General features: G+C 44.6%; 4 protein-coding genes across 5 annotated transcripts; 3 read left to right on the top strand and 1 right to left on the bottom strand.

Moving 5' to 3' along the window:
• The first annotated feature begins 22,610 nt into the window (after positions 1-22,610).
• On the top strand, positions 22,611-26,085 carry LOC123129404 (uncharacterized). The gene is made up of 3 exons (XM_044549585.1): positions 22,611-22,949; positions 24,418-24,475; positions 24,643-26,085. Exons 1-3 carry the CDS (start codon positions 22,611-22,613, stop codon positions 24,696-24,698), a joined length of 453 nt encoding a protein of 150 aa, XP_044405520.1. The 3' UTR covers positions 24,699-26,085.
• On the bottom strand, positions 23,957-27,408 carry LOC123131913 (pentatricopeptide repeat-containing protein At2g17670). Of its 2 annotated transcripts, XR_006464375.1 has the most exons (3): positions 26,116-27,408; positions 24,435-24,579; positions 23,957-24,334 (listed from the first exon to the last, which is right to left on the bottom strand). XR_006464375.1 is itself a non-coding variant. In XM_044551624.1 (2 exons), the coding sequence occupies exon 1, from the start codon at positions 27,298-27,300 to the stop codon at positions 26,155-26,157; it is 1,146 nt and encodes a 381-aa protein (XP_044407559.1). In that variant the 5' UTR covers positions 27,301-27,408; the 3' UTR covers positions 23,957-24,334; positions 26,116-26,154. The 2 variants fall into 2 exon arrangements, 1 of the variants encoding a protein (XP_044407559.1); XM_044551624.1 differs by lacking the exon at positions 24,435-24,579.
• A 1,775-nt stretch (positions 27,409-29,183) lies between these two features.
• Positions 29,184-39,667, top strand: LOC123131911 (choline/ethanolaminephosphotransferase 1). The gene is made up of 18 exons (XM_044551622.1): positions 29,184-29,546; positions 30,373-30,382; positions 30,467-30,517; positions 30,623-30,700; positions 31,234-31,309; positions 31,394-31,416; positions 31,494-31,594; positions 32,133-32,227; positions 32,412-32,480; positions 32,693-32,762; positions 33,105-33,168; positions 33,245-33,285; positions 33,403-33,487; positions 38,390-38,452; positions 38,553-38,611; positions 38,711-38,763; positions 39,149-39,221; positions 39,301-39,667. Exons 1-18 carry the CDS (start codon positions 29,410-29,412, stop codon positions 39,320-39,322), a joined length of 1,170 nt encoding a protein of 389 aa, XP_044407557.1. The 5' UTR covers positions 29,184-29,409; the 3' UTR covers positions 39,323-39,667.
• Positions 39,668-39,828: 161 nt separating this feature from the next.
• LOC123131912 (GDSL esterase/lipase At5g55050-like) lies at positions 39,829-42,265 on the top strand. The gene is made up of 5 exons (XM_044551623.1): positions 39,829-40,485; positions 40,564-40,727; positions 41,131-41,367; positions 41,478-41,727; positions 41,868-42,265. The coding sequence occupies exons 1-5, from the start codon at positions 40,212-40,214 to the stop codon at positions 42,089-42,091; spliced, it is 1,149 nt and encodes a 382-aa protein (XP_044407558.1). The 5' UTR covers positions 39,829-40,211; the 3' UTR covers positions 42,092-42,265.
• Positions 42,266-70,961: the final 28,696 nt, after the last annotated feature.

Raw genomic sequence — 70,961 nt, 5'->3', positions numbered from 1 at the left:
ATTCGAAGTTGATACAGTAAGTCACTTTGGCAATTATTATTTGAATGCAAAACTTATGCTTCATTTGCTTCAACTTATAATTTAAATTTTCACTATTCTACTAGCGCATCCCCTGCCATGCAAGAATTTTTGTCTTGGATAAGATAGGTTTTAGTGCTATAGATGATATGGAGGTAAAGAGAGTTTACTTGAAGACGGAGCATGGGTATACTTTCAACGTCAAATTATATAATGGAGACACATACACCCATTTTGAATGCAAAACTTGGCAAGCACTATGCAAGGCTTATGCATTTGAGCCTGGTATGGTTGTCACCTTTGATATTCGTCCGGAAGATGATATTGAAGGTAATATAGACATCTGGGTCGATGTGCAAACACCTCCAGTTCTACCATTATGTGAGTTTTTCTCAACCATGCATGCATATGTTTATGTCTTTGATACAGTTTATTCAAAAATAGTTGACAACTAATTTGTATTGTCAGCTTATTTCGGTTCAAGCAAACATGTCCGGCGCTTGGTAGACAGGACCTACTACTGCCCCGGGGCTCAACTAAACTGCGAGGAGATAAGTCATTATGTTTCATGGCTTGAGGATCTTAATACTGTCAAGACAAAAATTTTCCTGAACTTAGAAATGTTAGTACTCAAAACGTGCGACCAATGGTGATCGTATTGAACTACGGTCACATCTATAATCGAAAGATGGTAAGATTTTAACTATTTGTCCTTAATTAGTGCATCTTTTGCATACATTATTTTTGAAGCTAAACTTTCATTGCTTAGTATATTAATTACTATATGATGTTCTTCAACAGGGACTTCTGATGACAGTTGTGCCTCAGTGGATCGAGACTAAAGGTGACATGTCAATGGTTAGCTTACGGCCAAGATATCCTACATTGCACATGAGTGCATTCAGGATTTCTGAAAGCGAAGAATGCTTAATAGTGAAAGATTGGAGCAAAATTGTTAACGATCGCAGAGAAGTACTAGGGGGCGGCAAGGAGAAGCGCAACTCAAGATTAGGAGATAGATTCATCTGCATGCTCCAGTATGATGAATCAGGAGAGCTATACATGTTCTATGCTATTCTACCTGAGAGGGAGCAGCACTAGTTCATGCTCTTAATTAGTGTCTCATGTCCGTGTCCTGAACTTCGATGTTGGTGATGATTATGTTGAACTCGATGATATCTTTGCTTTTGTTAGAAAGTGAATGTTTCCTCTTTAAGCTAGCCAGTGTTGGTGATGATTAGATAGCTAGCGGTAATGACTATGATGATTAAATAGTGGTAACTAGACGACTATGATGATTTTTAGCTAGCTAGAGTTTATTTATTTATTAATATGCGATGATGATGATGATGATGATGATGATGATGACGACTACAACTCATTATAACGTAAAACAATCCTAAATTAAATTGATAACACAAATTTAATTGAAAAATACAAAATAAAACAAAAACCCACAAACATTTAGTACCGGTTGGTTTTACCAACCGGTACTAAAGCGCTCCCGGCCCCCGGAGCTGCCTCGTGCCACGTGGTTTCCCTTTAGCACTGGTTCGTGCTGAACCGGTACTAAAGGGGGGGCTTTAGTGACCACACTTTAGTGCCGGTTATGGAACCGGCACTAAAGGGCCTTACGAACCGGTGCTATTGCCCGGTTCTGCACTAGTGAGTTGCATCTGCTTCTGAATTCTCATCTAGCAGCTCAAGAGCACGGATGGCATCATCAGACAAAAGTTCGCCATGATCGCCCACTTCAATGGTTAGGAGCTGACCAACTTTGTTGCACTTGTGCTCACGGGAATACTTATCTCCGCACTTAAAACACAGGCCATTGGCTCGCCTGAATTCTCGTAGTTGCCGTTCGCGGCCAAAATCAGCCGGGCCGTGCTTAGCACCATCAATGTGTGGTTGTACTGGTCTAGGAGCCATTGAAGGCACCAGCGGCGGAGGGATGGCGCGAGTATACACCGGTGGGCGACCCCGCAGCTTGCTGTGTTCAGATTCTTCCTCCTGAATCCAGGCAAGTGCCGCTGCTCTGGAAACGCTCGTCGGCGCGTGTTGGCGCACTCCTGTGCGGACCTCATCCCGGAGACCGATGATAAACTGAGAGACAAAAAATTTCTGATTCAAGGATGGATCCAGCGCGATTAGATGATACATAATAGCCTCAAACGAGAGCCTGTACTCAGCAACAGTAGAAGTTTGCTTGAGGTGATGCAGAGGATGCAGCAAGCCATCAAACTCATCTTGCCCAAACTCAGTCTGCACTGCCTCCATGAATGAAAACCAATCCCCCAGACCATGCAGGCGCTTGTACGCTTGACACCATAGCGCGGCATGGCCGTCCATATACAACACAGCTGTAGAAACCCAATGCTCTGGTGGCGTTTGATACAGCTCAAAATAGGTGTGGCAGAGGTCAAACCAGAGGTGCGGGGCGTCACCACTGAACCGTGGAAATTCATGCTTTGGCGGCTTGTGACAGTAGGTGTCGCGCGGGGACCGTGGTGGTGAGGCCTGGCGGTGCGGGTGCGTGTCGCGATGAACAGGCGGCGGCGGTGGCCATGGTGGAACGTGCAGGAGTGGGGGTCCCTTGTTGACCAACACTGCCACGGGGTGTGTGGTGGAGAACGAAGGAGCTGTCCGCACCACCGCCTCCATGGCCTGGGTACGCTTGACCGCATCCAACCCCTCACCGAAATCGGCCACCTGGGTACTCAGCTGCTGGACTTCGGTCGAAAGCGACGAAAATTTCGTCAGTAATTCCTCCTGAGTTTTCTGCACGCCCTCCATGGCTTGGAGCACGAACTTGGTCTGCGCAGACAGAGTCGAAGACGGTGCCGTCACTGCCGCCCCAAATCAAGCCTACCCTGCTCAAGATTTTGCGTCGGATCGCTGGAGCAACCCAACACCTTTTGCGGTGTATTTTATGGCCGGATCGAGGGATTGAGGCACGGTGGCGGTTCGAAACCAGTCTCTGATACCAAGTTGTCACGACCCATGCTGGATCGGACCAGGGGAGGTAGAGGGAGATTTGGAAGGAGAAGGGGGTCTAGGTAGATGAAGGAGGAAGGAGGAACTTGTTCAGCAAGAGAGCGAATACAGAGTTTTGGATAATTCCCAATTACCAAGATCCCCTTCTTTGGTCGTTCTCACATACATATAACATGGGCAACACTTGCCCCACCTGTCACAGTCTAGCTCCTAACGAAGACTATTCTACACTCCCTGCTCGTGGGCCCTGGTCGTTCTCGTCACCTGGTAGCACTGGTAGTGCCTCGCTGTCCGCCTTCTCTTCTCTGGTGATAGGAGGAGAGGAGGGCGTGACATTGTTGTCATGTCGTGGGTGTCATCTGTTCACTGTCATGCACGCTCCATCAAGCCAAGATTTAGTGATACGTCCATTTTGCATCATGCTATTATATCAATATTTATTGCATTATGGACTGTTATTTCACATTATGTCACAATACTTATGTCTATTCTCTCTTATTTTACAAGGTTTACATAAGGAGGGAGAATGCCGGCAGCTGGAATTCTGGGCTGGAAAAGGAGCAAATATTAGAGACCTATTCTGCACAACTCCAAAAGTCCTGAAACTCCACGGAATGCCTTATAATAAATAATAAAAAATCCTCGCCAAAGATGAAGACCAGGGGGCCCACACCCCTTCCACGAGGGTGCCCCCCCTAGGGCGTGCCCCCTACCTCGTGGGCCCCCTGGTGGCTCTCCGATGACCATCTTCTCCTATATGAAGTATTTCATCGAGAAAAAAATAAGAAGCAACCTTTCAGGACGAAACTCCGCCGCCACGAGGTGGAACCTTGGCGGAACCAATCTAGAGCTCTGGCAGAGCTGTTCTGCCGGGGAAACTTTCCTCCCGGAGGGGGAAATCATCGCCATCGTCATCACCAACGCTCCTCTCATCGGGAGAGGGCAATCTCCATCAACATCTTCATCAGCACTATCTCATCTCAAAACCCTAGTTCATCTCTTGTATCCAATTCTTGTCTCCAAGTCCAGGATTGGTGCTAGTAGGTTGCTAGTAGTGTTAATTACTCCTTGTAGTTGATGCTAGTTGGTTTAATTGGTGGAAGATCATATGTTCAGATCCTTTATGCATATTATTACCCCTTTGATTATGAATATGAATATGCTTTGTGAGTAGTTACGTTTGTTCCTGAGGACAAGGGAGAGGTCTTGCTATTAGTAGTCATGTGAATTTGGTATTCGTTCGATATTTTGATGAGATGTATGTTGTCTAGCCTCTAGTGGTGTTATGTGAACGTCGACTACATAACACTTCACCATTGTTTGGGCCTAGAGGAAGGCATTGGGAAGTAATAAGTAGATGATGGGTTGCTAGAGTGACAGAAGGTTAAACCCTAGTTTATGCGTTGCTTTGTAAGGGGTTGATTTGGATCCATATGTTTCATGCTATGGTTAGGTTTACCTTAATACTTTTGTTGTAGTTGCAGATGCTTGCAATGGAGGTTAATCATAAGTGGGATGCTTGTCCAAGTAAGGACAGCACCCAAGCACCAGTCCACCCACATACCAAATTATCAAAGTAGCGAACGTGAATCATATGAACGTGATGAAAACTAGCTTGACGATATTCCCATGTGTCCTCGGGAGCGTTTTTCCTTATATAAGAGTTTGTCTACACTTGTCCTTTGTACAAAAAGGATTGGGCCACCTTGCTGCACTTTATTTACTTTTGTTACTTGTTGCTCGTTACAAATTATCTCATCACAAAAAACTATCTGTTACCACTTATTTCAGTACTTGCAGAGAATACCTTACTGAAAACCGCTTATCATTTCCTTCTGCTCCTCATTGGGTTCGACACTCTTACTTATCGAAAGGACTACGATAGATCCCCTATACTTGTGGGTCATCAAGACTCTTTTCTGGCGCCGTTGCCGGGGAGTGAAGCTCCTTTGGTAGGTGGAATTTGGTAAGGAAAAATTTATATAGTGTACTGAAATTTACTGTCACTTGTTACTATGAAAAGTAATCCTTTGAGGGGCTTGTTCGGGGTATCTTCACCCCAACCAGTAGAGCAAAGAGTTGCTCCTCAACCTACTGAACCTATTGAAGATGAAATTCCTTACGAGTATCCTTCGGGTATGATAGAAAAACTGCTAGCTAATCCTTTTACAGGAGATGGAACAAAGCATCCTGATGAACACCTAATATATGTGGATGAAGTTTGTGGATTATTTAAGCTTGCAGGTATACCCGATGATGTTGCTAAGAAGAAGGTCTTCCCTTTATCTTTGAAGGGAGACGCATTGATATGGTACAGGCTATGTGATGATACAAGATCATGGAACTATAGAAGATTGAAATTGGAATTTCATCAAAAGTATTACCCTATGCATCTTGTTCATCGTGATCGCAATTATATATATAATTTTTCGCCTTGCGAAGGAGAAAGCATCGCTCAAGCTTGGGGAGGATTAAATCAATGTTATATTCATGCCCCAATCATGAGCTCTCAAGAGAAATGATTATGCAAAAAAATTATGCTTGGCTTTCTGAAAATAATCGCACCATGCTCGATACTTCTTGTGCTAGATCTTTTATGATGAAGACTATTGGATTTAGATGGGATTTATTGGATAGAACTAAACGCAACTCTGAAGATTGGGATCTCAACAAAGGTAAGGAGTCAGGTATGACACCTAAGTTTGATTGTGTTAAATCTTTTATGGATACCGATATTTTCCATAAGTTTAGCACTAAATATGGACTTGATTCTGAGATAGTAGCTTCTTTCTGTGAATCTTTTGCTACTTATGTTGATCTCCCTAAGGAGAAGTGGTTTAAATATCATCCTCCCATGGAAGTAAAAGTAACTGCACCCATTGAAGTTGAAGAAAATACTATCACTTATAATGATCCTATTGTTCCTACTTGTTATGTTGAGAAACCACATTTCCCTGTTAGGATAAAGGATCATGCTAAAGCTTCAACTGTGGTTCGTAAAAGCAATATTAAAACATATACACCTCCTGAGCAAGTTAAAGTTGAACCTAATATTGATATTGTTAAAGATCTCTTGTCTGATAATATAGATGGGCATGTTATTTATTTTTGTGATGAAACTGCTAGAATTGCTAAACCCCGTGATACAGCTAAACCTAGACCTGTGATAGGCATGCCTGTTATTTCTGTTAAAATAGGAGATCATTGTTGTCATGGCTTATGTGATATGGGTGCTAGTGCTAGTGCAATACCTATTGACTTATACAACAAAATTATGCATGATATTGCACCTATTGAGTTAGAAGATATTGATGTCACAATTAAACTTGCTAATACAGATACTATTCACCAATGGGAATTGTTAGAGATGTTGAAGTCTTGTGTGGGAAAACTAAATATCCTGCTGATTTTCTTATTCTTGGTTCCCCACAAGATAGCTTTTGTCCCATTATATTTGGTAGACCCTTCTTAAATACTGTTAATGTTACCATAGATTGCACAAGGGATGTTGTTACTGTCAGCTTAGATGATATGACTCATGAATTTAATTTATCTAAATTTAGTAAACAACACGGTGAATAAGAATTGCCTAGTAAGGATGAAATTGTTGGTCTTGCTTCTATTGCCGTACCTCCTAGTGATCCTTTAGAACAATATTTGCTAGACCATGAGAATGATATGTTTATGAATGAAAGAAGGGAAATAGATGAAGTATTCTGTAAACAGGAACCTATGCCGAAACACAATTTGCCTGTTGAAATCCTAGGGGATCCCCCTCTACCTAAGGGTGATCCCGTGTTTGAGAGTAAACCGTTGCATGATAATCTTAAATATGCTTATCTTGATGAAAAGAAGATATATCCTATTATTATTAGTGCTAACCTTTCAGAGCATGAAGAAGAAAGATTATTGAAAACTTTGAAGAAGCACTGTGCTGCTATTGGATATACTCTTGATGATCTTAAGGGCATTAGTCCCACTCTATGTCAGCATAAAATAAATTTGGAAGCAGATGCCAAACCAGTTCGTGATCCTCAACAACGTCTGAATCCTAAAATGAAAGAAGTGGTAAGAAAAGAAATACTAAAGCTTCTGGAGGCAGGTACAATTTATCCCGTTGCTGATAGTCAGTGGGTAAGTCCTGTTCATTGTGTCCCTAAGAAGGGAGGTATTACTGTTGTTCCTAATGATAAAGATGAATTGATTCCACAAAGAATTATTACAGGTTATAGGGTGGTAATTGATTTCCGCAAATTAAATAAGGCTACTAAGAAAGATCATTACCCCTTACCTTTTATCGATCAAATGCTAGAAAGATTATGCAAACATACACATTACTGCTTTCTAGATGGTTATTTTGGTTTCTCTCAAATACCTGTGTCGGCTAAAGATCAATCAAAGACTACTTTTACATGCCCTTTTGGTACTTTTGCTTATAGACATATGCCTTTTGGTTTATTAATGCACCTGGTACCTCTCAAAGATGCATGATGGCTATCTTCTCTGACTTTTGTGAAAAGATTTGTGAGGTTTTCATGGACGATTTTTCCGTCTATGGATCTTCTTTTGATGATTGCTTGAGCAATCTTGATCGAGTTTTGCAGCGATGTGAAGAAACTAATCTTGTCTTGAATTGGGAAAAGTGCCACTTTATGGTTAATGGAGGTATTGTCTTGGGGCATAAAGTTTCTGAAAGAGGTATTGAAGTTGATAAAGCCAAGGTTGATGCTATTGAAAAGATGCCATGTCCCAAGGACATCAAAGGTATAAGAAGTTTCCTTGGTCATGCCGGATTTTATAGGAGGTTCATTAAGGACTTCTCAAAAATTTCTCGGCCTCTGACCAATTTATTACAAAAAGATATACCATTTGTCTTTGATGATGATTGTGTAGAAACATTTGAAATACTTAATAAAGCATTAGTCTCTGCACCTATTGTTCAGCCACCTGATTGAAATTTACCCTTTGAAATTATGTGTGATGCTAGCGATTATGCTGTAGGTGCTGTTCTAGGGCAAAGAGTTGATAAGAAATTAAATGTTATCCATTATGTTAGTAAGACTATAGACAATGCTCAAAGAAATTATGCTACTACTGAAAAAGAACTTTTAGCAGTTGTATTTGCTTGTGATAAGTTCAGACCTTATATTGTTGATTCTAAAGTAACTATCCACATTGATCATGATGCTATTAAATATCTTATGGAGAAGAAAGACGCTAAACCTAGACTTATTAGATGGGTTCTCTTGCTACAAGAATTTGATTTGCATATTGTTGATAGAAAAGGAGCTGAGAACCCCGTTGTAGACAACTTATCTAGGTTAGAGAATGTTCTTGATAACCCACTACCTATTGATGATAGCTTTCCTGATGAGCAATTAAATTTCATAAGTACTTCTCGTAATACCCCTTGGTATGCTGATTATGCTAATTACATAGTTGCTAAATTTATACCACCTAGCTTCACATACCAACAAAAGAAAAAGTTCCTCTATGATTTGAGACATTACTTTTGGGATAACCCACATCTTTATAAAGAAGGAGTAGATGGTGTTATTAGACGTTATGTACCTGAGCATGAACAGGAACAGATCCTACGCAAGTGCCACTCCGAAACTTATGGAGGACACCACGTGGGAATAGAACTGCACATAAGGTATTGCAATCCGGTTTTTATTGGCCTACTCCCTTCAAGGATGCCCGTAAGTTTGTCCTATCTTGTGATGAATGTCAAAGAATTGGTAACATTAGTAGATGTCAAGAAATGCCTATGAATTATTCACTTGTTATTGAACCATTTGATGTTTGGGGCTTTGGTTATATGGGGCCTTTTCCTGCCTCTAATGGATATACACATATTTTAGTTGTTGTTGATTACGTTACTAAGTGGGTAGATGCTATTCCAACTAGTAGTGCTGATCATATCACTTCTATTAAAATGCTTAAAGAAGTTATTTTTCCTAGGTTTGGAGTCCCTAGATATTTAATGACTGATGGTGGTTCACATTTTATTCATGGTGCTTTCCGTAAAATGCTTGCTAAATATGACGTCAATCATAGAATTGCATCTTCATATCACCCACAGTCTAGTGGTCAAGTAGAATTGAGTAATAGAGAACTTAAATTAATTTTGCAAAAGACTGTCAATAGGTCTAGAAAGAATTGGTCCAACAAACTTGATGATGCATTATGGGCCTATAGAACTGCATATAAAAATCCTATGGGTATGTCTCCGTATAAAATGGTATATGGAAAAGCATGTCACTTACCTCTCGAACTAGAATATAAGGCATATTGGGCTATTAAAGAGCTCAATTATGATTTCAAACTTGCCGGTGAAAAGAGGTTATTTGATATTAACTCACTTGATGAATGGAGAACCCAAGCCTACGAAAATGCCAAGTTGTTTAAAGAAAAAGTTAAAAGGTGGCATGACAAAAGGATACAAAAGCGTGAGTTTAATGTAGGTGATTATGTATTGCTATACAACTCTCGTTTAAGATTTTTTGCAGGAAAACTTCTCTCTAAATGGGAAGGCCCCTATGTTATCGAGGAGGTCTATCATTCCGGTGCCATAAAAATCAACAACTTCGAAGGCACAAATCCGAAGGTGGTAAACGACCAGAGAATTAAACATTATATCTCAGGTAATCCCATAAATGTTGAAACCAATATTATTGAAACTGTAACCCCGGAGGAATACATAAGGGACACTTTCCAGAACGTTTCAGACTCCGAGAAGGAATAGGTATGTGGTACGGTAAGTAAACCGACTCCAAAACAATTTTTAAGGCAATATTTCTCCGTTTTGGAATATTTAGAAAAATAGAAAATTAAGTAGCAGTCCGGGAAGGACACGAGGGCCCCACGAGGGTGGAGGGCGCGCCCTACCCCCTGGGCGTGCCCCTACCTCATGAGCTCCTCGTGTGCCTTCCGGACTCCGTTTTCTTACATAATACGTATTTTGGTCAGTAAAAATTCACTATATATTCTCCCAAAGGTTTTGACTCTCGTATCACGCAATTATTCTCTGTTTTTGTTTCGAGTTGTCCCGCTGCAGATTAGATCAACATGTCTCCCCAGGATTCGGAAGGAGAAAGCTATGTGGATGATTACTTAGCTAATCCTAAGGTCTATGGAGATGTGGAGCAAGATGGTTGGACCACGGAGGAAGAAGAGGACTATGAACCCAATGGGAAAGAGGAGACGAGCTCAGATGAAGATGAAGCCCCATTACCTCAACCTGGGGATATGCACGTGGAGTTCAAAAAGTCAAGTCTCCCTGATAGGGTAAAGAAACCAAAATTTGAGTTTATCCCTTTTCGTCTCTTGCGGGAAAATAAGCAGGACCTATGCAAAAAGATATTAACCCTGGAGTGGGAGATTGATGATCTGAGGGATCAAAATGCCGTCCTCAAGCATAAATTAAGGGAGAAGTCTATGCCATCGACTAAGTCAACAACACCTCCACCTTCTTCACCAACCAAGGAGATATAATCACATGGGTATGGGCACTCCCCTTGGCAACCGCCAAGCTTGGGGAGGTGCCCCGGTATCGTATCACAATCACAACTCCTATCTTTACCGTTTTCCTTAGTTTGATCCTATTAGTAGTATTTTGATCTAGTAGAATATAGTTTATGGCATGATCTAGTTTTAAGTTTTGCTTTATGATCTCTCTATGTAATCGAGTCCGTGAGCTATATAATAAAATTAGTGTTGAGTCAAGGGCTTGATTTCCTTGCTATGATCTTGGGTGAATAAAAGAAAAGAGAAAAAGAATAAGAAGAAACAAAAGTTCATATTGATCTTATTGATAGTAATGACTTCACATAGAAAGAATGTGATGATTAAAAGTTGTTGGGAGTTGGCAGACATAGCTTTGGTCATCGTTGCAATTAATAGGAAGTAATAAGGAAAGAGAGGTTTCACATATAAATATATTATCATTGACATCTTTTATGATTGAGAGCACTCATCAAAATATGACATGCTAAAGAGTTGATGTTGGACAAGGAAGACAACTTAATGGGTTATGTTTTCTTATATCTGAGATAAAGTATGTTGTCATGGATCATTCAACATGTTGAGCTTGCCTTTCCCCCTCATGCTAGCCAAATTCTCAGCACCAAGTAGAGATACTACTTGTGCTTCCAAATACCCTTAAACCAGTTTTGCCATGAGAGTCCACCATATCTACCTATGGATTGAGTAAGATCCTTCAAGTAAGTTGTCATCGGTGCAAACAATAAAAATTGCTCTAAATATGTATGATTAGTGTGGGAGAAATAAGCTTTATACGATCTTGTGATGTGGAAGTAATAAAAGCGACGGACTGCATAATAAAGGTTCATATCACAAGGGGCAATATAAAGTGACGTTCTTTCGCATTAAGATTTTGTACATCCAACCATAAAAGCACATGGCAACCTCTGCTTCCCTCTGCGAAGGGCCTATCTTTTATTATTATCTTCTACCTTATGCAAGAGTCATGGTGATCTTCACCTTTCCTTTTTACATTTTATCCTTTGACAAGCACAGTGTGTTGGAAAGATCCTGATAGATATATCTAATTGGATGTAGGGGGGCATGAGTTATTGTTGTTGACATTACCCTCGAGGTAAAAGGTTGTGAGCCGAAACTATAAGCCCCTATCTTTCTATGTGTCTGATTAAAACTCCGTAACCACAAGTATTGCGCGAGTGTTAGCAATTATGAAGGACTAGATGATAGTTGAGTATGTGGACTTGCTTTTTAGCTCTGACATAGGCTCTTTCTGATGTTATGATAAATTACAATTGCTTCAATGACTGAGGTTATAGTTTGTTGGTTCTCAATAAGGTTTCTGATTCATACTTTTGCATTGTGAAAAGATCATCACTTGAACATAAGTAATCATATGACAATATCTATGTATGTTGCTATTATGAGAATAATCATGATGCCCTCATGTCCGTATTTTATTTTTATCGACGCCTCTACCTCTAAACATGGGGACATATTTATTGTTATCGGCTTTCGCTTGAGGACAAGCGAGGTCTAAGCTTGGGGGAGTTGATACGTCCATTTTGCATCATGCTTTTATATCGATATTTATTGCATTATGGGCTGTTATTTCACATTATGTCACAATACTTATGGCTATTCTCTCTTATTTTACAAGGTTTACATAAGGAGGGAGAATGCCGGCAGCTGCAATTCTGGGCTGGAAAAGGAGCAAATATTAGAGACCTATTCTGCACAACTCCAAAAGTCCTGAAACTCCACAGAATGCCTTATAATAAATAATGAAAAATCCTTGCCAAAGATGAAGAACAGGGGGCCCACACCCCTTCCATGAGGGTGGGGGCGCCCCCCCCCCCCTAGGGCGCGCCCCCTACCTCATGGGCCCACTAGTGGCTCTCCAATGATCATCTTCTCCTATATGAAGTCTTTCGTCAAGAAAAAAATAAGAAGCAACCTTTCGGGACGAAACTCCGCCGCCACGAGGCGGAACCTTGGCGGAACCAATCTAGAGCTCTGGTAGAGCTGTTCTGTCGGGGAAACTTCCCTCCCGGAGGGGGAAATCATCGCCATCGTCATCACCAACGCTCCTCTCATCAGGAGAGGGCAATCTCCATCAACATCTTAATCAGCACCATCTCATCTCAAAACCCTAGTTCATCTCTTGTATCCAATTCTTGTCTCTAAGTCCGGGATTGCTGCTAGTAGGTTGCTAGTAGTGTTAATTACTCCTTGTAGTTGATGCTAGTTGGTTTAATTGGTGAAAGATCGTATGTTCAGATCCTTTATGCATATTATTACCCTTCTGATTATGAATATGAATATACTTTGTGAGTAGTTACATTTGTTCATAAGGACAAGGGAGAAGTCTTACTATTAGTAGTCATGTGAATTTGATATTCGTTCGATATTTTGATGAGATGTATGTTGTCTAGCCTCTAGTGGTGTTATGTGAACGTCGACTACATAAGACTTCACCATTATTTGGGCCTAGAGGAAGGCATTGGGAAGTAATAAGTAGATGATGGGTTGCTAGAGTGACAGAAGCTTAAACCCTAGTTTATGCGTTGTTTCGTAAGGGGCTGATTTAGATCCATATGTTTCATGCTATGGTTAGGTTTGCCTTAATACTTTTGTTGTAGTTGCGGATGCTTGCAATAGAGGTTAATCATAAGTGGGATGTTTGTTCAAGTAAGAACAACACCCAAGCACCAGTCCACCCACATATCAAATTATCAAAGTATCGAACGCGAATCATATGAACGTGATGAAAACTAGCTTGACGATATTCACATGTGTCCTCGGGAGCGCTTTTCCTTATATAAGAGTTTGTCCAGGCTTGTCCTTTGCTACAAAAAGGATTAAACCACCTTGCTGCACTTTATTTACTTTTGTTACTTGTTGCTCGTTACAAATTATCTCATCACAAAACTATCTGCTACCACTTATTTCAGTACTTGCAGAGAATACCTTGCTGAAAACCGCTTATCATTTCCTTCTGCTCCTCGTTGGGTTCGACACTCTTACTTATCAAAAGGACTATGATAGATCCCCAATACTTGTGCGTCATCATTCAGCCCTATGTTTTTTTCTCCTAGCTGCTCCAAGCTCATGTTCAGAGCTGCACCGACCAACTGCCGAACGAGCCGGCATGCCCCGTCTGCCGGCAAAGATGTGCAGGTCAAGGCGCAGGCCTGCCCTCGATGCTAGCCGCAGCGCCTGGTCTGGATACGACAAAGATGTGCAGGTCAAGGCGCAGGCCTGCCCTCGATGTTAGTCGCAGTGCCTGGTCTAGATACGGCAAAGATGTGCAGGTCAAGGCGCAGGCATGCCCTCGATGCTAGCCACAACGCCTGGTCTGGATACGGTAAAGATGTGCAGGTCAAGGCGCAGGCCTACCCTCGATGCTAGCCGCAGCGCCTGTTCTGGATACGGCAAAGATATGCAGGTAAAGGCGCAGGCCTGCCCTCGATGCTAGCCGCAGCGCCTGGTCTGGATACGGCAAAGATGTGGAGGTCAAGGCGCAGGCCTGCCCTCGATGCTAGCCGCAGCGCCTGGTCTGGATACGGCAAAGACGTGCAAGTCAAGGCGCAGGCCTGCCCTTGATGCTAGCCGCAGCGCCTGGTCTGGATACGAGGCGGACAGTGGAAGAGCGTTGTACTGTGCTAGCTAGGCAGAATCTCCCCTTTGCCTTCTAGTGCATCTGTACCTATGAGATGGCACAAGACGTCGCCACTGGCTAATAACAACACACAATCTGAATATTTCATACAGATTTGCTATTTCACATCTAAATGTGAAATAGTTATCTCACATCTAAGTTCATAGCCATTAGATCTCGTTCTATCTTCAAGATTCGCGCTAGTTGTTTTTCTATCGTTGTAGTGCGTTTTCACTCGCGTCCTCGTCATTCGTCTGTGCGCGCAGCCAACTCGAGCGTGCTGTGTTGGTTTTGTTTGTTTTTCACAGGCCGCTTTGCTTTTTTGTTGGGCTGGTGGGCTGTTTTCATGAAACGAAGACGAGGGAGCGGCGTTCAGTTTTCCCCCACGCTATATGTGCTCGAGGCGCAGGGGATTTCTGGAGGGTGAAGGAGAGGGAGACGCATTGTAGGTAGTTTGCTATTTCTTCTTCCTTGTTCCTTTTTTATGTGGTGTCGTTGTTGTTTTTTATTCCTTGCTCACTGATTTTAGCAGCACATGTCTGGGGGTTCGCTCCTCAATGTCCCGAATTGTGGGTAGGGTCCGTTAGCAGCTGTACATTTTCATTTTGTTTCTTATTTGTTTGTCCGTAGATCTATGGTTCTTTCATCCCCTCCAATCTTCCGAAATGTGGTGTATGGTTCATCAATTTTTTTGAATCTACTAGATAATTGCCCGTGCATTGCAACATGAGTATAAATATTTTAATAGATTAGTCTGTTACGGCACGTCTATAATTATATTAATGCGCTAAAAATCTTAGCAAGTATTTGTATGCAATCGCCACAATTTACCTATCGTCTTATTGGTAAGCACTTATTTGGTAAGAATTTAATGACTTAACAAAGAAAATATGTTTTTTTATTTTGGTAAGTTAATAAAACATAAGACAACTGATTCCATTTTAAGGAAAATCGATGGGAGAAAAGTCAGAAATGGGAGAAAAAAATCAAAGAGAAGAAGGAAAGAGGGGGACGTATATTATTGGTAAGCACTTATTTGGTAAGAATTTAATGACTTACCCAAGAAAATATGTTTTTACTTTGGTAAGTTAATAAAACATAAGACAACTAATTCCATTTTAAGGAAAATCAATGGGAGAAAAATCAGAAATGGGAGAGAAAAATGAAAGAGAAGAAGGAAAAAGGGGGACATATATAAGGAAGGTTGGACGAAAGAGAGGTGAAATGGGAACCTTGCATTCTTTTTAAGTAGTAAGAGATAGAGATAAGAATGCTCTGCTTGTCTTTTTTTTTAGAACATAGACGTCAGAGACGTCCGGCTTTAAATTAATAAAGCCCACAAAACTTAGGCAGAGTAGCACAACCACCGAACAAAACAACATAAACTAACACGACAGTTAAGAGGATAGGCCGCTAAATGAGCGCAAAGTTGCGTTACAAGGCGGAGAACGGCCCAAAAGCAGCGAGCACGCAGGCTCGGAAGGTACTAAGACCAAAAGGGGGTTGCCCATCCCTATGCGGCAACCAGTTGAGCAAGCGACGGAGCTCGAGCCTCGGAGTAGACGGCGTGGAGACGACAGATAGCTTGGCGGTGGAGATCAGAGTCCTGTTGTCTTCCCAGCGATGCCCATTGCTGCAAGAAAACGATGCATTTGAAGATAACGTCAGCGGGATGCGAGGGGAACACCCCCTCAATAGTAAACTTGTTACGGGTATTCCAAATAGCCCATAGCATAGCCGCCGCACAAGTCCACATGACCTTACGAGACGCGCCTTGAAACCCAGATAAGGAAGACACGAGCTCAGGTCGGGAGCGTGGATCCCAATCCACTCCCGTGGCCTCCCGGACCGTGCTCCAAGCGAAACGAGCCAGGGAGCAAAGGAAGAAGGTGTGGTCAGCATCTTCCGGGATCCCACACAGCGCACAGGGGCCAGAGGCGGGGCCGTTGCGTTTAGCGAGGTTAATAGAGGTAGGAAGGCGATCTTGACAAAGTTGCCAAAGGAAGACCTTAATTTTGAGCGGGATCTTTGCCTTCCAAAGCCCCGTGGCCGCCGCCGGGATCTGACCGTGGCATAGCTCTCTGTACATGGATTTGACAGAGAATTTGCCGGAGCTCGCAAGTCTCCACGAGATCAGGTCCGCGGATTCCGACAATCGGACGTCCGCAAGTAGCGCCAGAAGGCGGTCCCAATCTGCCAACTCCGGCCCGATTAGCTCATGTCTGAAGTTAATATAGGGGGGGAGGTGCTAAGAGCCGAGGCAACCCGTTGCTCGGGTTCGACCGCTAAGGAGTATAGTTGTCGAAACTCCGCCCATAATGGGCGCTGGCCAATCCAATGATCAAGCCAGAGACGCGTAGAGCGTCCGTTGTTAACCGCAAACTTTGCGCCCCTGGCAAAGAGGGGTTTAAGGGATTGAATGGAATTCCAGAAAGGAGACCCACTGGGAGCCGCGTCAAAAAAATCCCCTCGCGGGAAATATTTTTCCCGGAGGAGGTCGATCCAGAGGCCAGTCTCACCCTGAGTCATTTTCCAGATCCACTTGCACATTAGTGCGATGTTCATCAACTTGGAGTTGATGATCCCAAGACCCCCCTGGGTTTTGGGATGACACACGGCTTGCCATTTAACCATATGGTATTTTCGTTTTGGTCCCGCTCCTTCCCAAAAGAAATGGGACCGCGGTGTGTCAAACTTAGAGTGTACCCCGTCCGCCAGCAAGAACAGACCCATGGCAAACATGGGCAAAGATGAGAGGCTGGTGTTGGTAAGGATTAGTCTTGCCCCTGAAGACATAAAACGGCCCCTCCACGGGCAAACCCTATTCGCCACCTTGGAGGAGAGGGGCTCCCAGTCAGCGATTGTACACTTCTTTGCCGCTATTGGGAGCCCGAGGTAAGTAAACGGGAACTGGCCTAGTTTGCAGTTAAGCAGGTTGGCGACCCGTTGACTTTCTGTCGCGTCCATCCCTATGGACACCACCTCACTTTTGTGGAAGTTAATTTTTAGTCCCGACATGAGTTCGAAGCACAACAGTATAGCTTTGACCGAAGCGATACTATGTGTGTCGGGCTCGAAAAGAAGAAGAGTGTCATCCGCGTATTGCAAGTGGGACACTCCTCCCGGGATTAGGTTGTCCACGACACCCCTAATGTGGCTGGCTAGACGAGCCCTGTCTAGCATGGCGCCTAAAGCGTCCGCCACGAAGTTAAAAAGCAACGGCGACGCTGGGTCCCCTTGACGCAGCCCGCGCTTGTTGCGGAAGAAGTTCCCTACTTCTCCGTTCACCGCGATCGCCGTTTGGCCTCCCGAGACCAACTGCATCATGCGGTGAACCCAAACCGACGAGAAACCTCGGTCCAGGAGTACCTGTCGGAGGAACTCCCAGTTCACGCGGTCGTACGCCTTCTCAAAATCGAGTTTGAGAAGAATCGCTGGCTGTCGAGCGTGCTTAAGGGAGTGGATAATTTCTTGAAGAACCAGCGGCCCCTCCAAGATGTTACGGCCCCGAATGAACGCGGACTGGGTTCTACTAATAATGCTGTGGACTATCGGAGACATGCGAGTAGAACAAGCCTTAGCACAAATTTTAAACGGGACGTTAATTAAGGCAATAGGACGAAAAAGTCTAATGTGATCCGCACCCGGGACCTTGGGGATCAAAGAGAGAACCCCAAAGTTCAGGCGGGAAATGTCTACCGTACCGCGCATAAAACCGTTGCACACGTCAAAAATGGGGTTTTTGAGCACTTGCCAAAACCGCTTGAACATCGCCACCGGCCACCCATCCGGCCCCGGAGCAGTGTCAGATTTCATACCCAGCGTCGCCTTGTCAATCTCCTCAGGGAGGAAGGCTAAGCTCAGGTTCTCGTTTTCCTCGTCCGTGACCCGCAACGCAGGGTCCCACACATCCTCCCTCAGACGAGCCCTGGATTCCTCCCTGGAACCCATGAGTTGGATGTAGAACTCGTAGATGTGCCGGACGATATCCTGTTGCCGCAGTATGAGCCCCTGCTCCGATTGAAGACGAAGGATAGCGCACTTACGGCGTCGGCCATTTGCGTATGCGTGGAAGTATTTTGTGTTCGTGTCGCCCTTGAGCGTCCACTTTATTCCACCGCGCCTACGCCATTACTCTTCCTCGGCCCTGAGGAGGGATTCGACTTGGGCCTCAAGCGCGTAGCGCTGGGCCCAGTCCTGCGCGGAAAAGATGTGCAGATCTGCCGCTGCGTCTAGATGGGCTAGCTCCTCGGTCAGGCGCACCCTTAACAGCTTATCCGCACAACCCTGATTAGCTCCCCACCCTTTGAGAGCCGCTCGCATACCCACCCCTGCGGCAATCCAGAACTCCATGGGGCCGCGTACGCGCCCGATGCGAGCGACGCAATTCGCCCACTTCGAAAGGAAGGTTTGCTCGAAGTCCGGAGACTCCAGCCATGCTGTTTCGAAGAAGAAACGCGGGCTGCGTTTAAGCCTTTCCTCCCCCGAGGAAAGGATGAGGGGGACGTGGTCCGACCCGATCCTAGTTTCTGCGTGTAGAGAGCACAGGGGGAACATCACCTCCCACTCCGAGGACATAAAAACCCTGTCCAAGACCGAACGCACCGGCGTAAGCTGTTTGTTGGTCCAGGTATATCGAGCCCCCACGTCTTTTGATTAAGTTATGAATTGATTAGTTTAGGAGTATGTTTATCTCATCAGTGGGGTCCTAGGAGATGATTAGATTAGGATGTTTAGTTTGTCCCATTGTGTGATCTGCTTCAGAGATTCCAAGAAAAACTAAAAAAAAGAGAACATTCAGCCTTACATTTCTGCAATTTCCATGTGTGGATTCCTGTGATTTAAGTTGTCTGCAATTTCCATTTCTAAGAAGCAGAATTTATATTTCTGTGATTTAAGTTGTCTTATCTCTGCATTTTTTCATTTGCCGAGATGCCCAAGTGTATGCGTCCTGTACCACATTTTTACATTGATTCTGATTCTAAGTGTAGCTATGGTACAGTATGTTTATGCTTGTAGCTGAAACGTGCTGTTACATATTCAGAGTACTCCTCTCTGTAGGAGTAGTGTTTTCTGTTTGCTTGCTTGTCTGAAGATGCTTATCCCTGTACATGAAACTACTTTTTGCTCTGTTCATATATCCCTATGATATTTTTCTGGTTGTGCTGCTTCAGTTTGCTTACTTCGCTTCTGATGTTTATCCTGCTCTGTGCTAGCTTGTGTTTTTTATTTTATTATTGATTGACAAATTAAAGAAAGAAAATTTGGCACAAGATGAATTCTGTTCTCAGCTGAAATGAAATGTACTCCAAATTATGGACATGTGCACAAGATCAAATATGTTTCTTATTCCTGTTATAATATGTCTCCAAATTTCCTGAATTTGGAGTTTGTGGCTGTCACAAAATGCCCGTTGCTCTGCAAACACTTTTTTTGTGTGTTTTGTCATGTTTGTCATGTTTGCTCCATTTTGTTTGCAACTGGGCACCCTTGACCCGCAACTAGGGGAGTATCTGTCGCCCCAATTGCAAGTCCAACATCGACTCGCAACTCAGGGGACGGGGGGTGTTTTTTTTCATGCCACAGTCACAACTCCAACCCCGACTCGCCACTCCACCGGCGACTCGCGACTCAGGAGGTTCTGTATTCACCCCAATTGCAAGTCCATCATCGACTCGCAATTTAAGGTTTTTTGTATTCGCCCTAGTTGCAAGTCCACCGTCGACTTGCAACTCAAGTGGTTTTGTGTTCACCCTAGTTGCAACTCCACGCCCGAGTCGCAACTTGAGCTGGTAGTGTTTTTGTTTTTTTGGTTTTGGTGCCACAGTTGCAACTCCACCCCCGACTCGCAACTCAAGGGGGTGTAGTTCTTTTGTATTCTCCCTAGTTGCAAGTTGACCATTAACTCACAACTAGGAGGGTAGGTGTGTGTTTTTCTTTTTTCACGCCATAGTTGCAATTCCACCCCTGAGTCGCAAATCGAGGGGTGTAGTTTTGTATTCGCCCTAGTTGCAAGTCCACCGTCGACTCGCAACTAGAGCGGTGGTAGTTTTTGTATTCACCCCAGTTGCAAGTCCATCGTCGACTCGCAACTAGAGAGGGTTTTGTGTTCACCCTAGTTGCAACTCCATGCCTGAGTCGCAACTCGAGCGGGTGTAGTTTTGTAGTTTCCCTAGTTGCAAGTCAAGCCTCAAGTTGCAACTCAAGGGGGGAGTGGTTGTTTTTGTTTTTGTTTTTCATGCCTCAGTTGCAACTCCACCCCTGACTTGCAACTTGAGTGTTGTAGTTTTTTGTATTCGCCCCAATTGCAACTCCATCGCCGACTCGCAACTCAAAAAGGTTTTGTATTCACCCCAGTTGCAAGTCCATCATCGACTCGCAACTCGAGACTTTCGTATTCTCCCAGTTGCAAGTCCACCATCGCTTTTGCAACTCGAGTGGTTTTTGATTCATGGGAGTTGCAATCAGGCTCTTCACCCGCAACTAGAGGGGTATCCGTCACCCAAGTTGCAAGTCCAACATCGAGTCACAACTCGAGGCCGTGGGTGTTTTTGTTTTTCATGCCACAGTTGCAACTCCACCCCGACTCGCAACTCGAGGGTTGTAGTTTTGTTTGTATTCGCCCCAGTTGCAACTCCACCGCCGACTTGCAACCGGAGCGGGGGTAGTTTTTGTATTTGCCCCAGTTGCAAGTCCACCGTCGACTCACAAACTAGAGAGGTTTTTGTGTTCACCCTAGTTGCAACTCCGCCGTCGACTCGCAACTCAGGGGGGTGGGGGTGGGGTGGTGTTCACTTGTTTTTGTTTCTTTTGTGTTTCATATTAGTTGTAATTGCAATCAAGCTATTTAACCGCAACTAGGAGGGATTTTTTCGTTGCCTGAGTTGCAAGTCTACCACCGACTCGCAACTCAGACATGTGTTTTCTTTTTGTTTTTTGTGCCACAGTTGCAACTCCACCCACATCTCCGCAACTCGAGGGTTGTAGTTTTTTTGTATTTGCCCCAGTTGCAACTCCACTCCTGACTCGCAACTCGAGGGTTGTAGTTTTTTTGTATTCGCCCCAGTTGCAACTCCACCCCGATTTGCAACTCGAGGGGTGTAGTTTTGTATTCGCCGCAGTTGCAAGTCCACCGTCGACTCACAACTGGTGAGGGTTTTGTGTTCACCCCTAGTTGCATCTCCACCCCGACTTGCAACTCGAGGGATGTAGTTTTTGTATTTGCCCTAGTTGCAAGTCCAGAGTCGACTCGCAACTGGAGTGGGGCTAGATTTTGTATTTGCCCCAGTTGTTCCACGGTCGACTCGCAACTGGAGAGGGTTTTGTGTTAATCCTAGTTGCAACTCCACCCCCGACTCGCAACTCGGGGGTGGAGTTTTGTATTCGCCTCAGTTGCAAGTCCACCGTCGCCTCAGTTGTATTCACCCTAGTTGCAACTTCTCCGCCGAGTCGAAACTCGAGCGTGTGTATGTTTTTTGTAGTTGCCCTAGTTGCAACTCAACTTCCAACTCATAACTCAGGGGGCGGTGGGATGGTGTTTGCTTGTTTTGTTTCTTTTTGTGTTTCATGTTAGTTGCAATCAAGCTCTCGACCCGCAACTAGGAGGGTCTTTTTGTTTGTAGTTTTTTTGTATTCGCCCCAGTTGCACTAGTTTGTTAGAGGTCTCCATTTTTTGGTTTTTTTTATCTCATATCTTCTTGAATTTTTTTCTCGTCACCTACTTGCTAATTCAAACCACAAACTATTGGGTTTTTTGCTAATGGGGAGGCAAGCCTCAATTTTTGGCCAGTTATAATTGCACCATATGCACAATGCAAATTTTGTATTGTGTCAGTCACAACAACACTATGTTTGAAATAAACTTCACATTTTTTAATTACTAAGTTTATGATACCACTATTTTTTTGACCTTTGTGATGAAAATTTTCTTTGGGGGATCGTAAAACTAGCGCGACCATCTGGGCCCCGCAAACCTTGTGTTTCCCCAATGGCCACAACACTATACTATAAATAATTTTGACATTTAATTTTTTTGATTATTATTATTTTTGTTTTTTTGAATTAGTTTTTATGAGTTCAAATACGATGTTCACTTTATTCAACACATTTTCTAATCTTTTTAGATTTTTATTGGATTGGTCATAAGACATGTTATACTCCACAAAATATTGTGTAAATATTAAATTTGGCCACCCATAAATTGTTTCACTAGTTTTTTCAATGCCCCTTTTTTGGCCTTTTTTTTATCTCATATCTTTTGAAGCTTTTGTTCGCCACCTACTTGCTAGTCAAAACCACAAACAAGTGGTTTTTTTCCTACTAGGGAAGGCAAGCCTCAATGTTGTATTGGAAGCACTTTTTAACTTTTTGTAGGTTTTTTTTTACAACCCCAAAGCACCAACGGTCTCCCATAATTATCCACACCGACACATTTATGTTGTCCTTTTTTCTCGTGTGGCACTGTTTGAATCGGTGGAGCAGAGGAGAGGAGGAAGAGACGGGGGCGACTAGCTCCAAGGCGTTGGCGACCGAGCTCGCCGCCGACGAGCCCCCCGCAGCGCACCCCCGCGCGACGGAGGAAGCACTCGCCACGGACACGGCGGACGAGAGCTGCGCGGACGGCGAGGCACGCAGCATGAACGCCGTCGATGTCCTCTGCGTCGCCGACAAGGCACCGTCGGGCGGCTCTGCCCGCGAGCTCTGCGCCGCCGACATGACCTGCGGCATCCCCATCGGCCCACCGTGCGCCGCAGCCGAGGCGCAGCAAAAGCCAGTGAGCAGCACCCCTCTCCCTCCCTCCCTGAAACCTGCTTGTTTTTGTTCGTTCACATTGTAGAATTCTTACTCAAAATTGTGGCCGTCCAACTCGAATTAGTCCTGGCGGTGTGTGTCCTGTTTGTGTTCTAAGCCGGTGGACTAGTTGTGTGGGTAGCACGTAGGCGAGTGGGATGACAGGAGGCGACTAGTTATGTTCTGAATCTGCACATGAATTGTTTTCAGTTTAAGATGTGCAGTCTGTATCCACATAAGTCCAGCCTCCAGGCATAAACTCCAGAAGCCATCAACTACACTAGCTGAACTGGACTGATGCTTTTTTGCCTGATGTGATTCTGGAGTTTATGCAATTTGAGCAGGTGTTTAGTCTGACCTGCTGAACTGATGTTGTTAAAGAAGCGGCCTACTGAGAAGAGCCAATCTTCAGTTGATGGCGCTGGAGTCTATTTGTTGTATGATATTTTTGCTGAATATTTTGTATTCAGCTGTTTAGCTGGACATGTTTGTGTGGTGGATGCTCTGGTAAAAAGGGAATGCACGGACCTTTAATCATGTCAGTTGAAGAGGGCTGCCTGCAGAAATCGTTCAAGGTTGCATCAATTGTTGATTCATGGAGTGAGCAAGAAACAAATTAAACAAAGTTGCAACTGTTATATGCTGCCAAACAAAGCCCAGTCCTTTTTGTGTCTAACAAACAAACAGGCAAAAAATAGCAAGGCCCAGGAGGCTCGGTAGTTGGGGCTGGGTGGGTTGGGAAAAAAAAGACCAACAAACAAGGAACAAACGAATACAGGCCGAAACAAAAAAAAACAAACCCTATTTCATATGGGTAAATATAAGACTTGAGAAAGGAAAAGTTTGTTGGTTAATCATATCTTGTGTGTTTACTAAGGTTCAGATAGCTATAGTTAGCTGGCATGGATTCCAGTCTTGTGTCTGCAGGCGATTTGGCAAGCCAAAGCTCAAAGCGCAGAGCCTATCAACCAACAAGCAGACCGTCAGCAGTTTAAAAAAAACGACCGTCAGCATGAGAAATCCGATTCCCAGTCCACCAAAATCTGTCACACACCCAAAAAATGAACGATTTTATGCAACACAGTGGCTCTGTTTCCACGAATCCTCTGCTCAACTCCGTAAACAGGCAGCAACCCTCCACCTCTCCCCGAGCCGCTTCCGGAATCAAGATCCCGGTTGGTCCATTCACATAGGTACAGCAAATCTGATCCTCCTGGGGTCAAAAGCAGTCCAGTGTGTTCTTCTTTCCTGTTTCATGATGAAAACCCTTCCAGTCCGATGTTGCGAAAGCGATATTGTGCCGCATCGCAACTCCTCACCCGTCCCAAGGGTTAAAACCATGATCTTCTGTATAATGGTGATGGTTATCTGCAGATAGTGGAAACAAAATAACTGAATTAGCTAAATGTTTGAGATTGGCAAAGAATTCTAACCGATTCTACTTGTTCCAGCTGTCGAACTCACGCACCATGGAGAAGGAAGGATGGTTCACATGGTTTGTTGTCATAGGTAAGCAACATCTCACTGCAGGATGAATGTGTCACTGTTTCTTCAAGATGCGCTTGAACTTGCTCCACAAAAACACGCTTCTCCCGTTGCCTTACAATTTACATCTACAGATAGTGTGGTCGCGCTTATTAGCAGAAAACTAACAGTCGTGCTGCGAACAACTAAAGCTGCAGGTAGTTGCAGAGGCGCTAAGCTCTGTGCGAGAGCAACTTCATGGTTCTAAATTACAACAAACATTTGTATTGTTTTCAACTTTTAACCAATGGATGGAAAGATGCTGGTACTATTTCAGGTCATCATGAAAATAGCTAAAAGGGAAACTAGATAAAAGAAAATCTACCTCTGCCTTAGGGGTCTTTCCGAGAAGAATATAGTTAGTGTCATGGTGGAAGTAACCACATATGTTGTGAATGCAAGAAACACTGGATCCTACACTAACTCCAGCAGTCGAACTCTTGGAACATTTGCTGAAGGTGCAGGAGAATCATATTCAGTTTTGTACCTAGGAATATACCATTGGAAATGTTGTTTGGGAGATTAAAAATCAGTTTGTTTCTTTATCAGCACTTAAAAGAAACCTGTCTCTAGGCTACCAACATTAGGCTCCATGTACATTCAATATACAAGCTAATTTAACCAGTTCAACAGACAGATTATAAGCAATTTCTCACATATGTTGTGAATGGCACTACATCATGCTACCAAAGTTTGACACAGTGCATATTCACGTTTTCGGAAATTACAAGAAACACTGTATTATTTTCAACTTTTAACCAATGGGATGGAAAGATGCTAGTAATACCATTTCAGCTAATCATGAAAATAGCCAAAAGGGAACTAGACAAAATAAATTCTACCGGGATGATTGTTTCTTAGGGGTCTTTCTGACAAGATCATTCATAGTTAAAGTCATGGTGGAAGTAACCACATCTATATTGTTAGGAGGGGAAGGCAAGAAACCCTGGATATCAATCAATCAGGTAGAGACTCCACCAGTCCAACTCTTGTAAATTTGCAGGAGAATCATATTCAGTTTTGTACCTAGAAATACACCATTGGGCATGCTCATTGGGAGATTAAAAATCAGTTTCTATATCAGCACTTAGAAGAAACCCGTCTCTACAGGCTACCAACATTATGCTCCATGTACATCCAGTATACTCCCTCCATTCCACAATGTAGTGCTTCCTCTATCCTCGTGCTTCAACTTTGACCGTGAATTTAACTACCAAGACCAATTGCGGCGGGAGCAAAAATTATATAATGAATTCGTATTCGAAAGAAGTTTTCAATTATATAATTTTTTCTCTCGCCGCAGTTGGTCTCGTTGGTTAAATTTATGGTCAAAGTTGGACCTCGGGAAGCGCGGGCGCACTATATTTTGGAATGGAGGGAGTACAAGCTAATTCATCTAGTTGAACAAACAGATTATAAGCATTTTCTCACGTATATTGTGAATACATCATGCTACCAAAGTTTGACACACGAGTAAGATGCCTTGACATATTCACGTTTTCGGAAATTTCATCTTACATTCTGATTGATTGAACAGACAGTATCACTCCATACAAACACAGTAGTAGTTCCAAATGTTTTTGCTTAATCTACTGCATCAAAACAAGCCAGGCAATGCAACTCACTGAATCAGGTGCCTTATTAGCCTTCCTCGCGCCTTCATCCTACTCCTTCATCTTGCGGAGCCACTTGAGCGAGCTCTCGAGCTCACTGTACGCGGTCGCCTGTGCAAAGCTCTTGCTCTCGATCCCGTAATCAAAAACCTCATATGCATCTGGAACCCTCCCCGCCCGACACAATGCCCTGATGAACGTCGCGTACGCCGGCGGCTCGAGCTTCATCCCAGCCCCTACAATGGACTTGTACACCTCGAAGGCCTTGTCCAGCTTCCTGTTCCTGCAGAGCCCCATGAGCAGCGTGTTGTACGTCCGGTCATTGGGCTCGCACCCATTGGCCTGCATTTCCTCAAGCAGCTTGAGCGCGCCAAGGGCGTCGCCCTTGACGCACATCCCGTTCATGAGCGAGGTGTAGGTGATGACGTCCGGGAAGAGGCCCTGGGCAGCCATGGCGTCCAGGTAGGTCCTGGCCTTGGCGACGAGCCCGGCGCGCGCGAGGCCGTAGACGAGGGTGTTGTAGGTGACGAGGTCGGGGTCCACGCCGTCGTCCTTCATCCGGCGGAGCACGCCAAGGAGCCCCGCGGTGTCGGAGTCGGCGCAGTGCCCCTTCATGAGGGCGTTGTAGACGTGGGCGTCGGCGCGGACGCCGTGGTCGGCGAGCACCGGGAGGAGCTGCCCGATCTCGCGCGGGTCGCCGCGGCGGCAGCAGGCGTCAGCGAGGGCCAGCAGCGCCGGGCGCGGCGCGGGGTTGTCGGCGGAGTACGGGAGCTCCGCGAGGAGGTCCCGCGCCGCGGCGACGGAGCGATGCGCGGCGAGGCGGCGGAGGATGAGGGCGAGCGACTGCGCAGGGAGCGGGATGGTGGGCGCGGCCTTGAGCGCGAGCGAGGCGGCCGCGTCCACGTCGGCGTCCACCGCGGCGCGGATGGCCGCCGAGAGCTCCGCGGGCGTGGTGATGGGCCTCTTCTCGGCCGGCGGCGCTGGCCGGTCCGGCAGGGCCAGGGCCCCCGCGTGCTCGGAGGGGCCCCTGGGGGTTCTCCGGGGCGGCTTGCCGTGGGGAGGTTTACCGTCGGCGGGACGAGGCCCCTGTGGTGGCGGGGGAGGGGGCGGCGGGGTGGACGCCGCGGAGGGCTTCGGGACGAGGGCGTGGCGGGGGACCTTGGCGGCGCGCATGGCTTGCGCCGGCACCCTCCCCATCCTTGGCGGCGGCGGCGGAGGCGCGGGAGAGCGGCGAGGAATGGGGATGAGAATACGACTGTGGGGTGCCGGGTGGGCTTTGGCACGCGGGAGCCCGGATCTCAGCCCAATGTAAGAAGATTTCATGGGCTTCGTGGGCTTGTTGTTGGGCTGGATTTTCTCTCACGTGCTCGACGTTGACGGACGGTAAACGCACAGGACACGAAGACAGGGACACGGGAAATTCTGTCGTGGTCTTTGCCGGCCTGCCCCTCCACCTTTTCGCAATTCGTGAAATCGGCCCTAGGTTGTACCGTCCGACACCTAGGAATGGGCGTCGAGTGTGTATGTATGGTCACGTCTCTTTGTTGCTATACTTTTGGTATTGATAGCAATGCTGCACATAAAGTTTTGTTGGATGTATGATGGATTTGCTGTTACGTAGAGCGACATATTCTTCTGTCCACTAGAAATCATGATTGCAATGGCTCGCATACAAACCGACGGGCAAATGAGTTTGCATTCGACTCTTGCCTAAATTTCGACGTTTGAGAGCTTTTTTTTCATGTCCTTCTATTGAGTTAAAAAATGAACCAGATTTAAGAGAGGCATGTGACAATGCTCATGTGCCATTACGACTTATGACCAAAGCGGTTTCCAACGATAGGAGAACAGGTGATTGTTACTTGTATGGCGACATCATCTAATAACCTAATAAAAAGATATCTAGTCATAATATCATGATTGTGAGAGGTTTTTTCATGCCATCCTCCCCTCCACATTTTTGCAATTCATGAAATCAAGCCTATGTTGTACAACAACAGGATACGAAGACCATACGACACGTATGCGTGTGGTCACATCTCCAGTTCCCTACTTTTAATGTTGATAGAAACGTTTCATGTAAATACTACTCTGTGTCACTTGTGTGAGTGTTTGTTATGTGGAGGCACGCATATCCCTTTTCATTAAGCTTGTGCTTGTACCGGTCGACAAGCTTTAAGGATTATATTCACGACGCTTTCTTTGCTCATTATGACCTAATTTGTCGTTTTGTCGGCAAGAGGCAAGCCGCAAAAGGAATTTCTATTTGCTTCGTGAAGCACCGAATCCACAACATACCAACAATGCTAAACGAGGAAATAAGAATAAACTGCCTGACAGAAAACGCCAAATTGAACGAGAATGGTCAGGCACGAGGACGCAAACCGAAAAGTAACAAAGTTGCATGTGGCTTTTCACTTGAATTTTTTATGCTAAGAGATAGTTTTTCCGCGTCCTTTCGATGCATTCGGCTATAATCGTTGTAAGGGGTATATACTTACACATAGCTTAGGGAGTGCACGGGACAAAATGTTCCCTTAGCTAACCATTTTATACATTTATCCATGCATGTTCCTCGTAATCCAAGTTCGTGATAACAACGTTTATGAAGGCCCCTTGTCAATCTGTTTTTGGGTCGACCACTCGTCATTGCATAAATGTACGTTACCACATCGCCCGCACGCAATAATTTATGTCACCATATTGTCAAAGAAAAGGGAAGCAATATGAGCCACAGATGGCTCCTCCCAGTTGTGTGTTGACCTAGACGGCGGTAGGGGTGCTTATATCCATACTCTTATAAAAAAACAGAGTTGGTGATGATGGTGTTCCTGCCATCCTTCAATATAGGCCATCCGATTTATATCCGACGAACAGGAAGGAAACTATGGCAATTTTGCAAAAAGATACCCACACCCCTTTTCGCATTTACAAATAAGGCATTCCCTCGTTCATCCTTTTCTCTCACAAGATAAACTTTTCATACAAATACATCTTGATGTTCCGTGCAACGTATGAGCATCTTGCTAGTATTCATAAAACTATGCCCTGCAGGGGGGCGAATCGTGAAACGGCCAGGCCTTCCCTCTCTCTTCCCTCCTCCTCCCTCCGCCTCATATCACCACCACTCACCCAACCGGCGGCCACCACCATTGCCAGCCACAACGGGACAGATCCCCGCATAAATTCCTCCACCCGTCGCGCCGCCCCCATTCGCCCACGCGCGCGCGCCCGCGGCCGCCTCCTCCTCCCCCCTATTCGCTCCCTCCCTCCCTCCGCCGGCCGGGGATTCGGGCTTGGGGCGAGATGGGGTACGTCGGGAGCCACGGCGTGGCGACGCTGCGCAAGTACAAGTACAGCGGCGTCGACCACTCCATCGTCGCCAAGTACATCCTCCAGCCCTTCTGGTCGCGATTCGTCAACGTCTTCCCGCTCTGGTTCCCGTAAGCGCCCTCCCCTCCCCTCCCCCTCCCTCCCCCCCTGGTCCGCTCCCCGCTCCGTATGCTGTCCTCCACGAGCGCTCCCCGTGCGCGCGCGCCCGCCCGCTTGATCCGTTCCGTATCAAGCTCAATGCGCGAGTAATGCGCCGGTGCTCGTGAAATAGCCCCGCGTCCTGTTTCCATGTTGCTTTAGCGCGGATGATGGTAGCGTTCTGGCACTCTGCGTTGATCCGTCAGGCCGAGACACGAGCTATGCCCCCGTGTTTGTGTGTGTGATTTGGAATGCGCGCTTTGTTTTAGCGAGGAACCGTCTTTAGCCTGGGGAGCATCTTGCAGGCACCTGGTGCAGACAACGCTAAAGCAGTCTTCAGTGACGAGCCCTGGCTTTTGCTTAGTGGTAGTGGAGTTGCTAATGAGGCGCTGTAAAGCTCGCTTTGCACATATTCCGTTGTATAATTAATACCGGATTAGCTACTCGCCTTCGTACACCTGCTAGCGCGATGTTCTTTAGTTTCTCTAAAGCCGGTGATTCGAAACTTCAATGTAGTCATTTTATATTCATGTAGGGTCAGAGTGACACATTCCAAACACATGATTTTTAATGAAGGATTTTGCTGTGGTGGGTTCGTTGTGATTTGTGAATCTAAGACACATCATGCTTGTTTATATACTTATTATAATGAAGGTTTAGCAGCGGTAAATTATAGTATCTTATAGTTACTTAATGGAAGTAATTTCGGCTTTTTCATTCATCTTGTATTGTTTGTTCAAATATGTGGACTGTAGACTAACCTTCTTTCTTTTGTCTCTGTGTCGAAATCATCCGCAGACCCAACATGGTGAGAGTTCTGCACATGCTGCTGTTGTCGCAAGCGATGCTATTTTGTTTGAAGGCCTGATAAAACATTGCCTTTTATTTCCAGATCACGCTGACAGGTTTCATGTTTCTGCTGACATCGGCATTGCTTGGCTTTGTAAGTAATCTAGAGCACGCAAATATGAAGATTTTGCGTCTTGTTAATTGCCGCTGCAGTAATACTCTAGCAAGCTTTTAACTTGTCACTGTCATTTTGCTGCAGTTGTATTCACCTCATCTTGATACAGCGCCCCCTAGATGGGTTCATCTTGCGCACGGAATCCTTCTCTTCCTTTACCAGGTATCCAACTTTATATGCTCACCCAACCATTGTTGAGGAAATCGTTAACTGGTAGCTACTCAGTTGCTAGCGAGTAGGGGATTATTAATAGGCTAATCGGCAAGTTAATCGGCCATTTAATCAATTAATCGGCCGGTTTATCAGTTTATCAGCTACTCGGTGACCCAACGAGTAGCGATTAATCGGCAAGTTAACTGGTTAATCGAATGAATTGTTGAACAGGGCACCCAACCATGCAATACTGTACCATCTTATTCTCCCTTTCCAGCATAACACAACTGCCACGTTTTCTATAGAACAGATAAGGGTGATATTAATCTGCAGTTCTGGCAATATTGTTCAAGCATTTATGACCCATGCACGAAGGGCTTGCTATTAATTTTATGCATGCTAAGGTTCCTAAATGTCTTCAATGTGTGGCCCCTTGTCCTATTAGTCTCTAAATCTCTAGATTTTCTTACGGTTCTACCATGTGTAATTTCCAGTCACTGCCAGTTTAGAATTGTAATATACATGTTGAAATATGGATGCAGACTTTTGATGCTGTGGATGGTAAACAAGCAAGACGTACCAACTCATCAAGTCCTTTAGGCGAACTTTTTGATCACGGTAATCCACATTCCAAATTCGGCTTGCTGAACTCAGTTTTGGGAAAGCATGCATGTGACACTGACAAGCTTTTGTCCTGAACAGGATGTGACGCGCTTGCATGTGCTGTAAGGATATTCATCACTTTGTTTCGTACATATGCATAGATACTAAATTGTTGTGAACTGATTAGTCTATCTATTAGTTTGAGTCCCTGGCTTTTGGGAGCACAGCTATGTGTGGAAATGCTACCTTCTGGTTTTGGGTCATTTCAGCTGTCCCCTTCTACTTCGCAACCTGGGAACAGTGAGTTAATTTGTTCTTTCACTTCTATGTTACGGCATCAAACTATCTTAGGAGCAAGTATTGCTCTATACTCTTCTACACCTATCACCAAACTGGTTGTACTTTTGCTTGGATAATGTCGCCCTTATGAAGTATAATGATTCCATGTCCCTTTGGATGCTTTATAATTTTTAAATGATGAACATGTCTTGCAGTGCTTGTGCCATCTTTTATTTTTTCAAATGGTTTGTGAATCTTCATATGCCTTACTTGTACCAGCTCTTTTCATGTGGTTTGTTAAGTTGGAAGTGTTTTAATGTTCTCATAGAAGGTGCCAAGTAGGAAGCATGTTGGAACCTTATTAAGATTCCCGCAATTTAGTTTCCACAAGAGCATAGAAGCACTACTATTTTTGAGTTTGAAACCTTCTTACTATTGATGCCTTGTAATATTTATGGTTATTCCTATATCTGTGTCGGTGATACCTCCGCAGACGTTTGTTGTGTTACTTTTGAGTGGTATCATATTTCCATCTCACACATAATTGCTCTCTGTGTAGCTATTTTACAAATACACTTGTTCTTCCTATAGTCAATGGGCCGACTGAAGGCCTTATGCTGATCTATGTGTGCCATATCGTCACCTTTTTCACAGGTACTATTTGACTTAACTTTTATCAACCTTCACAGAATCAAATCATGTCGAGCTTGTCAATCTTCGTAGTTTTCTCCTGCTAATATACCGTACATATGTATCCGTCATGTATACGTCGTTCGTATCCAACCATATAGTTTACTGATATTAACTGCACATCTTTCCTTTCACTTTCCTTCCATAGGAGCTGAATGGTGGGCACAGGATTTCCGAAAATCAGTGCCCCTCCTTAATTGGGTGCCTCTTGTTCCTGGTATGTAGACCACCAAGCTTATGGTTCTAATTTTGCTTTTGTATTAAAACCATATGTTAATAATTTTCTTAACATGAAGCCTGACTGTTTCATCTGTTGCCGATGAAACCGTGTGCTGTTAATACTGTGTGAAAACTGTAAAATGAACTCGGATAGTGACAAATGCTGGCATTCCCTATGCTGAAGTCTATTTTCCATTGCTTCTTTTCCAGAAATCTCGCTCTATGGCATTGTGCTGTTTCTAATGATTGCTTTTGCTGTAATTCCGACAATTGGATCTAAGTAAGTTCTGTTTGTCATTTTGCGTAGTATTTTCTGTTTCGATTCTCGTTCTATCTGATCTGTGTTTTTTGCTTGCTCAATAGATCTGAAACACCTCTTATTGTACTACATAGCTCTAATACTCCAGTTCAAATAATCCCAGTGTCGAGGATCTGAATTACCCTCTTATTCTTTTTTATGTTTATTTATCTTGTTTATCCTCTTGTATTGGTTTGGGGTGCTAGCGAGGCAGATCTCTGAGCCTTTGAGTTGGAAAGGCACCACATTTGTTTAATTTAGAACTGATCAAACATTCAAGTGTTAATCAAGCTGCACTAAGCTAGTGTTGTAACCTACCTACAGCACTCACAATGTTTACAAAGTCGTCGAAGCAAGAAAAGGAAGTATGGTGCTGGCACTAGCAATGGTAAGGTCTAGATTTGTTGTCGTATTGCATAAAACTTTTCTCCATGTGACTTTCCACCCTTCTTCATTTTTACCAGCTCTTCCCTTTCGTTGTACTCATGGCTGGAACTCTCGTGTGGTATCCTCTTGACCCTTCTGAGTTCTATTGTATATATCTACTCTTTTAAAAAAAGAGCAATAACGTAGAAAAAAAATCTGTTACGTCATTACTGATGGATGTTACTTCAATGTGCAGGTCCTATCTATCTCCTTCAGATATAATGAGAAATCAACCACATCTGCTAATTATTGGAACTGGTTTTGCGTTTGGCTATCTTGTGGTAAGGCCTCTTCTAATACCTAGATTAAATATCTGGTTGATCTGTGTTTTGATGATGTTGCTCTTTTACACCTTTTCATGTTTGAAACTAATTCTTCATTTTGCCTGCCAATCTGGGCATTGTCACTACTGTTGCGATTCTGCTCTTGTTTTGACTCTTTATCCAAGGGTAGTTAGATTGGTCTCTTGGTTTCTATACCACCGTTACAGAATACTTCATTTTAATGTTACATATTTGGTCATGGTTAAATGACCAATTGAAACCTCATAATCTGCTCATCAAACAGCTTTCAATCCCTCAGATTTTAATTCCAAAAAATGGAAATTGGGCAGAACCTCCCCTGTAATTTTGATCCCACATCTCACACAATTCATATATATAAATACAAAATGCATCACAACATGTACAACTACCAGAAACATCCACACATACTCCCTCCGTTACCAAAACGTCCTATATTTAGGAACAGAGGGAGTACATCACATCCAGGTTCACATTCACCACATACATCAGTACTAGTTCACAACTACCAGTCAAGTCAGAATCAATAACAACAACAACAAAGCCTTTAGTCCCAAACAAGTTGGGGTAGGCTAGAGGTGAAACCCATAAGATCTCGCAACCAACTCATGGCTCAGGCACATGGATAGCAAGCTTCCACGCACCCCTGTCCATAGCTAGCTCTTTGTCGTTACTCCAATCCTTCAGGTCTCTCTTAACGGACTCCTCCCATGTCAAAATCGGTCGACCCCGCCTTCTCTTGACATTCTCCGCACGCTTTAGCCGTCCGCTATGCACTGGAGCTTCTGGAGGCCTGCGCTGAATATGCCCAAACCATCTCAAACGATGTTGGACAAGCTTCTCCTCAATTGGTGCTACCCCAACTCTATCTCGTATATCATCATTCCGGACTCGATCCTTCCTCGTGTGGCCACACATCCATCTCAACATACGCATCTCCGCCACACCTAACTGTTGAACATGTCGCCTTTTAGTCGGCCAACACTCCGCGCCATACAACATTGCGGGTCGAACCGCTGTCCTGTAGAACTTGCCTTTTAGCTTTTGTGGCACTCTCTTGTCACAGAGAATGCCAGAAGCTTGGCGCCACTTCATCTATCCGGCTTTGATTCGATGGTTCACATCTTCATCAATACCCCCATCCTCCTGCAACATTGACCCCAAATACCGAAAGGTGTCCTTCCGAGGTACCACCTGGCCATCAAGGCTAACCTCCTCCTCCTCACAGCTAGTAGTACTGAAACCGCACATCATGTACTCGGTTTTAGTTCTACTAAGCCTAAACCCTTCCGATTCCAAGGTTTGTCTCCATAACTCTAACTTCCTATTTACCCCCGTCCGACTATCGTCAACTAGCACCACATCATCCGCAAAGAGCATACACCATGGGATATCTCCTTGTATACCCCTTGTGACCTCATCCATCACCAATGCAAAAAGATAAGGGCTCAAAGCTGACCCCTGATGCCTATGTTTTTAAGGCGGTAAGGCGAGGCGAGGCGCTGGGGGGGCGCCTCACTGCCTAAGCGGTAAGGCATAAGGCGAGGCGACGCCTTAGACACATACATATATAATAGATGGCAGCCAATTAGGAGATTTAACTACTAGCATTGACATCATAAATTGTACATACATATATAACAGATGGCAGCCATTTAGGAAATTTAACAACTAACAGTAACATAATTAGTTGTTGCCAAATCATAGGCCTCAAATCATCTTCTGTATATGACAGAACGGCGCCTTTGAACTTCAGCTTCACCCTTCTCATCAATATATCGCTCCATAGCTTTAAAATTTCTAGTGTTTAAGGATTTGCGCATCTCTATCCTAATCTCCATAGATGCCTCGGGACACATATCTGCATCACTACAACCCCCAGAAAGGTGCTGCTTCAGCCTTCTCACTCCAGCATGGACTATCTTGCCACACAATGTACACTGGAGTAAATCTTTCCTCTCTAAATCTGGCCAGAACCCATACTTCCAAACTGGATCATCTGATGTAGCTCTTCTCCTAGGATCCATCAGAGCAGGGCCACCTCGCTGCTGCAGCAACACTGAGAAAAGACCCAATCAACCGTCAAAGAGAGAAGAGCCAAATCACTAGAGCAAGCAGACAAGCATGGGGAAGGAGAGAAGCGATGGTGGGGTTGCTGCCTTGTGGATGGAGAAGCAGATTTGGGAGCAAACAGATGCAGAGGAGGAGCAGGCAAGCAGCCAAGCACATCTACAGATCTACCTACAATGCAGGAAGAAACAAAGTACTAGGAGGGGTAGAAGAAAATTCAGAGGAGGCCAGGGATAGAAGTGAGATGAGAACGGGAGCCACACCTTGCTGTTGCGCCAGAGTTGGAGGGAGAGCTGAGCCCGGCGAGGAGGGGCACAGATCGGAGCTGTAGAGGAAGGAGCCGCCGCCAAAGGTCAGAGAGGAGAGAAGGAAACCCTATCGGGTGGATTGGACGATTGGTTCGATCCTCTCTGTCCCGCCCTTCGCCTTATACCTGTTCGCACTCGCGCGCGAGCCCAATATTTCCAGTGAAAGCCCGCGAAAGCTTCCCGCGTGGGCCACTCTTTCCCGCCTGGAAGCAGCCCATGGCGTCCGATCTGGCCCAAGGCGCCGCCCTACGCGCCTAGGCGGACGATTCAAACGCCCTAGGATCTAAAGCGGACGCTTTACGACGATGTGTAGGGCAGGTTCGACGCCTTGCCATCGGAGGGCGCCCCGACGCTAAGGCGTCGCCTAAGTGACGCTTCACAGACGCCTTAAAAACAGAGCCTGATGCAGTCCTATCTTAATCGGGAAGTCATCGGTGTCGACATCACTTGTTCGAACACTTGTCACAACATTATTGTACATGTCCTTGATGAGGGTAATGTACTTTGCTGGGACTTTGTGTTTCTCCAAGGCCCACCACATGACATTCCGCGGTATCTTATCATAGGCCTTCTCCAAGTCAATGAACACCATATGCAAGTCCTTCTTATGCTCCCTATATCTCTCCATAAGTTGTCGTACCAAGAAAATGGCTTCCATGGTCGACCTCCCAGGCATGAAACCAAACTGATTTTTGGTCACGCTTGTCATTCTTCTTAAGCGGTGCTCAATGACTCTCTCCCATAGCTTCATTGTATGGCTCATCAGCTTAATTCCACGGTGATTAGTACAACTCTGAACATCCCCCTTGTTCTTGAAGATTGGTACTAATATACTCCGTCTCCATTCTTCTGGCATCTTGTTTGCCCGAAAAATGAGGTTGAAAAGCTTGGTTAGCCATACTATCGCTATGTCCCCGAGACCTTTCCACACCTCAATGGGGATACAATCAGGGCCCATCGCCTTGCCTCCTTTCATCCTTTTTAAAGCCTCCTTCACCTCAGACTCCTGGATGCGCCGCACAAAACGCATGCTGGTCTCATCAAAGGAGTCATTCAGTTCAATGGTAGAACTCTCATTCTCCCCATTGAACAGCTTGTCGAAGTACTCCCGCCATCTATGCTTAATCTCTTCGTCCTTCACCAAGAGTTGGCCTGCTCCGTCCTTGATGCATTTGACTTGGCCAATATCCCTCGTCTTCCTCTCCCGGATCTTAGCCATCTTATAGATGTCCCTTTCACCTTCCTTCGTGCCTAACCGTTGGTAGAGGTCCTCATATGCCCGACCCCTTGCTTCACCAACAGCTCGCTTTGCGGCCTTCTTCGCCATCTTGTACTTCTCTATGTTGTCTGCACTCCTATCCAGGTATAGGCGTCTGAAGCGGCCCGGCCCTTGCCCATTTTCCACCACACCCGGGTTCCGATGTGGCACGTCGCTGAGAGGGTTACGCCCCAACGAAAATCTTTTGGGTTTCATCTCCATAAGAGTGGCTGAGTTTTTACGTTGGCTCGCCAAGCCTATCAGAACCCTCCTCCTTTACCCGGGCTTGGGACCGGCTATGTTGAGACAACATAGGCGGAGTTAGACAACATAGGCGGAGAACCTTCTCAAAATAAAAACACTTGATCTCCTTTCTAGTTTTTTTTGGGTCGCCAAGCAATTTAATTTTCAGCACATAACTTGTATTTGGATCCATCCTGTAAATAGAAGAGAAACTTATGCATGACATTGCTACTGGATATGAGGCAATCTGCTCCTTCCAATCCTGCATTTGGAGAGCAATTTGTGGAAGACACTCACCCTTCTAGACACGCCGACGACGCCGAACCTGAAGCCAAGCCTGCAGCCGCACCGTGGCCCAAGCCCGCATCCACGCTCAACCATGCAGCTGAGCTCGCAGCCGCGCCATGGCCTGTGCCCGCAGCTGAGCTCACCGACGAGCGCTCCACAATCGCGCTGTTCCCGCTGCCGTGCCTTGGCTACCATCCCCAGCCCCGCCTTGGCCGCCCTCTGCCGTGCCTGGGTTGCCGTCCGCCGCTGTGCTTGCTCCGACCCCTGCAGCCGTGCCTGAGCCGCCACCCGCAGCCACCTGTTGGTCCATGGCCCCTCAGCTCACGCCACCGCCACGAGCCAGCCCTCCGCCGCCGCTGCTAGGGTTCAGGTTGGGTGGGGACTCGAGATAGGAACGAGAGCGACGGTTCGGTCGGGATTGTTTCTTCGGTTTGATATAGGATAGCGACTAGTAGAGGGGTATTTTGGTCCACCTAATTTTTTTTTGACGGAACGGTGTAACGGAACCAATGGCGGTTGTCACATAAGGAAAGAAATTAAGACTAGATATGTCAAATAGGGAAGATAATTTTCTACAGGGCCAGACAAGGAACCTCATTTTAAGTTAGTGTCAAGTAAGGAATTTTCTCTATTAATTGGGGGGCACGTTTCTTTTGTAGATGCTGTTTTTCATAACTGTATGGACATTACTTATCTGCTTATATTGCTGCACAGGGAAGAATGATTCTGGCTCACTTATGTGATGAACCCAAAGGTCTGAAGACAGGAATGTGCATGGTAGTTGCCTCATGACCTGGTTTCTTTGCAGTGTTCTTTATGGAGCCTATGCCAGTATGTTTATACTTTGTCATGTCTAAAAACTGGCTTCCTTTTGCAGGCCCTGGCATATTTCCCGTTTGCAATTGCAAATGCGCTGACTGCCCGACTTGATGATGGGTTTGTGCCTCTGAGCCTTTTGTATTACACTGTATAATTATCATGGGCTATGATGGGTTTTGTATGACACTCTCATTTTATGGTCATTGATCGTTGCAGAAACCCCCTTTTTGATGAGCAGCTCGTTCTCCTGATATACTGCTTATTTACAGGTATTATCTTATTTTCACAGCACATTTCTTTTCAATGGACGAGTTGCAGAGTTTTGCATTCAATATACTAGAGGGATCATTTTTGTACTGTTGTTAAAAAGTAGTACGTATTATTTTTCTGGTTTTCTATTTTAGATTAGTGAATCTGTTTATATTGTCATGCGTTTGGTCAGGCATTGGATTGTTGTATTAGTCACTTGGTTGTACTTTGGTACTTGTTCTTGATTTATAAGCTTCAGACGGATCCTCCAAGTTATTCTTTACAGTAACAAATTTCACTTGACAAATATATATCACGAGACATGGATTACAGTATATCATGTGCCCATCATAGGCTGTAGTGCTAAACGTATCTTTGATCTGACTACTTCGATCAATTTGACAGTGGCGCTGTACATGCATTTTGCTACGTCTGTTATCCATGAAATCACCAACGCACTTGGGATTCATTGCTTCAGGTTTGTCAATTATCACTGCAATTCTTTTCCACATTTTGCATCAATTGTTCTGACTGACATAATTTCTGTCTGGCTACAGAATCACAAGGAAAAAGGCGTAACTCTGACTTAGTTGGTAATCAACATGGTATCTACCAAAGAAGCAAACATGCCTGCTTGTCTTCATTATAGGGGTGATGTACGAATCATATTTGCATCTGTCATTACAGGGACATTCTCCCCTGAAATTTACATCAGCACTAAAATTTGTGCTGATGAGAAAACAATGTATGTGAAATAGTTGGCAAAATTTTGTTGTATTGTTCATAGAGCAAATGCTCAGCAAAAACTTTCTGGGGGAAATGCTGTGCTGATTGGCAGAAGTTGCCTTTGTAACTTGTCACATTGTAACATCAGCAGAGATGCGGATAGTGTTGTTTATGCATTTTATTCGTCTCTTTTTTCGACCCAATGCCTCCATGCATGTTCCGATTTTCAGAGGCGGATACCATTAGCAGTCGGTTTTGTTTCTTTTTTGTTTTGAGAAAACAATCGGTTTTACTCCCTCTGTATATATCACTCTGCATCAAATGAATTCCCATGTTGAGATGGAGGAAGTAGTTCTGATTTGGCTGACAGATTGCGTTTTGATTGTGCTCTGTATATACCACTCCATCAATGAATTCCCATGCTGATACTATTTGGGAGGACTTTTTAAATTCGAATTACTGATGTGCTGTGCAAATTGATTTGTTTCAGTACCATGTGATAATTGTGGCAGCTAGAACCTAGACAATTGTGGCTTCTTTTCTCTTCAGCCTTGTGGTAGTTATCTTGGTACAATTTTAATGGAGCAAGTAACTGTAATTGGAGAAGGTGCAGCACGGTGCACTGAGCTTAGCTGGAGCATGCTGCCAGGGTTCATTTCATTCTTCCATCAGAATATAAATTGGCCAGACTTGCTAGCAAAGCATCAGAAGTTGTTTCTTTGTGTGGTGACTGGAGTCGGCCATGGCCGCGCTGCGACAAGCTTCAACGGCACTCCGGTTGCTGTTCGTGGCTGCGGTGATCCGGTTGCTGTTCGTGCCCGTGGTGAGCAGCACCGTCGCCTCCATGGTGGTTCCGGCGATCTTTGTGTTCGGCGACTCTACTGCTGATGTGGGGAACAACAACTACTTGCCGGGGACCAGCGCCAGGGCTGATTTTCCTCACAATGGCGTCGACTTCCCCGGCGGTGAGCCGACGGGCAGGTTTAGCAACGGCTTCATTGGCGCCGATTTCTTGGGTGAGCAAGCCAATTGATCACATGCTTTTGAATGAATGGCGGCTCGGTTGTCTGTCTGATCAGTTGTGAAATTTGCAGCTGTCCACATGGGCTTCAGCGGGAGCCCACCGCCGTACCTCTCTCTCATCGCCGGCAGTGGCGAGGCATTGGGCAACACGACGACGAAGAAGCCGGTAGCCGCTTCTGCCTCCATGAGAGGAGCCAGTTTTGCCTCTGGAGGCTCCGGTGTTCTTGACTCCACGGTACGTCCAAGCCACATGTGCTGTAAACATTTCTGACTCTGTTTTTCCAATTTATCAGACATATATGTGGTTTAGTAGAAACATGTCGTCATTTATTTTTTGTGCGGACATAAATTTCGACTGAATTGGTTACAAACCCCAAGTACATTTGAAATTTTGTTCTATATTTTACTGTTCACTGGAAGAATTTAGGTGGAGCAGATGATTCGTTACTACCTAAAGTTGAGAAAATTCTTCAATTGTTCAATCAAAGCAACAACTTTCTCCTGTACTCCATCTCTCTTTAATGTCATGAACCACACACAATTTAAAATCTGGCCAGAATTAAAAATCAGCAAGTACAATTGACATCCTCAGCTAGTGCCAGCAACATTTGACAACCAGATGATGATCATATTACCAGGGAGACACGATCAACATGACGAAGCAGATCGAGTACTTCTCGGATCTCAAAGACCAGATGCTGTCAGCCAGACTGGGTGCCTTCGGTGCGTCGGCCTTCCTGTCCAAGTCCATCTTCCTCATCAGCGCGGGCTCGAACGACGCCATCGACTTCTTCTCGCAGGACACGTCGCCGGACTCCACCGCGCTCCAGCAGTTCCGGGAAGCCGTGGTCTCCACGTACGACAGCCATGTCAAAGTAAGAAACCTGACCAGTGATGATCAGTTCCATCAGGCTTCAACTCGGCCAACCCACTGTGTTACTTATGTTCAACTCTGAATGAAATCAACTGCATGGTTGTGCTGCAGACACTGTACAACCTGGGGGCGAGGAAGTTCGCGGTGATCGACGTGGCGCCGATCGGGTGCTGCCCGTACTGGAGGAGCCGGAACCCGGCCGGGGAGTGCGTCGAGCCGCTGAACCGGCTAGCGAAGAGCCTCAACGATGGGATCCGGGACCTGTTCGCCGGCCTCGTCTCCGAGATGCAGGGCATGGAGTACGCCATTGGCAGCGCCTACGAGCTCGTCTCCAGCATCGTCGAAGACCCGCAGTCTGCAGGTAAAAATAAATCGCAGCATTCTGATGTCAAGCTGATACATCTACCAAGTACAGTACATCTAGAGTCTGCGGCATTGTAATTCGTACATCGCTCATGCTTTGCACCAAGAATGTAACGTGGCTCGCTTTGCTGCGTGCAGGGTTGACGGAGTTGAAGAGCGCATGCTGCGGCGGCGGCGGCAGGTTCAACGCCGACGGTGGGTGCACCCCCAGCGCCGGCTACTGCGGCGACCGCGGCAGGTTCCTCTTCTGGGACTTCCTGCACCCTACGCAGGCCACCTCCAGGCTCGCCGGCCGAGCGTTCTTCGACGGGCCGGAGCGATTCGTCGGCCCGATCACCTTCAGGCAGCTGGCCGAGGCGTAGGGTCGTCTTTGTATCATTCCACGACATGAGAGAGAATCAAATGTGGTTTTGTGTTTTTTGGGGCCGGTCCAAGTCAAAATCCTGGTCTTTGCCTTTCGTGGCGGCGACAGTTTAACAACTGGCGCCAATTGTCCAAATTGGGTGTTGATTAATGATTAATGTGCTATATATACATACTATTGGGGCAGACACACACTATTTACTCGTCGATCGAATTCTCGTGCACACTGACCTGGTATTGGAGACCATCTAAATTATCCAAAATCTCTTCAATTTATGAGCTGAGGGAGTATTATAAGTAGACGACGCTCAACAAGCTAAATGAAAAATATGCAATCAATTTCATGAAAAATAAAACACCGGGCCATTAATTTGGTGGACCAAACCCCTAACAATTGTGATTCTTATGTTTATGTTCCAAGCATTGTTCTGGCTGGTTCCCTAAAAGTTTCATTTTGAATATCAGCAAGTCTGTTGCAGCCCCAACCCAAAAGTCTAGTTCCTTTTACTATCTTTGTTATATATACTAGTACATATGCCCGTGCGTTGCAACGGAAGAAAAAAGTAGTATGTATTTAAAGTTAGTGAAAATTATATGTGCAAGCAAAACCCCGTGTGCATGTGAAAAAGGAACATTTAGCTTCTCGGTTTTGCCGGGTGTGAAGTAATCAATCCGTTATTTTTTCACTCATTAATCGAGAATATTTAAGAGTTTTGTACGTTATTGTACGCCATAGAAGGCCAATAAATTATTCAATCTACTTTTTCTTTCAATCGAGGAGACTTTTAAGGTATGAAGTTTCTGAATATTGTAGGAAACATGAACCATTTTTAAATCCTAATGTTATTTAAAAATTGTGTACACTTCAAAAAAATGAGAACAAAATTTGAAATGGAAACATCTTTCAAAATTTACAAACATTTTAACATAAAAAAAATTCACAAACTTTTTTTGAAAACACCAAACTTTTTTATAAAAACATGAACATTATTTGAATTTGTGAGCATGTTCTTAGAATGGAAACATGTGTTGAAATTTCATAAGATTTCTCGAAAATGTGTATCTTTTATATGCGAACATTATTTTGAATCGTGAAAATTTTACTAAAACAAGAATATTTTGCAAATTTGGAGCATTTCTTAAAATGGCATTTTATTTTTAGAAATATCTAACATTTTTAAAAAATAAGAAAAGTTTTTTTAAAAAATAGGAAACTTTTTTCAAGTTCCGAATATTTTCAAAATATTACCAAAATTTTGGAATTCAGGTGATTTTCTAAAATTTTATTTTTTAAATTTCTGAATGTTTTTTAGAATTTTGAAATTATGAAATAAATTCTATAAGAAAATAAATTTGGAAGGGAAAAAGGGGGAGGAGAATAAAAATAGTAGTAAAACAAAAAAACAAAGGAAAATAAGCGAGCGCATTATTGGTTGTCCTGTGCGAAGCTCCGACTATTTGTCACCCTATACGAAAAATAGTATTTTCCGAGCTGCGTGGGCAGAAAAAAAGTGGGCTAGCTTCGCTGGGCCACAGCATGCGGCCCACGTACGAAATTCTGGAAAAAGGCCATTTTTTCTAGCAGACGAAAGTATAAGAATTCAGTACCACCTCGGATAGATTTTTTTCCGGCAGTGAATGGTTGAAAAAATTGGCGAAAGACACCTTGCTTTATTACTAGGTATAGGTATAGATTCGGTGAGTTAATGTGTGGATTTTCTTTTTCTTTTATACATGCCATCAAATATTACAACAAATTAAAATCTATGAATATTTTCATAAAATAATTTGAGGTTTCTTTATATTTTCTCTTCCAAAGGTTTTGAAAAATCCCATGCCTTTCCTACTTCATGTTTGGACTCGAAACTTTGCCACAAATCCTTTTTGCTTTTATCAAAGCTCCACCAAAAATTCCAACATTTTTTGGGCAATTCTAATAGCTAGTCCTAGTTCAAACCCATTTGAATTAAATTAGAAGGAGTTTCAGTTCAAATTCTCCCACCATGCCCAAATTCAATTTTCCTGAAGTAAGCACATTTTAACCAGTCCAGGGGAATTTTCTTCACCTTTAATCTCCAGTAATAACTCCATGTGCTTTTGTAAAAAGGCTTTTTACATTTTAAATAAAGAAGGCAGAAAAGTAAATCAGATAGAGAGAAGCCCAAGCCAACCAGCGCAGTGGCCATCAAACTAAAGCCGGCCTAGTACGACCACAGGACCCAGTCGGCTTAAGTGCCTATCTTGGCCCACCTACCCACCTATCTATCTCTATTTTTATAAAAAAAACGAGTTGATGATGATGATGTGTCTACCATCTTGTAATACAGATCGTCCGATCTACATCTGATGGATAGAAAGCAAACTATGACAATTTTATAAAAAACCCACACCACTCTCCACATTTACAGATAAGGTCTTGCCTCGTTCATCCTTATCTCCCACAACCTCATTGCTGAGCAATTAAAAAAGAAAGTCTTTGGAACAATCTGGCATGGTGGCCGCTGCCGACGTCGTCCATCCCCATGCCTCCGCCCAGTCCGACCACCAGTCACCACCACGCCCACTCCTCCTCACCTTATCTCTCATCTTTCTCGAGATATCATTTTTTCGATGAAATTCTCGAGATACCATTTTCCACTAAAATTCTTGAGATATCATTAGTTTTTACACATGGGATTACTCTTGCATGGGTCAATCATAACAGGTGTTTTGTAAAAAAAAATGCATCTTGATGTTCCATGCAATGTACGGGCATCTTACTAATCATTTTGAAAACTTTAGACAAACTTGGCAAAAATGTATGGTGAAGTATGGCAATGCAATGCCTAGACCCAAACAGGATAAGTACGTACGTACTATGAGTACTAGTGTTAAAAAAGAAAGGCGGGGTTTTCCTTTGCGGGATTAATCGGTACAAGTCCTCATTTAACGTGTCAATTAATGTGTATTTTTTCTCTAAAGCACAAAGAGCTAACCATCTCACTCCTCGTCGCTTGATTAATGCAGCGCCATGCAAACAAACCTTCTCACTTTCGCATGCATGCAAAAGTATATTAATGTCCTTGATTGCTAGTTAAAAACCACCTATCTAAACCTAGCCCAATCCATCCGCGAGAACTATGTCTCGCATATAGTGAGACTGTAACTTCTCTGCGGCGAGTGTCTACAGTAATAGGCCGGCCCACTAGCTTAGTTAAAAGGGGTTTGACAACTTCTCTCCTAGTTCCTTTGTAGCGCTGGTAGTCATTTGAAATCACTAATTAAGGAGTACTACTTCAAAAGATCACTTACACCTCCTCTGGTTGTGACAAGTGGTGCGCACTGCGCCACTTGTCACAACCTGAGAGTTTTTTCTTTTTTCATAGATTGTTTATTCAAAATGTTTATCTCCTAAACCGTGCATCTAAATCTCGAACCGTTTTCACCCTTGTATTTCTCGCGTCGTGATCTTCAACTAGATCCCATGTTGATAGGTTTTGACGAACTTTTCTCATGGAAAAACCGGACAAAAAATCAGACGAAAAAATTAAACCAGGAGCATGTTTTTTCCTTTTCTGAAAGCTGTTACCATGAGGCACGGCCGTGCCTCTCACGGAAAAAATAGAAAACACGTATATTTTCCAGGAGGCACGATCGTGCCTCTCACGGAAGCAAAATCGTGCCTTTCGCGGAACCAAAACCATGCCTCTCATGAAAAAAAAGAGAAAACAAGTTTTTTTCCGTTTCCAAGAGGCACGGCCGTGCCTCTTGTGGAAGCAAAATCGTTTCTCTCGCGAAAGAAAAAGAAGAGAAAATGTATTTTTTTTCATTTTCGAGAGGCACGTCCGTGCCTCAGGGAAATAAAACCATGCCTCTCATGAAAGTAAAAATGTACCTTTCGCAGAAGGAAAAATAAAAGAAAAAATATATATTTTTTTGTTTCCGAGAGGCATGGCCGTGCTTCTTCGGAAGGAAATTCATGCCTCTCGCGGAAACAAAAAAAAACGTGTTTTTTCACGCAGATTGTTTCTCAATTTTTTTGTCCAAAAGCTAAGGAAAATGAGTGGAAAACCAAAAAGCCGAACAAATCTGAGAAAAAACCATCTAAAAAACCCAAAAATATGCGGAAAATAAAAATAAAATCCGGAGAAGCACCCAGAGCGCGACACGTGGCGGCGGCTGAGAGCGAGCCAAGTCTCAGCCCATCCCAAATGACCCTTGAGGAGGCTGGGAACGAACGTTCCTTAGTTGATTGCTCCTGCAGTCACTAGGCCATCGTGGAGTTCAAGTTAGATAAGAAGGGCGTGAACTACTTGAAGAAAAAAAAAACGCCGGCTTTCTACTGGCTTTTCATTCTTGTTGTTTCCATCAGTTTTTCTCTGTTTTTTCGGCTTTTTTTGTTTACTTTCTTTGGGTTTCTTTATTTTTCTTGGTTTTTAGTGCCTTTTTCTTTTTCTTCATTTTTCTTCCATTTTGTTGCTTTCTTTCTCGTTTTTCTTTTGTTTTCCCTTGGGTTTTCACTATTTTCCAACACACATTTTTGGTATATTTCTAATACATTTTTTCTAATACACGTGTAACATTTTTTCAAATACAAGTTTAATATTTTTTGGATGCATGGTCAACATTTTTCTATACAGATTTTTAAATGCTTGATTAACATTTTTTAATACAAAATTAACATTTTTTGAATACGTGGTCAACATTTTTCTCTATAAATTTTTAACATTTGAACTTGTATGTAATATTGAAGAATGCTTAAAAGGTCAAAACTGATGGATGTCGGAACCAATTATCCCCTAGGAATTTTATGTCTACTTGTGGAGCTTAATTAGCTTAACCTTAAATTTCATACTGTTTGCACATTCTTTGCATGCAGGCAAGAACTTTATATCTACAAGTGACCAAAAATGCTAATCCAGGCCTCATCTATACTTCATCAATGTTTTGTCATTCAAGTGAGAAATATGTACGGTTATTATTGTAATCTCGTTGAATAAGTTTATCATAGACAATCAGCAAATGAAAATAACTATTAGCACCCAAAATTGCATAACATTATTAAACTGAGTTGAGAAAAAACACTTAATTCCAGTGAAAACATTCCTTAAGTAAGTATGCAGAGATTGAGGACTCTATGCGGAGGGCCATGCGTAGAATTGCATCGCGGAATCTCGACTTTGATGGTACGTCTACTAGTAAATCTTTTCTCTCTTTTGATAAAGCCAAAGTGTCTTCAAATATTGCTAGTCTTGGTATTTCATTAGGTAGAAATGAAAAAGCAGTAGGCTTTTCTGTTAAGGCTCTTAAGCAAGTGGAGTTCGACCGGCTTACGGTTGCTCCTAAATCGCATTTTTGGTGGATCCTTTAGTATCAGATGAGGAGGATGAGGAGTCGGATGCCAATCATGAAGGCAGACTCCTCTCTCATTTGGTCAAAGATGCTACAGAGGTAGACTTGGAAGATACCACGCGCGAGACTATGCTATGCGAGCTCGTTGCGTCGGTATGCAAGAACAAGTCTAATTCAGGTAGTAAAAAGGGACGCTCAAATAAGAAGGCAAAAGTCTCCAAACTTAAAAAAGTTTCATCATGAAAGGAATGTTTTGGAATAGCAGAGGTCTTGGTGACTTGGCTAAGCATAAACACATTTCAGATTGTGTTAGGGATTATGCTCTCGACTTTGTGGCAATCTTTGAGTGTGGTAAGCGTGACTTCCCAATACGTGATCTTGACCATTTTTCATGTGGCAAAGATTACGAGTGGCATATTCTGCCGCCTTCTGGGAGGTCTGGAGGTATTCTGTTAGGTATACACTCCACTTACTTGGAACTTCTTTCTACTTCGAAGGGGGAGTATCACATCAAATTCCACCTTAGAAATAAATCTGATAATTTCATTTGGAGTTTGGTTGCTGTTTATGGCGCCGCTCAAGATGAGTTTAAAGTGGCCTTTCTCAAAGAACTTGTGAATACCTGTCGAGAAAATCCTCACCCAATGTTACTCAAGGGGGGGGGGGGTTTCAATATTCTCCGATATCAGCAGGACAAAAACAATGATAGGTTCTACACTAGATGACCGTTTCTTTTTAATGTTGTTATTGACAGTCTCGATTTGCGGGAACTTTTTCTTTCTAGGCGCCAATTTACCTGGGCCAATAACAGATCCATCCCAACTAAAAAACTTGACCGGGTGCTAGTTACCACCGACTGGGAATTTAAATACCCACTAGTGTCAGTGCGGGCTCTAGAGAGAATTGATGCCTTATTAGATCATGCTCCATTGCTTACTGATTTTGGTCAAGCCGCTCCTAGTATGAACCGCCATCAGTTCAAATTTGAACTGGGATGGCTCACTAGAGAGGGTTTTCATGAGCTGGTAAAAAAGGTGTGGCAGCGCCAAACTCGTGGTGACACACCGATTCAACGATGGAACAACTGTATTCGTGCGTTGCGCCAATTCCTTCGCGGTTGGGCTAAACACACCACAGGGATTTATAAAAAAGAGAAGTTGCGGCTCTCTACCTTAATTGACTCCTTAGATAAGATGGCGGAGGTGAGGCTTCTTTGTACCACGGAGATTATGTAAAAAAGTCATCTCAATGAGCAGCTAGCCCATCTCTTACGCGAGGAGGAAATTAAATGGTACCAAAGGTGTAAGAGTGACTCGCTGGTACTTGGGGATGATAATACGAAATACTTTCAAATGTTAGCCAATGGCAGACATAGAAAGAAACGAATCTTCGCTCTTGATCAGGAGGAGGGTCGAATTGAGGGGGACGCCTCTCTAAAGAACTTTATTACCAAGTACTATAAAGATTTGTTTGGTCCATCTTTGAAAACTTCGCTTGATATGGATGATACTATTTGTCATGACATTCAGCAAGTTTCCGCTGCGGAAAATGAATTCCTAACCTCTCCTTTCTCTGAGGAGGAAATTCGGACTGCGGTATTTCAAATGGAACATAACAAATCTCTGGGCCCGGATGGTTTTCCGATGGAGTTCTATCAATATTTTTGGGATATGTTAAAATCTGACTTGGTTCAGTTGTTCAATGAACTGCATGCTCATAGACTCGACATTTCCCGTCTTAATTTTGGGGAAATTATTCTTTTACCCATTACGAAAGATGCTAGTCAGATTCAACAATACAGACCGATTTGCTTATTAAATGTAAGTTTTAAAATCTTCACTAAAGTCGCGACTAACTGGCTGAACGGGGTGGCAGACCATGTAGTCAAACCAACCCAAACAGCTTTCATGCAAGGGCGGAACATTTTGGACGGTGTTGCTGTCCTACATGAAACTGTCCATGAGCTTCATCATAAAAAGTTGAACGGTGTCATTTTTAAAATTGACTTCGAGAAAGCTTATGATAAAGTGAAGTGGCCCTTTCTGTTACAGACATTACATATGAAAGGGTTTTCCGATACTTGGTGCCGATGGGTTGAGAGCTTTGTGTCCGGAGGTAGCGTGGCCATTAAGGTAAATGATGATGTAGGTAACTATTTCCATACAAGGAAGGGGCTCCGTCAAGGGGACCCCGCATCACCCATCTTGTTCAATATTGTGGTTGATATGCTAGCTACTCTCATTGAGAGTGTAACGCCCCGGACACACCCGCTGGTGGACGTTACTCCTGCCAGGATCTAGACTGGCCCCACAAATCAGTACTAGTCTTTTCTGCGCACTTTGTCCTCACTCGTGCACACCCGGGAGCAACTTCCCGGCCGGTCACCCATCCTGACACTACTCCAAGCTGAGCACGCTTAACTTTGGAGTTCTATCCGAATGGGCTCCCGGAAAAAAAGGAATTCCTTATTAATATGAGTAGTCTATCATCCCTAATAAGCCAGGCCATCACATACACCCCCACTCAGAGGAACCGACGTCCTCGTCGGGCCACAGGAACGTTCCCTCTTGGCACATACGTCTGTGCATCCAGTCCGGTACATGTGCCATGCCGGGTGCCACGGCGGGTCACAAACGTCATGAACAACATGACCGCGCACCTGTCCGCAACCATCCATGTAACCGCGAGGGTCGGCTCTGATACCAACTTGTAACGCCCCAGACACACCCGCCGGTGGTCGTTACTTCTGGCAGGATCTAGACTGGCCCCACAAATCAGTACTAGTCTTTTCTGCGCACTTTGTCCTCACTCGTGCACACCCGGGAGCAACTTCCCGGTCGGTCACCCATCCTGACACTACTCCAAGCTGAGCACGCTTAACTTTGGAGTTCTATCCGAATGGGCTCCCGGAAAAGAAGGAATTCCTTATTGATATGAGTAGTCTATCATCCCTAATAAGCCAGGCCATCACAGAGAGGGCCAAGTGAGCTGGTCAAATCACCGGGGTCATTCCTCATTTAGTAGAAGGAGGCCTATCAATTTTACAGTACGCGGACGACACTATTTTGTTTTCGGACCACGACTTAGAAAAGGCTAGAAACCTCAAATTGCTGTTATGTGCTTTTGATGATCTTTCTGGACTTAAGATTAATTTTCACAAGAGTGAACTCTTCTGCTTTGGCGAGGCCGCAGAAAACTCACAAGATTATGTTGAAATCTTTGGCTGTCAACTTGGACATTTTCCGATTCGCTATCTAGATATCTCTATTCATTATCGGCGATTGACAATCGCTGAATGGAAGCGTGTTGAAGAGAGACTAGAGAAACAGTTAGCTAGCTGGAAGGCCAAACTCTTGTCCTATGGGGGCCTATTAGTTTTGATCAACTCGGTCCTTACCAATATGGTTCTTTACATGCTATCATTCTTTCATCTGCCAAAAGGAGCGCTCCAACGTCTTGATTACTTTAGATCAAGATTTTTTTGGCAGAGTGATAATGAAACCAAGAAATATCGTTTGGCTAGGTGGAATATATTATGCCGTCCTAAAAGCCAAGGGGGCCTTGGAATCCAGGATCTTGAGATAAAAACATTGCATTGCTCAGCAAATGGGTATACAAATTACTCACTGAGAATGGTGTTTGGCAGGAAATCATTCGTAATAAATATGTGGGCTCCAAAGCAATTTCCCAAGTCTACTGGAAACCGGGCAATTCACATTTTTGGAGTGGGGTAATGAAAGCTAAAGAATTCTTTTTCCAATTTGAAACGTTCTCGGTTAGGGACGGCTCCCAAATACGTTTTTGGGAAGACACCTGGCTCGGGACCACCCCATTAAACGTCCAATACCCAAGATTATATCGGATAGTTAGACATAAATTTATCACGATTAAGCAGGTGCTGGGCCAAGAAAACCCAGATATTTCTTTTCGTAGAACCCTCAGTGGACCTCGTTTGGCAGCATGGGATGATTTGCTAACCCGATTGGGAGCCATCCAACTGTCGGCAGAACCGGATATCTTTAAATGGAAACTGCATCAGAGTGGGAAGTTTTCAGTCAAATCTATGTATGATGCATTGGTTCATAACGAGGTTCCAATTGACAATAGAAAATTGTGGAAGCTGAAGATTCCTCTAAAAGTGAAAATTTTTCCTATGATTTCTCAATAATGGAGTTATCTTAACTAGGGACAATTTGGCACGACAAAACTGGCAAGGTTGCAAAAAATATGTTTTCTGCCACCATGATGAGTCCATTAAGCACTTATTTTTTGATTGCAAGTTCGCTTGATCTGTATGGGCCATTGTCCAAATAGCTTCGAATCTATATCCTCCACGTAGTGCACGAAATATGTTCGGTAATTGGTTGAGGGCTATAGATAAACAGTTTTCTAAACACATTCTTGTGGGGGCGGCTGCCTTATGTTGGGCACTGTGGCTCACTAGGAATGACATTGTTTTTAACCGTAAATGTGTTTCATCTCCTATAAAGGTTATTCATATATGTTCGCCATGGCTTCGTATGTGGTCTATCCTGCAGAGGCCGGAGGATAGAGACCTTTTTATGATGGCTTCTACTCGGCTGGAGCGTTCGGCCAGGGAGATTTTTTACCCCCATGGATGGCGGTGTGATCTTCGGTTAGGATCGGCCTCTCTATAGGCATTTTTATTTTTCTCTTGTTCTAGCTGTTTTGCCACTTTATTTCGGTTTACAGTACTTCGAACTTTTGGCTGTGTGCATCTAGCTATGCAGAAGCCGGGTAATCTTTGATGCGGTTGTATCAACTCGATATTTTAATTCAATGAAAAGCCCTTTATCGAAAATGCGGAGATTGACAGTTTCAAGTTTCAACAAAAAAATACAAAAAATATGAATAAAGGAAAACCACATCCCAGACTATCTGCGCCTCTTCATCAACTGAAATAGGAGTACCGACATATGTTGCTTAGATGGTGGCTTTAATCTTATTGTTGTATGACTTTATAAGTTCTTATGTTAATAATTAATAAAATGACTATATGCATCGCCTAAATGCAGAGGCCGGGAGTCTTCCTCCTTTAAAAAAAAAGAAAAACCACATGCCGACGGCGGCGGTGGCGTTGCCGATGCCGTTTTTCATTTTTCACTAGAGGACCAGTACTAGGAGGTGGTCCGAGCCTGACGGCGACGTTGATTGGGATGTCCAATTGCGTCACATCGTGCGGCGGCGTGGAGGTGCCGGACCCCTTCAGCATTGGTCAGGACACCAGCTGCTACCTGCCGGGGTTCAACCTCCCCTGCGACAGCACTACAAGCAGCGCCGGGTCACACCAGCTGCTCCTCCATCTCTAAAATTCTGAGTATATTTACTCCATCTCTACGCGGCCGAGTAAAATTGACGTTTCTTCTCCCCACCTTCTTTTTTCTCGGTACTAGAGAAAAGGCTAGCAGCAGCGCGAGTTTTATGTATATCAGTAGCGCGGGGACCGGCGTTACTAATAAGGTGCTACAGTTAACCCGTAGCAGTAGCGCGTGCAGACCCGCACTACTGCTATACAAGTATAGCAACAGCACGCTTCGTGGAAGCTCGCTACTGCTAACTTTTCTACACTCGCTACTGCTAATTTTAATAGTTTTTTTCCTGCATATTTGTTTTGTATTTGAATAGGCTTTATACAATAATCTTTAGCATATGATACACATACAAATGTAATCATAGCATATAAATACAAATAGTCTCATCAAATCATGTCATCATCATAATAATCATCCAACACAAAGTGGTCTCTCGTCATCATCTCGAAAATAGCGATACAAATCTCGATTACTTGCAACTACATCTTCATCCATCTAAACAATGATATACGCGAGAAGAGCTATCACTTTGCGTGAACCTAAACTAACTACTGGCTGTCGCTCGAAAACCAGAAACCGGTACACATGGGCCTGACATTCCGGCCACTCGTCGTATACTCCTGGCGTAGCACTTCTTTGCCATCGATGATCTATACACCTGCATCACCACATGAGTCGATGATATGCAACATATATAGTTGAGCAACAGAAAGAAACAGACTTGGCAAAAATAGAAGCAACATATCATAAGCATAAATAACAAAGTTCATCGTACCCAAAATGCCCTAACTAGAGTGATCTTCGCTAGTCGAGGAGGACGGTTTAATTACATCACAAATAAAGTTTCGTCATGCATAATTCAAAGTTTCGTCATACAGATAGTATGGACTAAACGGACACATTGTCATATATCGACAGTCACTCCATGTCGTGTCATCCATCCAAGTCAGGGAGATAGTCCCCGAGCTTAGTGAAAGGCTCCAGGTCGAGACGCTGAGCGGCTACGCGTGTTCGAACGTCTTCCCGCGACATTTGTCCTTCTTCATAGAACATCCCTATTTTTTCGACAACCTCCTTCATGATGATTTGGGCAAGTTAGCGCTGGATGTGATAGAACTCAGCTCGAAGTCGATGATCCTCGATATCTCCTAAGTTCTTTTCCCATTGCAGAATATGGGCATCGCCGAATGTAGGTGACATGTGAAGGTTCTGGTGATCCCGTCTGTACTCCAGCATCTGGTGTAGGACATAGAATCCATCATTAAGAGAATCACTCAGTTGCTGGATGCAACAGAAGTCGGTCTTATGGCCGAAGGCGGGCCTGCTGTCCTTTTTCTTCTTGTCCTTGACCTCTCCACCCCGTGCGCCGTAGTAAAACATAGCACTGTCGAGAACATACTTGATGTGGGTGTAATCCTTTTTGTTAATGTTCTTCGACGAGTCCATGTAAAGAGCGTGGGAGTATCGGGGGTAGAGGATGATGAGGACGGCGTGCCCGCCGCCGCGCAAAATAAGTACACCTCAAATTAATTAGCCTCCACCGTGTGATAATCCACAAGTATAGGGGATCGCAACAGTTTTCGAGGGTAGAGTATTCAACTCAAATTTATTGATTCGACACAAGGGGAGCCAAAGAATATTCTCAAGTATTAGCAGCTGAGTTGTCAATTCAACCACACCTGGAAACTTAATATCTGCAGCAGAGTGTTTAGTAGCGAAGTAATATGATAGTGGTGATAACGGTAGCAAAAGGTAATAGTAGTAAAAGCAATGTTTTTGGTATTTTGTAGTGATGATAGCAATAGCAACGGAAAAGTAATTAAGCGAAGAAAAATATATGGAAAGCTCGTAGGCAATGGATCGGTGATGGAGAATTATGCCGGATGCGGTTCATCATGTAACAGTCATAACTTAGGGTGACACAGAATTAGCTCCAGTTCATTGATATAATATAGGCATGTATTCCGAACATAGTCATACGTGCTTATGGAAAAGAACTTGCATGACATATTTTGTCCTACCCTCCCATGGCAGCGGGGTCCTTACGGAAACTAAGGGATATTAAGGCCTCCTTTTAATAGAGAACCGGAACAAAGCATTAACACATAGTGAATACATGAACTCCTCAAACTACGGTCATCACCGGTAAGTATCCTGATTATTGTTACTTCGGGGTTAACGAATCATAACACATCATAGGTGACTATAGACTTGCAAGATAGGATCAAGAACACTCATATATTGATGAAAATATAATAGGTTCAGATCTGAAATCATGGCACTCGGGCCCTAGTGACAAGCATTAAGCATAGCAAAGTCATAGCAACATCAATCTCAGAACATAGTGGACACTAGGGATCAAACCCTAACAAAACTAACTCGATTACATGATAGATCCCATCCAACCATCACCGTCCAACAAGGCTACGATGGAATTACTCACGCACGGCGGTGAGCATCATGAAATTGGTGATGGAGGATGGTTGGTGATGACGATGGCGACGGATTCCCCTCTCCGGAGCCCCGAACGGACTCCAGATCAGCCCTCCCGAGAGGTTTTAGGGCTTGGCGGCGGCTCCATATCGTAAAACACGATGATTTCTTCTCTCTTATTTTTTTTCTCCCCGAAACTCAATATATGAAGGTGGAGTTGGAGTCGGAGAGGCAACAGGGGGCCCACGAGGTAGGGGGGCGCGCCCTAGGGGGGCAGGCGCGCCCACCCTCGTGGCAAGACGGTGGGCCCCCTGGCCTTCATCTTTGGCAGGTATTTTTCTTATTTTCTGAAAAGTGTCTCCGTGAAGTTTCAGGTCATTCCGAGAACGTTTGCTCTTGCACATAAATAACACCATGGTAGTTCTGCTAAAAACAACGTTAGTCCGGGTTAGTTCCATTCAAATCATGCAAGTTAGAGTCCAAAACAAAGGCAAAAGTGTTTGGAAAAGTAGATACGTTGGAGACGTATCAACTCCCCCAAGCTTAAACCTTTGCTTGTTCTCAAACAATTCAGTTGACAAACTGAAAGTGATAAAGAAAAACTTTTACAAACTCTGTTTGCTCTTGTTGTTGCAAATATGTAAAGCCAGCATTCAAGTTTTCAGCAAAGATTATAACTAACCACATTCGCAATAACGCATAGGTCTCAAGTTTACTCATATCAATAGCATAATCAACTAGCGAGCCATAATAATAGAACTCGGATGACAACACTTTCTCAAAACAATCATAATATGATATAATAAGGTGGTATCTCGCTAGCCCTTTCCGAGACCGCAAAACATAAATGCAGAGCACCTTTAAAGACCAAGGACTGACTAGACATTGTAATTCATGGTAAAAGAGATCCACTCAAGTCATACTCAATGTAAACTAACAATAATGAATGCAAATGACAACAGTGCTCTCCAACTGGTGCTTTTTAATAAGAGGATGATGACTCGGCATAAAAGTAAATAGATAGGCCCTTCGCAGAGGGAAGCAGGGATTTATAGAGGTGCCAGAGCTCGGTTTTGAAACAGAGGTGAATAATATTTTGAGCGGTATACTTTCATTGTCAACAAAACAACCAAAAGATGGCGATATCTTCCATGCTACACACATTATAGGTGGTTCCCAAACAGAATGGTAAAGTTTATATTCCCCCTTTCACCACAAGCATCAATCCATGGCTTGCTCGAAACAACGAGTGCCTCCAACTAACTAGAGTCCCAGGGGGAGTTTTGTTTGCAATTATTTTGATTTAGTTTGCATAAAGCATGGGACTGGGCATCCTGGTGACCGGTCATTTATCTCGTGAGTGAGGAGCGGAGTCCACTCCTCTTGAGAATAACCCGCCTAACATGGAAGATGCAGACATCCCTAGTTGATACATGAGCTATTCGAGCATACAAAACAGGATATTTATTTGAAGGTTTAGAGTTTGGCACATACAAATTTACTTGGAACGGCAGGTAGATACCGTATATAGGTAGGTATAGTGGACTCATGTGGAATAACTTTGGGGTTCAAGGAGTTTGGATGCACAAGCAGTATTCCCACTTAGTACGGGTGAAGGCTAGCAAAAGACTGGAAAGCGACCAGCTAGAGAGCGACAACAGTCATGAACATGCATTAAAATAAATCAACACTGAATGCAAGCATGAGTAGGATATAATCCACCATGAACATAAATATCATGAAGGCTATGTTGATTTTGTTTCATCTACATGCATGAACATGTGCCAAGTCAAGTCACTTAAATCATTCAGAGGAGGATACCACCATATCATACCACATCGTAACCATCTCAATAGCATGTTGGCATGCAAGGTAAACCATTATAACTCATAGCTAATCAAGCATGGCACAAGAAACTATGATCTCTAGTTGTCATTGCAAACATGTTTATTCATAATAGGCTGAATCAGGAACGATGAACTAATCATATTTACAAAAACAAAAGAGGTCGAGTTTATAATAGCTTTTCTCATCTCAGTCAGTCCATCATATATCATCATAATTTCCCTTCACTTGCACGACCGATTGATGTGAATAATAACAATAGTGCATGTGCATTGGACTAAGCTGGAATCTGCAAGCATTCAATAAACATGAGAAGACAAGGCAATATGGGCTCTTTTGTCAGATCAACAATAATGCATATAAGAGTCACTTCAATAATTTAATTATGGTCTTCTCCTATCGACCCCCAAGGAAAAGAAAAGAAATAAAACTATTTACACGGGAAAACTCCCAACAAGCAAAAGAAGAACATGAAATCTTTTTGGGTTTTCATTTTAATTACTACTACAAGCATGGAAAGTAGACTAATTAAAAGCTATAACTAATTTTTTTGGTTTTTCTTAAGGTTTATTAAACACACAAGAAGAAAGAATAAAAAGGAAATTAAACTAGCATGGATGATACAATGAAAAAGTATGAGCACCGACATCTAGCAATGAGTGTGTGAGTATAAATGTAATGTCGGTGGAAAATACGTACTCCCCCAAGCTTAGGCTTTTGGCCTAAGTTGGTCTATGGCCACGGCTGGCCTGGCGGATATCCATAATAATAGTTGTCGGGGTCGTATTGTGATGCAGCAGCTATCGCCTGCCGAGCTGCAGCGTGGCGACAAGCGGCCTCCTCTCTCCTCTCGTACTCATCTGCCTCCTCTCTGGTAATAGTATATCCTCCTCTTGCCTGATAATCAAAGAAAGCAGGAGCAGGGAGAGTAATACGGACAGAACGGCTTCTGTCAAAGATTAGTCGATACTGGAGAGGTGATTCGTTCCTCTCGACAAACTGATGGTGAACCATAGCATTAAAAATTAGATAGGCAGGAGGTAATTTAATATCATCTTCGCGCACATCTATACCAAGAAAATTAGCTACGCGGGTTGCATAAATTCCACCAAAGAAATCTCTATTACGTCTATTAAGATGCAACCTACGTGCAACAATGGCTCCTAAATTATATGATTTGTCTCCTAACACAGCACTCCTAAGAATACTGAGGTCAGGGACACACACATGACATGCCTCATCTTTACCATTTATGCATCTACCTATGAAGAGAGCAAAATAATGTATGGCAGGAAAGTGAATGCTCCCTATGGTAGCTTGTGTAATATCTTTAGATTCTCCCACAGTTATATTAGCAAGAAAATCTCTAAATTCATATTTGTGAGGATCCCTTATACTACCCCATTGTGGAAGTTTGCATGCAATGGTAAAATCCTCTAAGTCCATGGTATAAGATTTATCATAAAGATCAAACAAGACAGTTGGAGAATTACGTGAAGTTGAAAATTCAAACCTCCTCACAAAGGAGCTAGCGAGCTCATGATACTGACTGCACTTCTCTTCCTTGAAGCTCACGAGATCAGCGTTACGCAAATATGCGTCGAATTCTTCTTTTATTCCCGCTTGATCCATAAAATTTTCAGAAGGCCACTCACAAGGACGCACTTGAGCGTCTCCTGGTGGCTCTTCGTCAGCATCACGCATTGCAAGCCTGGGTCCTTGCTTCTTGGAAGAACCACCTTGGAACATTTTCCTAAGCATTTATCTTTCTCTGAAAAATTCTGAAATTTTTTAGTAACTTCAAAATAAAAGTAAAGCAAACTCAATAATATTGATAGTAACTACTCCTACAAGTGCCTAGGGCCTGTATCATGCATCAAAACTACTTTTGACCATATAAATTTGACATGCAAGCTCAAGAACAGGGTCACCTAAGCAGTAAAAATTTACAATGAATAAAGCACTAGAATAAAAACTAATTGGACCAATGGAGGAGTCACATACCAAGGAGCAATCTCCCCAAGCAGTTTTGTGAGAGGTGCTTTGAGCAAGGAGATCAAAAATGGTAGCAAGATGAGCTAGAACTCGTGCTTGAGCTGGTTATTCGTGTTTGTGGGAGGAAGATGAAGTGTGTGGGTGCAGAAATAAGTGGAGGAGGGCCACCGTGGGCCCACGAGGCAGGGGGCGCGCCCTAAGGGGGTGGGCGCGCCCTCCACCCTCGTGGCAAGGTGATTGTCCCCCCTGGTGTGTTCTTTGTTCCATAAATCCTCAAATATTCTAGAAAACATCATATTTAATTTTCAGGGCATTTGGAGAACTTTTATTTTTGAGGTATTTTTATATTGCACGAATAATCAGATAACAGACAGAAAAATATTTATTTTTATTATATTTAATATAAATAACAGAAAGTAAAAGTGGGTACAGAAGGTTGTGCCTTTCTAGTTTCATCCATGTCATGATCATCAAAAGGAATCCACTAACAAGGTTGATCAAGTCTTGTTAACGAACTCATTCTGAATAACATGGAACCAAAGAAATTTCGAATAACACTATGTTACCTCAACGGGGATATGCACCTCCCCAATAATAAGAATATCATATTTCTTCTTGACAGTAGGAAGAGGAAATTCAAAACCTCCAAATATAATCGATGGAATTTTTCCAATAGAGTTGATACTATGAACTTGAGGTTGTTTCCTCGGAAAGTGTACCGTATGCTCATTACCACTAACATGAAAAGTGACATTGCCTTTAGTGCAATCAATAATTAACAGCACCTGCAGTATTCAAAAAGGGTCTTCCAAGAATAATAGACATACTATCATCCTCGGGAATATCAAGAATAACAAAGTCAGTTAAAATAGTAACGTTTGCAACTACAACAGGCACATCCTCACAAATACCGACATGTATAGCAATTGATTTATCAGCCATTTGCAAAGATATTTCAGTAGGTGTCAACTTATTCAAATCAAGTCTATGATATAAAGAGAGAGGCATAACACTAACACCGACTCCAAGATCACATAAAGCAGTTTTAACATAATTTCTTTTAATAGAGCATGGTATAGTGGGTACTCCTGGATCTCCAAGTTTCTTTGGTATTCCACCCTTAAAAGTATAATTAGCAAGCATGGTGGAAATTTCAGCTTCTGGTATCTTTCTTTTATTTGTAATAATATCTTTCATGTACTTAGCATAAGGATTGGTTTTAAGCATATCAGTTAATCGCATACGTAAAAAGATAGGTCTAATTATTTCAGCAAAGCGCTCAAAATCCTCATCATCCTATTTCTTGGATGGTTTGGGAGGAAAAGGCATGGGTTTCTGGACCCAAGGCTCTCTTTCTTTACCATGTTCCTAGCAACAAAGTCTTTCTTATCATAACGTTGATTCTTTGATTGTGGGTTATCAAGATCAACAGCAGGTTCAATTTCTACATCATTATCTTTACTAGGTTGAGCATCATCATGAGCATTATCATTAACATTACCACTAGTTCCAGGTTCATTACCAGATTGTGTTTCAGCATCATAAATAGAAATATCATTTGGATTCTCAGGTGTTTCAACAATAGGATCATTGGAAGCATGCAAAGTCCTATCATTTTTCTTTTTCTTCTTTTTAGAAGAACTAGGTGCATCTATATTATTTCTCTGAGAATCTTGCTCAATTCTCTTAGGGTGGCCTTCAGGATACAAAGGTTCCTGAGTCATCCTACCAGTTCTAGTAGCCACTCTAACAGCATAATCATTATCTTTACTATTCAATTCATTGGGCAAATCATTTTGAGCTTTAAGTACTGGTCCTACATGAGTGGTAACCATAGAAGCATGTTTACTAATAAGTTTAAGTTCACCTTTAACATTAGCCATATAATCACCCAAGTGTCCAAGAATATTTGAATTGTATTTTAATTGTCTACCAAAATAAGCATTAAATCTTCTTGCTTAGCCATAAATTTATCAAACTCATCTAAGCATGGGCTAGCAATTTTAGTAAATGGGATTACAACTTTATCATATCTATAGAGAGAATTTACCTTTACTACCTGTGTCGGGTTATCAAGACCATGAGTTTCTTCAATAGGTAAAGGATTAAGATTATATGTTTCTTCAACAGACGGTAAATTAAGACCATGTATTTCTTCAATAGGAGGTAAATTCTTAACATCTTCAGCTTTAATACCTTTTTCTTTCATAGATTTCTTTGCCTCTTGCATATCTTCAGGACTGAGAAATAGAATACCCCTCTTCTTCGGAGTTGGTTTAGGAATAGGCTCCGGAGGTGTCTAATTATTTTCATTTGTCAACATATTATTTAATAGAATTTCAGCTTCATCCGGTGTTCTTTCCCTGAAAACAGAACCAACACAACTATCCAGGTAATCTCTGGAGGCATCGGTTAGTCCATTATAAAAGATATCAAGTATTTCATTTTTCTTAAGAGAATGATCAGACAAAGCATTAAGTAATTGGAGAATCCTCCCCCAAGCTTGTGGGAGACTCTCTTCTTCAATTTGCACAAAATTATATATATCCCTTAAAGCAGCTTGTTTCTTATGAGCAGGGAAATATTTAGCAGAGAAGTAATAAATCATATCCTGGGGACTACTCACACAACCATGATCAAGAGAATTAAACCATATATTAGCATCACCCTTTAATGAGAACGGAAATATTTTAAGGATGTAAAAGTAGCGAGTTTTCTCATCTTTAGTGAACAGGGTAGCTATATCATTCAGTTTAGTAAGATGTGCCACAACAGTTTCAGATTCATAACCATGAAAAGGATCAGATTCAACCAAAGTAATTATATTAGGATCAACAGAGAATTCATAATCCTTATCAGTAACAAAGATAGGTGAAGTAGCCAAAGCAGGGTCAGGTTTCATTCTATCATTTAGAGATTACTTACTCCATTTAGCTAATAATTTTTTAAGTTCAGTTCTATTTCTGCAAGCTAAAATAGCTAAAGAAGCATCTTGATCAAATACATAACCCTTAGGAATAGCAAGTGGTTCTTCATCATCACTTTCATCAGTATCATCAGATTCAATATTTTCAATTTCTCTAGCCCCAGCAAGTTGTTCATCAAGAAAATCACTAAGTGGCATAGTAGTATCAGGCATAGAGGTAGTTTCATCATAAGTATCATGCATAGAAGAAGTGGCATCATCAATAACATGTGACATATCAGAACGAATAACAGAAGAAGGTGTAGGTGTCGCAAGCTTACTCAAAACAGAAGGTGAATCAAGTGCAGAGCTAGATGGCAGTTCCTTACCTCCCCTCGTAGTTGAGGGATAAATCTTGGTTCTTAGATCTTTCAAGTTCTTCATAATGATAAGCAAATATATATCTCAAGTGACTCAAAGAATAGAGCTATGCTCCCCGGCAATGGCGCCAGAAAATAGTCTTGATAACCCACAAGTATAGGGGATCGCAACAGTTTTCGAGGGTAGAGTATTCAACCCAAATTTATTGATTCGACACAAGGGGAGCCAAAGAATATTCTCAAGTATTAGTAGCTGAGTTGTCAATTCGACCACACCTGGAAACTTAATATCTGCAGTGAAGTGTTTAGTAGCAAAGTAATATGATAGTGGTGATAACGGTAGCAAAAGGTAACAGTAGTAAAAGCAATGTTTTTGGTATTTTGTAGTGATGATAGCAATAGCAATGGAAAAGTAAATAAGCGAAGAACAATATATGGAAAGCTCGTAGGCAATGGATCGGTGATGGTGAATTATGCCGGATGCGGTTCATCATGTAACAGTCATAACCTAGGGTGACACAGAACTAGCTCTAGTTCATTGATATAATGTAGGCATGTATTCCGAACATAGTCATACGTGCTTATGGAAAAGAACTTGCATGACATCTTTTGTCCTACCCTCCCGTGGCAGCGGGGTCCTTACGGAAACTAAGGGATATTAAGGCCTCCTTTTAATAGAGAACTGGAACAAAGCATTAACACGTAGTGAATACATGAACTCCTCAAACTACGGTCATCACCGGTAAGTATCCCGATTATTGTCACTTCAGGGTTAACGGATCATAACACATAATAGGTGACTATATACTTGCAAGATAGGATCAAGAACACTCATATATTGATGAAAACATAATAGGTTCAGATCTGAAATCGTGGCACTCGGGCCCTAGTGACAAGCATTAAGCATAGCAAAGTCATAGCAACATCATCTCAGAATATAGTGGACACTAGGGATCAAACCCTAACAAAACTAACTCGATTACATGATAGATTCCATCCAACCCATCACCGTCCAGCAAGCCTACGATGGAATTACTCACGCACGGCGGTGAGCATCATTAAATTGGTGATGGAGGATGGTTGGTGATGACGATGGCGACGGATTCCCCTCTCTGGAGCCCCGAACGGACTCCAGATCAGGCCTCTCGAGAGGTTTTAGGGCTTGGCGGCGGCTCCATATTGTAAAACGCGATGGTTTCTTCTCTCTTATTTTTTCTCCCTGAAACTCAATATATGGAGGTGGAGTTGGAGTCGGAGAGGCAACAGGGGGCCCACGAGGTAGGGGGCGCGCCCTAGGGGGGCAGGCGCGCCCCCCACCCTCGTGGCAAGACGGTGGGCCCCCTGGCCTTCATCTTTGGCAGGTATTTTTCTTATTTTCTGAAAAGTGTCTTTGTGAATTTTCAGGTCATTCCAAGAACGTTTGCTCCTGCACATAAATAACACCATGGTAGTTCTGCTGAAAACAGCGTCGGTCGGGGTTAATTCCATTCAATCATGCAAGTTAGAGTCCAAAACAAGGGCAAAAGTGTTTGAAAAAATAGATACGTTGGAGATGTATCACCGTGCAAATGAATGATTGAAATCAAAGGAAGGATATCCGCGCGGATGACTTACATGGGATGATAAGGCACGAGAATCGCCTCCTTGTCCTTATTGGTGAGCATGAAATTGAAGATGTATTCCCTCGCGTATTCACAGTGCTTTGCGCAGACTCCCAAGAAGGCCCGGTGAATGAAGTACGGGTCAGCGACACAGATATGAGGTATCTGCTCAACCCCGATGAGGTAGTTCATGTGCAAAGCATAAAGGCGTACAAACGCAAAATCCAGCTTCTTCAAGTGAAACATGTCGAAGATGTAATCGAATCGAAGGAAGAACTTCTCCGCGGGGAATGTGTCGACGTACGACAATCCCCGCGGCACGTTAACCACGTAGAGTGGGTATCCTGTATTTTTTGAGGAGATGACGCCTTTCTCTATCCGCAGCACATTGTCATGAAGTCTCCTTACATCGATGTATCTGGCCTCCAGCGCTGCTACAGGTAGGATTGGTAGACCGGGGATATGTCATTTTGCCGCATCGGGGATATCTATACGGTCTTGAACCCGAGGCTGCTGAGGCGGCTGGATCACAGAAGCAGCTTTTTTGCCTTTCCTGGGTCTTTTCCTAGACTTCTTTACTACCGGAAGGTTGTCCATAATACGTTCAGACTCCGGAGGTGGCAATTCAGGCACCGACTCATGACGCTGAACCCCTAAGTAGGCGCCAGTATAGACATACTCTTGAGTGTCATCGTCATCCTCATCCTCATCTATGGTGACGTCACCAGCGACTAATGGAGTAGGCGAGGTGTTGATGTTCATACCTAACTACGTGCTCGTGTGTGTGCTCCCGGCCGCCTCCAGACGAAGCAGACTCTTTAGCCACAACAGGACCCACCCATTGCAACAATCACCAAGCCGCCGCGGGGTCTCGTCGTCTTCCCCCACTTGTATCGGAGGAGCTAAATTCTCTTGGCCCGGTTTGACACTGGTCACGGAAACCTTGAAGACTTCTGGGGGGATCGGCCGGCTGTGGAATAATGGTTCCTTCGGCTCCATTATCGTCGCCTTCCCCACGTCCACCTTCTGGTCGCCGTTGGTGTACAATATGGTGCATGGGGTTTTGTCGGCCTGCAAAGAAAAGTCTGTGACGTGAGACATCCGAAAGGAAACGAAAATGGGAGATTATACATTTATTGAAGGGGGCCGGTGTGATAGATACCGTGAGGGCGTCGAGCTTAGCCAAAGATGAAGCACCACCGAGCACGTCCGGTGCCGGAGCCAGTGCCGGAGCAGGTGCGGAACCCGATGCGGGAGCAGGTGCAGGAGCCGGTGCGGGAGCAGGTGCAGGAGCCAGTGCGGGAGCAGGTGCTGGTGCAACGCTAGTCGAGTTGCTCCTGAGGAAGTCAGCAAGGGGAAAGTCCGCTGCAGTTTTTTCTGGATTTTGCCTGCTCCAATTGAAAATGGCCGGAACCAAGGTAGTAGACATATCTACAAGCACCTGTTTTACGACAGCTACCACTGTTGCGACTGTCTCAGATGATTTCTTTTCAACCGCAATCTCAACCTTCTTGTCGATGTTTTCTTCAGTTAACCTCCATTTTTCCTTTCTCTCCTCTGTGGTCTCACGGTAGTACTTCTTCCACGTGGCGTCGTCTCCGACACCGTGCATGCGTCCATACGACGGTCGATTCTCTATCGGGAGTCCTTTCAATATGTTCAACGCCCAGTTGAATGGAGTGTCCCACTTGGGCCTCGCCAACGCCTCAGACGGCGAGTCGCTTTCGGCCGCAATCCTGTGCTACTCTCTCTGCAAAAGGCACAAGGATCGTTTACAAATATGACTAACATGCAGTCGAATTGATCAGAAACTAAAATTACCAGCAGTCTAATGAACTCCGTCGTGACCGCGTTCTTCTCGAAAACCTTCTTCACTGGGTCCCAACGGTGCCGGGACCTGAGGACGTCATGCTCCTGCGGGACGGTGAACTCCGCCAAGGGGTCTGGGATGCCCAGACTCGCGGTTTCCGCGTCCTCCTTGGCCCATATGGACCTCTTCCCGCAGTAACCACGGCTTCCGAGGTGGTGGCACCCAATGTTCTTCTGTTGAAGCCCCTTCATGTACTCTGACTTTTCTTTGGCATCTTCAGCCTCGCAAGCCGCCTTGAATATTTCAAAGTGCTCTGTCGTGATTGTCGGATTATCCTTTACAATCTCGGAGTGGGTTTCCTTTTTGTTGACAATCCGATATTTCACCCTTGCTTTCCAGGCGGCCAACGTGTCGCTAAACTTTCTCATGGCGTGTTTGTTTATCTTCTTCATTGTCGGGTCCTTATCTGGATCTTTATAATCCTTTTCATTCCGGCCCGGGAACAAGTATATCTGGTGCAGCTTCTTTAGGAGGGAGGGCCTCATATTATCTATCTTGTTTAGTTTCTCATCGTTGATGGTGGCGGTTGTCCGTATGATGCAGCCAATTTGATTGTCGTAGCACGCACGCTTCCTCGGGCGCGTTTGGCTCAAAATTGCCATCGTCCACCTCCATGATCACCAGTCTAGTAGTCCTGAGCTTGTTAGGAAGTCGTCGCCTCTTTGCTTTCGGTTCTATACTGGCTCTGCTCCCCGAGGCAGCGCCGGTCTCAGTCTCAGCGCCGGTCTCGATGCCGGTCCGAGTCTCACTGCCGGTCTTAGTCTCAACGTCGGTCTGCGTGTCGGTCTTAGTCCCCGATGCGACTGGTGGGCCCAGCAACAACATCGGTTGATCGTCGGCAAGGCTCAAAAATTCATCCGCCGCCAGGTAGACGTCGTCGCAATCACCAGAACCCTATCCTTCATCGTTGATAGCCATGTTTCCTACGATTAAATTTAATAAATTAATTCTAGACCTAATAAAATGAATAATGACATACAAATGGCCTATGTTTTGCAGGAACGTTGACTCCTTCCCAGTGCGGCAAATCCCGGGCACTCGATATGTCCTAGTTTGTAGCACAAGTCATGCCGAAATTCATGGAAAATTTCAGCATGACTTTTGCTAAAAAGTGGACAAATCGAGAACCTGAAATTTTCCGGAACGGAAATGAATCAACATTCCGGCAAAACATAGGCCACTCAGCTTCATTTCCTGGAAACAACAAAGCCACTTGGGCACAATCGAACCACTTCAATGAAAAGATATAACATGAGCAAACACTGAGGAATTTGCATATAACATGGCCACTTTAATGAAAAGATATAATCAACAACAATGGAATATGCAAATGAATATCAATGACATATATCATATAACAACAATCTGGTTTTTTTGTTTACATAGCAACAATTAGTTTAACCAAGTTTTTGAAAAGGAAAACAATTCTGTTTTTTGGTTTATAGCTAAATGTCATAGCTACTGTTTTTTATTTATAGCTAAATACTTTTGTTTTTTTGTCTAAATCTAAAATTCTAGGAACTCCATTTCCTCTAACCCTTCTGACCTCACCGAAATTTCCACAGCAAGACCTTAGTACCTACACCCAATTTCTTAAAAAAATATATTCCGGTGCATAGTCCAAATAATTCAAATTTCATTTGAATGAAATTTGGAACAGATTCAGGTCCATAGTCCAAATAATTTTTTATAGCTAAGTGTTTTTTGTTTATAGCCTCTGTTAATTTAAATCTAAATGCTACTATTATTTACATACCCTCTATTAATTTAAAGCTAAATGGAATTACTATTTAGGCATTTTCATAAAAATTTGCCCTAGCTAATTTCCTAAAAAATTGCTAATCATTTTTCCTAAATGCTAAAAAATGCCTACTGCCCTAAACAAATCTAGGGTTCATATGAACACCTAGGGTTCATATGAACATCAACACGCATCAACATATATATGAATTGCCCTAGCAGAGAGAGAGAGAGGAGGGTAGGGGAGAGGAGAGGCAGAGCCTTACGGTCGGCGGCGAGGAGACGGCCTCGGGCGGCGGCTGTGAGGTCGAGGGCGGCCTCGGGCGACGGCGGTGTGGTCGAAGGCGGCCTCGGGCGGCGGCGATGTGGTCGAAGGCGGCAGGCCGACGACGGTGATGGAGCAGTTGGGGGAGAGGGGGGAGTGGAGGGGGAAGGACTTAGCAAAATTTTGAGCCCGCGCGGCCGGGGGTTAAGTCAAACTAGCAGTAGTTAGCTATAGCGTTTTCCAGCGAAACTCGCTACAGCTATTCCTTTATGTTTTATTTTTCTTTTGTTTTCTTTATATTTTCTTTTTTTCATTTCTCCTCTTTCTATTTCTTTCATTTTCATTTACTTTTCTACTTACTTTTCTATTTATTTTCTTTTTCATAGCAGTAGCGCTCTACAGCATAAACGCGCTGCTACAAAGTGTTTAGCAGTAGTGTGCTTTTGGAAGAATCGCTACTACTATTCCTAGCCTACGGCACCAGCGAGGGAATTATATTAATAGCGCTTTTCCGCGCAGACGCGCTACTGCTACAACAATGGTTGTAGCGTGCTTTTGTAACAAGGGCTACTAATAAGTAGCAACAGCGCCGTGTTTTGACCAGCGCTACTGCTATACATCTGTGTATAAGGGTTTTCCTAGTAGTGTCGCCCCACACCGCCGCCGGTGCGCCCCCCGCTCTTCCCCGCCTTCCAGACATGGTGTCCGCCGGTCCCCCCCGCTGATACGCAACGCGCATCTGCGCCGCCATGCACGCGGTCTTCCTCCCCCGGCTCTTCATCAAGCCGCAGTCACCGGTCGCCCGATCCGCCCGCCTCCGCACCACTATGCCGGTTCGAGGACTTACCCGTCCTCCCTCCGCCCCGGCCACCGACGAGGACCTACCTCGGGGTCCGACAACGGCACTGGGGGACGTGGGTGGCCGAAATCACGGATCGGGAGACCCACACCCAGCGGTGGCTCGGGACCTTCCACACGGCCGAGCTCACGCCATGGAGTACGACCACTGGCAGGTCCGCTACCACGGCGCGGCGGCTCGGCTCAATTTCCCCCCAAGAACACGCCCGGTCCACCTCGTCCCGCCGGAGCCGGGGGTGGTGAGCTCGGCTATGGCGCGAGATGACTGTGAGGCGAGGGAGCGCCTCGAGGCCGAGCTCGCTGATGAGGCATGCATGCAAGAGCTCCACCGGCAGCACCCGGAGCTCGTGGAGACGGAACGGATGATCTTTGCCGACGCCGATGGCGAGGTTATCGTTATCTCCTCCTCCGACGAGGTCGAAGGCGGCGAGGTGGGTCGCGATGATGAGGAGATCGATGTCGATGAGTGGAGGAATGTCTTCCCCGACGACCCCGACGACGGCACCGGCCCGGACCCGGCTCGCGGCACACCGTACCTAACGAGGAAGGGTTGGCTCGACATCCACTTCAACCAAAAGTAGTTTAGTTGCTTAATTTAGTTTAAATTTATGTTTTATGTTTGATTGTGCAAAATTATCTATGCTTATATTTGATGCAGACTACTTTTGGTTCCGATTGCTTGAACTTGATTAAATTGAACTTTACTTCGTTAAGTTTAAAGAATCGGCTAGAAACGCTAAAAGTTAGAGCGTCTTCAGCTGCGCCCCCAACAAGACCCCCAGGACGACTTTTCGGTCGCCGGCGCCGAAAAATCGGCCTAGTCGCGCCCCCAAGGGCCCATTTTTCCCCGGCTCGGGTCGAAATTGGCGCCGGCGGACCCAATCCGAACCCGGCGCGTTGGGGGCGCCGGGTGAATCATTTTTGGCGGGAAACAACCGCGGGCCCTCCTTGCCATCGACTCGTCTCTCTTCTCGCCGTTTCATCGTCCTCGTCGCCTCGTTTCCCGCGGCGAATCAATGCCAAAGCTGCCGCGCGTTGCCACGCTGGTCAGCCTCCTCCATTGATGCCCCACGGGCGGCGCAGTGGCCGGACGACGCGCGTCCCCTCACCCGCCACGCGTACACGTGGCGGCCACGCGTACGCGCGACGCCTCCGCCTATATAAGCCGACCCCCAGCGTGCCGGTAACATGCACAGAGTCTCCACCGCTGCAGCGCTATTTCTCTCCCTTTCCTCCCTCTCCTCTCGCCGTCTCCAGTTCAAAGCATGGGCGAGCGCTTCCCAGGCGACGGTGCGGCGGTGAACGGCTTCGGCCGCCGCCACCTTCATGAGGACAAAGCTCGGCTCCTCTTCGAGGCCGAGTACCCGGTCCCGCCGGACATGCTGGTGCCGGGGTCGTGGAGGATCAGCGCCGGCGGGTCCCGGTGCTACCACCGCCCATCGGGGCGGCGCGGCGTGCGGAGATCGTGCGTATTCGCGCCTCTCTGCCGCGCGCGGCGAGGGAAGGTTCACTGTACGTCCCCGACAGCCCGCTCTGGGAGCCCTACTTCCGCCGCCGCCATGCCGAGCAAGTCGAGGCCACCAACGGCGTCGTGCCCTCCGAAAGTCTCAACTCCAAAGGCCGGCGCCGATGGTGGGGCGTGCCCTGCCGCACGCTGGAGGCCGTCCTCGAGTACATCGAGGGCGGCAACACGCCGAGGCTGGAGTACCCCGCTCCCCCGTCCATCTCTCGCCGGCGTGGGAGCTCGTGGACGCTGAGGGTCATGGACCCGGGGGCGTCCTCCTCCTTGTCCGACTCTCCCAGCCTCCGCCCCGTCAAGCCGGAGCCCCAGGACACGCCTGTCAGCGCGCGCACCCACAGCTCCGGCGTTCGCATCGACGACTCTGCCCCCGCCTCTGGCCGCCTCGTCCTCGTCAGGCCGAAGCCAGAGCCCGGCCTCCCCACGGAGTATGAGGAGATATCCCGGCGCGGCTTCTCCGACGAGGACGCCCTACAGTGGGCGCGGGACGACTACCTCCGCGACGAGATGGTCCGGCAGCGCCGAGCCCTGGAGGAGATAGCCGCCCGCAAACGTGGGCGCGAGGACGAGCGCGGCCTCGTGATCCTCGACAGCGACGACGAAGAGGACGCCCTCGGACCGTCCAACCCGCCGCGCCAACCGGGGGAGGGTTGCAGCAGGGACGGCGGCCGCGGAGGAGGAGGCGGCGACGACGACAACGATGACGGCGGCGACTACAGGCGGTTCTACCGCCTCCTCGGCATGTAGAACTGCAAGGGCGGTGGACGGCGAGGGAGACGGCGAGGAGTAGCCTA

Source organism: Triticum aestivum, chromosome 6A (genome assembly GCF_018294505.1).
Source record: "Triticum aestivum cultivar Chinese Spring chromosome 6A, IWGSC CS RefSeq v2.1, whole genome shotgun sequence".
In the NCBI taxonomy this organism is placed as follows: domain Eukaryota; kingdom Viridiplantae; phylum Streptophyta; class Magnoliopsida; order Poales; family Poaceae; genus Triticum; species Triticum aestivum.
Note: the sequence above shows the minus strand (reverse complement) of the source record. Positions and strands in the feature narration are given on the sequence as shown.

What these genes read in the sequence shown, in the direction of transcription:
- LOC123129404 (XM_044549585.1), top strand. Translation starts at nt 22,611, where the DNA reads ATGTTGTCCTTTTTTCTCGTGTGGCACTGTTTGAATCGGTGGAGCAGA. An exon ending in CCGAGGCGCAGCAAAAGCCA is followed by an intron (nt 22,950 to 24,417) that starts GTGAGCAGCACC and finishes TACTTGTTCCAG; the next exon opens with CTGTCGAACTCACGCACCAT. An exon ending in CACATGGTTTGTTGTCATAG is followed by an intron (nt 24,476 to 24,642) that starts GTAAGCAACATC and finishes GAACAACTAAAG; the next exon opens with CTGCAGGTAGTTGCAGAGGC.
- LOC123131913 (XM_044551624.1), bottom strand. Translation starts at nt 27,300, where the DNA reads ATGGGGAGGGTGCCGGCGCAAGCCATGCGCGCCGCCAAGGTCCCCCGC.
- LOC123131911 (XM_044551622.1), top strand. Translation starts at nt 29,410, where the DNA reads ATGGGGTACGTCGGGAGCCACGGCGTGGCGACGCTGCGCAAGTACAAG. An exon ending in AGGCGAACTTTTTGATCACG is followed by an intron (nt 31,310 to 31,393) that starts GTAATCCACATT and finishes TGTCCTGAACAG; the next exon opens with GATGTGACGCGCTTGCATGT. An exon ending in TTGCGTTTGGCTATCTTGTG is followed by an intron (nt 33,488 to 38,389) that starts GTAAGGCCTCTT and finishes ATTGCTGCACAG; the next exon opens with GGAAGAATGATTCTGGCTCA.
- LOC123131912 (XM_044551623.1), top strand. Translation starts at nt 40,212, where the DNA reads ATGGCCGCGCTGCGACAAGCTTCAACGGCACTCCGGTTGCTGTTCGTG. An exon ending in CCGGTGTTCTTGACTCCACG is followed by an intron (nt 40,728 to 41,130) that starts GTACGTCCAAGC and finishes TCATATTACCAG; the next exon opens with GGAGACACGATCAACATGAC. An exon ending in CGAAGACCCGCAGTCTGCAG is followed by an intron (nt 41,728 to 41,867) that starts GTAAAAATAAAT and finishes TGCTGCGTGCAG; the next exon opens with GGTTGACGGAGTTGAAGAGC.